This window comes from Setaria italica, chromosome II (genome assembly GCF_000263155.2).
Source record: "Setaria italica strain Yugu1 chromosome II, Setaria_italica_v2.0, whole genome shotgun sequence".
NCBI classification, from domain to species: Eukaryota; Viridiplantae; Streptophyta; class Magnoliopsida; order Poales; family Poaceae; genus Setaria; species Setaria italica.
In genome coordinates, this window is record NC_028451.1 from 31,642,466 (window position 1) to 31,714,008 (window position 71,543).

At 44.3% G+C, this 71,543-nt stretch overlaps 4 protein-coding genes and 1 pseudogene across 4 annotated transcripts; 4 read left to right on the plus strand and 1 right to left on the minus strand.

Moving 5' to 3' along the window:
* Positions 1 to 2,998: 2,998 nt before the first annotated feature.
* On the plus strand, positions 2,999 to 4,059 carry LOC101753052. The gene is made up of 2 exons (XM_004956860.3): positions 2,999 to 3,455; positions 3,559 to 4,059. Exons 1-2 carry the CDS (start codon positions 3,109 to 3,111, stop codon positions 3,755 to 3,757), a joined length of 546 nt encoding a protein of 181 aa, XP_004956917.1. The 5' UTR covers positions 2,999 to 3,108; the 3' UTR covers positions 3,758 to 4,059.
* Positions 4,060 to 5,885: 1,826 nt separating this feature from the next.
* On the plus strand, positions 5,886 to 35,101 carry LOC101784269 (annotated as a pseudogene).
* Positions 35,102 to 37,303: 2,202 nt separating this feature from the next.
* LOC105913788 lies at positions 37,304 to 38,134 on the minus strand. The gene is made up of 2 exons (XM_012843680.1): positions 37,856 to 38,134; positions 37,304 to 37,396 (listed from the first exon to the last, which is right to left on the minus strand). The coding sequence occupies exons 1-2, from the start codon at positions 38,132 to 38,134 to the stop codon at positions 37,304 to 37,306; spliced, it is 372 nt and encodes a 123-aa protein (XP_012699134.1).
* Positions 38,135 to 54,704: 16,570 nt separating this feature from the next.
* LOC101752765 lies at positions 54,705 to 55,606 on the plus strand. Its single transcript, XM_022824690.1, has 4 exons — positions 54,705 to 54,839; positions 54,914 to 54,965; positions 55,069 to 55,175; positions 55,361 to 55,606. Exons 1-4 carry the CDS (start codon positions 54,707 to 54,709, stop codon positions 55,381 to 55,383), a joined length of 315 nt encoding a protein of 104 aa, XP_022680425.1. The 5' UTR covers positions 54,705 to 54,706; the 3' UTR covers positions 55,384 to 55,606.
* A 3,405-nt stretch (positions 55,607 to 59,011) lies between these two features.
* Positions 59,012 to 59,848, plus strand: LOC101784664 (50 kDa gamma-zein-like). The gene has a single exon (XM_012843681.1). The coding sequence runs from the start codon at positions 59,012 to 59,014 to the stop codon at positions 59,846 to 59,848; it is 837 nt and encodes a 278-aa protein (XP_012699135.1).
* Positions 59,849 to 71,543: the final 11,695 nt, after the last annotated feature.

The following is a 71,543-nucleotide window of genomic DNA, read 5'->3' on the forward strand; positions in this document are numbered from 1 at the left end:
GGCCGGATCCGCCGCCTCCGCTCCCTCGCACCGCCGCACGGGCCGGTCGCAGCGCCCCCGCTCCTCCTCAGCGTCGGGGTCGATGGGGAAGACGCGGCCCGACGAGAGGATGCGGCGCGGGTCGATGAGCCTGCCGAGGCCCGCCAACCTGGACGAGGTTGGCAAGCCGTGGAACGACGGCGTCGATGGGGACTTGGGCGGCAGCTTCCTTCCCGCCGCGGGGGATGCGACAACTGCTGCGGCGGAGGACGGGGGGAGTGGGCGAAGGTCGGGGCTGTCCGGCGCGTCGGCGAAGGAGCAGCACCAGGCGTTGCCGTTGGCCACGGTGCTGGCGCTGGCGCCGTTCTCCTCCAGTTTGGACTTCTTCTCCACGGGCTCGGCACAAGCACAGCACCCACGCCACGCACGCACACCACCGGCTTCGATTCGGTACCCACGGCCGATTCAGTCCGGCTTCCGTACCTTCAGCGGTGGGGGAGGGCGCTTTCTGGGCAGGCATTGGGGTGGCCGCGAGCGGGGATGGTTGGCACGGGTGTCTCACTCAGCGACCGCGGACCAAAGAGGAGAAGCGGGGCGGAGAAGCAGCGTTGGCGAGGAAGAGCTTTTTTGCTCGTAGGGGTAGCAGGGTAGGAGGAAGAAGGGTAAAAGTATCTTTGTTCAACAGTATTTATTACCTTTAGTCAGTTTTAGAAGATGGAACTAAATAACTTTTTTTAGAGCTTTTAGAAGGCTGCCTAAAATTTTAGGAACCTGTAACCAAATAAGGTCTTACTGTCAACTGATCTGGCACTTGACCAAATAAGGTCTTACTGTCAACTGATCTGGCAATTGCACTTGGCCCATAACGGGCTCGTTTGGAGCTGCATGCTTTGCTACGGCGGCCCTCCTCCCAACAACAACATGTTCGATCCATGCATGGTCTCCACTGCTGGCGACGAAGCGAGTCATAATTTGGAACGCGTCCTCAGCCACACGTTGGTTGGCTGGTTGGGGCCCGGCCGGTGCTCACAACGATCTTCTGAAGTCTTGGACAAGCACTCGATTTGATTGGAACCATGGCGGCGGTGGCGACTGTCGAGTATCTTGCATTGCAGGTCTGAAAACACTGACAAATAATGCATGCTGATCAACCTCCAACGCGTAACGCAAAAGATGGGGCGATCGAGTACAGCCAACTTAGTTTTGCTTCGCGCCGAACTTCCTTTTGCTCATCAGTCTGCGCACCGTCCAGTTGTAAGAAGAAGAACGGTGCAACTTTTCCATGATGGCCCGAAAGGAAAAGGTGCTGGATTCGTAAGTAGGGGTTTTATCGGTATTAATTTTTATACCACATCAGTAATTTTATTGACTTAGCAAGATCTTTATGAGGAGAGAGAGGAGGGTGGAGCTTCCTGAAATGAGAGAGGAGTCTCATTCCCATAAAATCCAGCAGACACAGTTACCAAATTTACAATCTTAATACTAGTGTAATGAAACTGTGCATCGAGACTGATCTTACTGGTTCTCGTTACTTGCTATCTTTCATTCAATAATTAGGCACTGCTGCACCAAGTGGACATAGCGCCAACGATCTGAACTTTTATTTGTTGGGAGTTGGGACGCTATGAATTGTTTTGTTTTGCTCCTCGGACACGCGACCTGGATGTTCCCAGGCATCTTGTATGGATGTGGATCGTTAGGCCAAGGCAAATTTCTTTATTTCAGCTTTTTTATTCTAAAATTTTAATAAAAGATGTCCAAAACTAATTTTTTAAAATTAGTCCCAAAAAGCTTGGCTGACTCTTAAATTTCGCCACGCCAAAATACTTGGCGTGACTTGAGAGACCAATCATGCTAAATTATTTAGTAGAAGTGGTAGAATTAAACAAAGTATTTCATTGGAAGGCTATGTACCTTTTGATTTGACAAAATTATTCTAGTCACAACGAACCTCACTTAGCATGGCTCGCCTCTTGAGCCACGCCTAACCGTTAGACGTGTCTACGTTGAGGTGTCACGCCAAACTTATTGGTGTGAACAAAAACATCTATTTCTTAAATTTAGTCTTGCACGTGCTGTCATTGATATTTTAAAATAAAAATTTCTTAGGCTAATTAGACCTGCTAATTGTTTTTTCCGAATATTGGGTTGCGGCTTGGTTGTGACTTGTTACGTACTTCTTCTATCTCAAATTGCAGGTCGTTTTGATTTTTCTAGATACATATTTTTTACTACGCACTTAGATATAGTGTATGTCTAGATGCATAAATAAATTTATGAATTTAGAAAAGTTAAAATAACATACAATTTGAAACTGAGGGAGTTCCTCCTCTGAATGGGTGTGGGAGAGGATTTAAAGGTCTAGTAGGTTAGGTTTACAAATAAAAATGGTGGGTTGGGGTTAGAATGAGCTATTCTTTTTGCGAATTCGTACTTTCATTCCTAACATTAAATAAACAAACATATATGGTGAGAACTTCCTTAGAACTTCACTGAAATCTATTCATTAATGCATGTGAAAAAAAACCTACGTATAAACATCATGAAATACGAATAGTGGGAGAGGAATGAGTCGATTGACCAATTATTTCTTGAAAATAAATTAGTGAGATAGTACCTCTGTTTCAAATATTAGCATCTATTGGTGTCTACATACAAAAATATAATTGTTGAGTGTAAATACGGCACCGGTGCTAGGTTAAAAACTTGAATTTTGATGGATATATTTTTATAAAAAATTCTAATTAATTGAGCTACGCTCGCAATCATACAAAGCTTTTCATGTACAGAGCAAATCGATCAAGGCCAGCAAAGCATCAGCTTTCTCCCAAACACAAAATCAATATACAGAAGCTACGTTCCAATGCATCGCTCTCAACTCTCGAATACCCAGCAGCACAAGTCCATCAACTATGGACCCACTGGCAGCCAGAGAACATTGGAGCGTAATCATATTGATCAAGGATACTTTGCACCCTCTTTGTGGACACCAAGCGTCTTTAAATACCCATCGCTCCTCTCCCCTTCACACAACTCCCCTCCACTGAAAACTTCAAAGAGAGAGGAGCGGTCAGTGGTCGCCTCGCCGCCACGCACCCACCCTCCTCCCCGGCGCTTCGCCACTCCGCCATGCTTCCGAGGCCAAGCCAGAGAAGCATCTTCCACCTCGGGGAGGAGGGTGGCTACGACCACCAAGGCGCCGACGATACTACTACTCGCCACCAGGAAGGGCGCCTAGACCATGGGCGGCACCGGCGAAAGCGAGACGCCGTCGACGACGCCGGCGTTGGGCTGCAGATCCTGGTCCAGCACCACCACCACACGCGGGCGCCGTCGCACTCGCACATCGTCCTGAAGCAGGTGGTCCTGCCGACGGCGGCGGCGCGGCACCGCCGTGGGCCGTGCGGCAGCTTCTTGAGGGCCTGCTCCCTCTGCCTGAGGGAGCTCAGCCCCAACAAGGACGTGTACATGTACAGGTGAGATTCTCAAACACAAAAGCTCTTGGAGATATATCTCTGAACTTACAAAATTACTTGTGTTGGCTTGTTGTCTAATCGTTGCATGCGTTGGCTTGTGCAGAGGTGACCAGGGATTCTGCAGCGAGGAGTGCCGGTGTCAGCAGATGTTGAGAGACGAGGCGAGGGAGCACGAGGCCATGATCAAGAAGGAGCGCGTGCGGCGAGGCTTGCCTCACCATCTCCGCCACGGGCCACGGCCGGCGCCGGTGGCGGCGGCGATCCGCGGCACGCCGAGGAGACCAGTCGCGGTAGCCTTCTAGCAGATAGGCTAGCATCCGGGGTCGATGCACAGAGAGATGGCCACTACTCTTTGTATACCGGTGATGGTGTGATATCGATCCTTGCTTACAGAGGGATGTTCTATGGAGAATACAGGGGAAAACCGCGAATTCTACAATGGTGAAGGCGAAAGAACTGCGTGTCTTGCTGTTTTTGTGTAATCTGAGATGTAAACTAAAGGCAATCAGGGAAAGATATGCAGAGAATCACATGAAAGTCAAAGTGACTGTTTTCAGTGTCAGTCGCAAGCCTATGCAGTTTCTATCACTGTTTATCTTGCTCTCGTCACGTTTCCGGTCTAAATCAAATGGAAAGAAGCGAAGAATATGTGAAAAGATGTATACATGTATCTGTGATCCCTATTCATATCGAACTCGTGGAACAATTGTGTGCACAAGTACTGATGAGTCACAGCGTGCCGGAGTTTGATGCCGAAACCCGAAAGGAAGTGGGGAGGGCGAGAGAATGATACCGTGGCATCTACCAGCTTGATGGGGGAGTCAATCGGCACCAAAATGGAATCTTCCATACGTGGGGCTGCAAAACGGTTACCAATTTCGAAGCAGCTGGAACAAGTCTATGAAACGGGAACCAAGGCACTAGCTTAAAGGATAGCGATTGCTCCTCGATGAATTTGATCACTCATATATAACCACTGTATCGTTGCATTTGGTTTTGTGTTAGCATTGCGTACTCGCATTTCCATAGATTTATTATGGGGACTAACGACGATATTCCTTTAGTAGTAGGCAATGCGTACGTCCGGAGCTAGGTGAATATGATGACTTCGTCAATCTTATAATCCGCAGACTCAATCTTTCGAATGTACTCGTAGAGTAGAGGTAGGATGCATCTTTGCATGTTCACACATGTGATTGCGCATATATGTGCATTCCGGGGAAAAATTAATACCAAGATGTAGGAATTTTAAGAATCCATTACCTCTATTTTTTTTTGCATTAAAGGAACCACTGTACCAAGCAAAATACTACACATTAGGATTTTTTCTTTTTCATTTTTGGCACTCTTGCTTGGGCCAATAGCTGGGCCTGATCTAATACCTGACTACTTTTTTTTTAGGGCTAATACCTGACTACTTGCGCAGTAGGCTTTGCACATATGCCGAATGCCATGCGTTGACAAAAGCAGCGCTCTCATCGCAGCTTTCACGTACGAGCATTTCTACCGGTAATGGCGAAAAAAGAACGGAAGAACGATCACATCTGTCCCCATAGTGCTGTTGTATGAACGATATCTTCTGGATTGGTTTCTTAATGTCCTTTTTTTTTCTTGTGAAACGCTTTATCGCAATCGTGATGTTGGGAGACAACGCAGCACCTTAGCTGCAGCCTCGCACTCAGCGTCTTGCATACTGAAGCGTAACCTTTTTTTATATGCGACTCGTGCATTAGTCGTAGCACGGAAGATAGATATTGTGCTAATCATTGGTGAGGCCAAATCTTTTGGTAGATATATATATAGGGGGTATTTGAATACCATTCTAAAATTTAGCACCTGTCACATCGGATGTTTAGATACTAATTAGGAATATTAAATATAGGCTAATTATAAAACTAATTGTACAGATAGAGTCTAATTCGCGAGACGAATCTATTAAGCCTAAGTAGTCCATGATTTGATAATGTGATGCTACAGTAACCATTTGCTAATGATGAATTAATTAGGTTTAATAGATTCGTCTCGTGAATTAGCCCTGGATTCTACAATTAGTTTTATAATTAGCTCATATTTAATCTCTTAATTAACCTCCGAACATCTGACCGTGACACTGCTTATAATATCAAACACCTAGTATTGTAGTTGTGCAGAACGGCAGAAGCTAGTTTAGAAAAGAAGGCTGCTTTGTTTATTTATACGCTGCCCCAGTCATTAGCTTGGCTTGGGGCCGTCGATCCAAATCCCAACAGAGGTTTCCAGCTATCGAACACAGACGATCGATGATGACCCGCAGTCTTCCCCCGCGGGTTCCCTCGCCCGGGTGGCAGGTGGGTGGGCCGACGGCCGGTTTTTCACCTGCGTACGTGCGTGCGTGCGGCGGCCTGCACAAGCGCAACACTCCAACGGCTCACCGCCCGCAAGTTGTGTCACATGTACGCCGGCGGCCAGGCCACCTCCCCAGACGGCCAGGCCGCACCAGGTTGCCCGCGCGCCCAGCCCAACACGTCCGGCCGCCTCCCGCCCGTGCCGTGCCTCTGGCGTGCTTACACGGGGCCGAGGCCCCAGACTCCGAGCAATGTTCCGGCGCGGGACGTGGCGGCGCACCGCCCCAGCTGCCGCCAGGTGCCGAGGAACCAGAAAGCATGCCAGCTTCATCGGCCAGCGCTCCCCTCTCGCTGTGTCCATTCCTCCGCGCCTCCCACCGATTCGATCGCCAGCGCCGTGCCACGATCTATTTATGATGAGTGATTGACTGAATGATTTGACGCTTACCAGTTGAGCAATATTTCATATTTGCTTGATTATGCTAAAAGCTAACTGGAGATGTTGTGTTGAGTGCGTTGTGTTGTTGTGTGTGTAAACATATCTTGTGTGTTATGTCTTTTGACTTGTGACGTGTAGTTGTTGGATACGATCTGGCGATCAACGGCATGAGGTGAAGGTTAAGCGAAAGGTTCATGCCGATGTACGAGGGCTGTGAAGGGTGGACACGAGTAGGTTTGGACCGAGGGATCCGAGGAATCCGGGCGAAGTAATGGATGATCCACATGGTGCATGGATGAGGAAGAGTACACGGATGGGATGGAGACGACGTCGGTTGAGTCAAGTGTGACGAAGGCGAGACGAGTAGGCTGCTCGGGAGTGGGAGCGAAAGACTTAGAGGCGTCGAAGGCTCGGTGGAGGCCGGACACGCGTCGACATCGATGAGTCACGTCTTGTGGGGCGTGCAACAGGGTTTGACCTCAAAACCAGGGGTGAATCACGCCTTGCAGAGCGTACGAGAGGGTTTGACCTCAAAAGTAGGGGTGAGTCACATCTATGGGGTGTGCAAGAGGGTTTGACCGGTTTGATCTTAAAACCGAGGGTGAATCACGCCTGCGGGATGTGCAAGAGTTTTGACTGGTTTGACCTCAAAACCGGAGGCGAGTCCGGTGTGGTCGGACAACATCGAGTCCGAGGACGCATGTCACCATCGCGAAACTTGTGTCGAGGCAAAGCGGAGTCGTGAAGGCACCGGGTCCGTTCGATGTACCGATAAAAAGTTGGACGGTCTTATGTTATAGGTTATTTGAGTTGTACATTTTGATCATTTTCCAGATGCCTATATATACACGAGAAGTGGTTGTTGGGGTAGCTATATCTCTTAGGCTCTTTGTTGGTGGGTTTCTTATTTTGTTGGTTTGGGCCTTTGAAAGGAGAGAGGGAGAGAGATGAGAGGATCTTTGATTTGATCATTTTGCCATCTTAGCTTTGATTGTATTTAAGAGTGGCTTGTAACCGAGCGTGGTGGAATAATCTAAAGATCAATTTCGTGCTCACTTGTTCCATCCTCTTAAGATCTGAAATTTATCTTTTTCATGATTTTCGAAGGTATTTTTGGAATTTTTCATTCAACATGTTTGAGCCAAATCCTATGAGATTGGGGGGGTTTGTTGCTAGGATCCTTGTGAGCAATTTTGCTGCGATCCCTCCTCAAATCCCTCACAAATTTGGCCCAACTTTGGATTTCCCCGAAATCCCCTTCTCTTGTGTTCTTGACTAAAATCATGAAATTCTAGGTGAAGTCTTGATCTTTTTATGGGATTTTTTGGCAAAGACTCACTCGATCTGGGCGAACCTTTGGCTAGAATTTCACAAAGTTTGGACATCATTTGATTGAGTTTTCGTTTTTCTTTGGATCTTGACCCGCACAGTCAAAACAGGAAGTTCCGGTTTCCAAAACAGAAAGTTCCGGTTTTGCACCTTGCTCTTATTGGGATATCTTTAGGGAATGGACTCTTGATGGTCTTGGAAAGCTATGGTCCAAATCTCATGAATTTTGGAGTTCGTTTGGTCGAGTTTTGGTATTTTTCTTGGAGCTCCCATAGGCTGTCTGGGAAAAATCAAAGGTTCTGATTTTGAGAAGAGGAAGCTCCAATTTTAGAAGATTCCCCTCCGGTTTTGGGAATATCCCCCTCCGGTTTTGGTTCCGGAGATTCTGATTTTTCTCTGATACTTGTATTTCCTTTTTAGCTCTTTCTATGTTTGCTTCCGCTTTATATCAAGGGATTTCTAGTATTATTTCTTGGTCCAATAGCATCTCATTGGCTATATGGATATGGAAATTCTAGAAGAGAGGTGTGTATGGTGACTTTTGGAATATAGGCCGAATTCCTTTGTTTAAGAAGAGAATTTTGATCGGCTCCCATTCACCCCCCTCTGGTCGCTCGTCCCGATCCTTCAATTGGTATCAGAGCTTGGTTAAGGATCATACCACCTTAATCGGCTTTGTAATCCACGGGACGACAAGGTAAAGGGCAATTTTGCTTGCCGGTTTGGTTTGCATGATTTGAGCTTGCTTTCAACTAATCCTAACCGGTGCTTGAGCTATGGTATCAATCTCTTGTTCTATTAGTTTTTTGTTCTTAGGTGGTGCAGTTGCATCCAAGGATGACCACAAGTGGAGATAGAAGCGTGATTAGCTGAATAAGGATGATGAAGCGATGGTATTGATGCATCCTTTGATAGAAGAGGTACATCAAGAAGATGATCTCTGACGCAAGGTTCACAAGATGAGTAGAGGTAAACTCTCCAAAGGTATGATCGATTTGTTCACTCGCCTTTGTGCTCATGGCGAGATGATTGTTGAGATTAAGAAGGATTTGGACATGTCTAGACTTAATAATGTGAATGCTTCAACTTGATGCAAGTCTAGCTTACCTTTATCATGCAAATCTTGTGATGTTTTGGGCATTGAAATTGAGAAACTAAATAGAGATGTTTTTCTTGGTGACAAACAACTTAAGTCTTGTAGAAGTTAATTTATGATCTCTCAATTGATATTGATGAATTGAACTTTTCTCTTGATTGCTTGAAATCTGAAAATGAAATGTTGAAATGCGATGCCTCTATGCCATAAAAAAAAAGTGCTGCTTTGAATAATGATCTTGATAAGACTAGAAGTAAAATTGCTTTGTTGAAGGCAAACGCTTCTGTTGACGTCAGATTTCGTTACTAGTAGAATCGGCGCCAAGAAGAAAGGGAATCGGAGAAGCACAGTTGGGAATCGGCCAAATGGTGCTACAGTGTGAGATCGGCCGGAGACCTCTGTCTCGCTATGGGTCGAATATACCAGAGTCCCAATCGGTAATCTTTTGCCGATAAGGAATCAGCCGATTAGGAGGATGGGCTAATTGGGCCTGTATGGGCTTGGAGAGGAATAGAAGGATAAGGGGGAAATCAGCCCACGAAGCGTGGAGTAACCAACCTAGCACGAATTGTGCTTGTAGATATTCGTTTTCTGTTTGAATTAGGGATAGAATTCTAGTCGGTTAAGGAGATATCTGTACGGGGCTATAAATAGCTACCTTTGTAAATCTGTAATCATCAACCAATCAATACAACAAGCTACTTTTTCTTCGTACTTATTTTCAAACAGGCGACTTCGCCATTATTTTTCTCTTCTCACAAGTTCGTGCGGGTTGGCGGGACTGCATCATCTTGATCTCCAGCCGATTCTGTAAGTTCTGCTTATCGAGTAACATCTAAGCTTTAACTTCGGGCGTATCGCTGTTGTTTCGTTTAGATTTATTCACTAGTTATCGATATTTGCTAGATTCATAGGTTTTTACCTGTTTTTCTAGTCTTTATCACCAGTTATCCAGCTAGGAATCGGTAGTATCGGCTTTCTTTATCTTCTATCATTAGATCCATTTATTGCCGATTAGATCTGTTCCTAGTGTTGTTATCATAAGTTTTGTACCGATTACTTCAGCAGTTTCCTGTCTACAAAGCTACAGAGATCAGGCTGTCTCATAGCCGATTTCAGTATTACAGTAAATCGGCCGATTTGCTGATAAATTCTCTTGAAATCGGAACATAGCCGATCGAGAATTCTAAACCTGACACATATTCTTCCTTGCCAATCAACAGGTTAGATTGGCTGGCACGCCGCGTGAACCGCACCAGGGCATTCACCCGAACAGGAGCTAAGTAGATTCTCCCGGGTCGTGTGTCGGTCGCTGGGATTCGGTTGACCGATTTCTAGCACCAACACACTTTTGGCACGCCCGGTGGGACCAATACAACCGCCGTCATGTCGAAAGCTGCTGAAATCTCCGAAGATAATGTCATCGAGGTGACGGAAGCGGATCTGAAGGACGACCAGAAGGAAGATCTGGACAAGTATATGGCACAGTTCCGGAAAACTTGTCTGAAGTCTTTCAGTCGCTCCAGAAGCGGGGAGACCGTCAAGAAGACCCCATTCCCTGCTCCCCGCCAGATCACGATTTCTGAAGATTCGGATAAAATGTCCGATATGATTCAACAATCTATTCATCACGCCTTCATCAACCAATCCTCGGTACTCTCGAACATGGTGCACAACGCCGTTGTTAACTCCTTCGCCGGGGGCATATCTAAAGGATACAGAGGACCTACATATTTCCAGCCGGTCCCACCAAATCAGACTTATCCGTATTCGGCTTCACAGCCGATTCAATTTTTTGTTGGGAGTTCAGGCGCATCTGCATCATCAACTCCGTTGGGATATGGCTCCATCCAGCTGTCCTCTGCACCGTTCCCTCCAGTCAACCCATCACCCTGGGGGGCACCTTCAGCCACGGCCGGTCTGAATCAATCGGCCAGTCAAGGAAACCCTCCGTTCCAGGCATCCTCCCAGGCGGCCATTCGGCCGATCATACCACCATACCAGCCTGTCGCTCCGGAGGTCAACAAGACAGCAGCACTCATGCTATGTGATGAAACGAGTGGTTCATTCAAACAGCCGTCCTTTACTACACAGCCGGATTACACTCAGATGCCACCCTTTCATCAATCGCCTTTTATTCAGCCTCCAATTTACCAGCACGTGCCGATACCTCAGCCAACAGTTCACCAGCAACAACCAGATTGGTCAGCACGAATTGCGGAGGTGATGCAAGAACAATTCGGCTTGAAGCCGAAAGTGCAAACTTATACTTATAGAACACCATACCCATCTACATATGATTTGTTGCCGTTCCCCCATCGGTACAAAGTTCCTGATTTTACCAAATTTTCGGGGATGGATGATACTTCGACCGTGGAGCACGTGAATAGATTCATCATCCAATGCGGAGAAGCAGCTACGCAAGATGCCCTACGAGTACGGTTGTTCTCGTCATCTCTGTCCGGATCGGCCTTCCAATGGTTCACGACTTTACCACCAAACTCGATTATCACATGGGCCGATTTAGAAAGACAGTTCCACAAGTACTTCTATGCTGGGGTCCATGAGATGAAGCTGTCCGATTTGACTAGCCTCCGGCAAAGAAGTGATGAGCCGATACCCTCGTATATACAGAGGTTTCGGGAAATCAGAAACAAGTGCTACTCCCTGGCTCTAACCGATGCGCAATTGGCCGATATAGCTTTCCAAGGCCTTCTGCCACATATTAAAGAAAAATATGCTTCACAGGAGTTCGAGAGCTTGAGCCAGATTGTTCACCAATTGTCCGGACAGGAGGTGCGTCCATTCGATCCGCGGAGGAATTTCCAGAAGAAAGTGGCATTCCTGGAAGAATTAGAGGATGAAGAAGATGTTGAAGTCGGACTTGCGGAATGGATCAAGGGGAAGAAGCCGATATCATGCCCATTCGGCAAAAAGGAGCCAGAAGCATTCGGTTTTGATACAACTAAGGCCGATAAAATCTTCGATCTTCTCCTCCAGGAAGGGCAGATTAAACTCTCGCCTTATCATACAATACCTTCTGCCGAACAATTAAAGAAGATGAAGTATTGCAAGTGGCACAATGCCACATCACATGATACCAACGAGTGCAAGATCTTCAGGCAACAGATACAGTCAACCATTGAGCAAGGCAGAATCAAATTTGAAGTGCCGGCAAAATCGGCCAAACCAATGAAGATCGACCAGCACCCCTTTCCTACCAACATGGTTGATACGGGGAAGAATTCAGTCCAAACAAAAGTGCTAACGTCCGAATCGGCCAAAAAGAGTGGTGCCGTTGATCCCAGAAATCAAGCTACGCCCGAAGATATCAAGGGAAAGCGGCGGATAGAGGACGATGATGGTGAGTCAGAAGGGCCGCGCATTACTTCTCAGTTCCTGCTCCAAAAGTACCAACGTCAGCATGAACGCTCAAGGTCCCGAGAAGAAGCGATGCGTCGGCACGAAGAGCACTGGAGATGCCCATTTTTCATTCATTGTTGGGAAAATAACCTCAGGCTACCTTCGGCCGACACTTGCCCAGAATGCAACGGTCCCTATCGCGGCAATCAGCCGTTCAACAGGTCTCGCTCCAGGGACGGAAGGCCAGAGCCGATCAGCAGGAATTGGCGCGATCAAGATGACCAGCGCCCTCCCGTGCGTGATCGGCTGGGGGGTAGAAGTGACCGATATAATCGGTCGGAAGAAAGACGCCATGATAGGCAGGGGGGCAGGACTGATCGGCGGGACCAGTCAGATAGTAAGGCCAGCGTTCACAGCCGACTCGAAGAGATGGCCGACGCTCGGGTGACGGACGAAAATCCGTTAGGACGCGAACCGGAGTGGGAACGCGCTAGGACAGAAGGGAGACCAATAAACCCCAGGTGGTGCCCCGACGGATTGACCAAGTCACAAAAACGGAGAATCCAACGTCTCCGCCAATGGGAACAGCAAGAAGAAGAAAGCGCGACGGACAAGAAGGAAGGGAGGCCTCGGGTGTGGCGCCCCAAAAGAAACGATAAGGGAAACAACGAGTCGGCGGGTGATCAATCGGCAGCCGAGATCGGCATGGTTTTCATACTGCCGATGGAGTTCATGACCCCCGCCGATCAACAGGACGTATCGGCGATAGAAGAACAGACAGCGCGGTTGGCTTTGGAGCCAATGATGGCCACGTTCGAAAAGCCCGAAGACGACGAACGACAACATATGAAGGCATTGTTCCTTAAAGGGCATGTTGACGGTCGCCCCCTCACTAGATTGATGGTCGACGGAGGAGCTGCTGTCAACATTATGCCGCACGCCGTACTCCGGAAGCTGGGGAAAAACGATGACGACCTGACCAAGACGGACATGATGCTCAAGGATTTCGAAGGCAAGGTGTCAAACGCTCGCGGTGCTCTCTGCGTCGACCTCACCATCGGCAGTAAGACCCTCCCTACCACGTTTTTCGTTATTAATGGCAAGGGATCCTACAATATGCTTCTTGGCCGAGACTGGATACACGCAAACTGCTGCATCCCGTCAACTATGCATCAGTGCCTCGTACAATGGGTCAGCGATAACATCGAGGTGGTCAAAGCCGTCTCCGCGTACAACATTGCAGCAGCCGACACGCAGCAGTGGAGCTGCGAGACCGTCAGGTGCATATCAGGTAGGGTGTGGGAGACCGATTTCCTGAAGGTCACCGATTTTGGCCTACAGCCGATCCGAGCAGTCGGCTCCGAAGACACAGAATAGATGGATCAGTTCGCCCGAGAAGATGGGAAGCTGGGGCACGGATTCACGTCGGCCGATTCATTAGAGATGATAGACTTAGGTGATGGAACCAAGCCAAGGCCGACTTTCATTAGTGCAAATTTAGATAAGGAATACAAGTGTAAATTGACAAATTTGTTAAGGGAATTCAAGGATTGTTTTGCTTGGGAGTATCACGAAATGCCGGGTTTAGACCGATCTATTGTTGAACATCGGCTACCCATAAAACCGGGGTATCGGCCGTACCAACAACCCGCACGGCGTTGCAATCCTAAAATTTTACCAGACATAAAAGCTGAAATAACTCGGCTAATCGAAGCCAAATTTATTCGGCAATGTTGTTATGCCGAGTGGATTTCCAACATCGTGCCAGTATACAAGAAAAATGGGAAGTTACGCGTTTGCGTTGATTTCAGGAATCTTAATCAGGCCACACCGATGGATGGCTACCCCATGCCTACGGCCGATGTACTGATCGACGCCGCCGCGGGACATAAAATTATTAGCTTCATGGACGGAAACGCCGGATACAATCAAATACTTATGGCCGAAGAGGACATACCCAAAACGGCCTTCAGATGTCCAGGCCATCTTGGTTTATTCGAGTGGGTAGTGATGACTTTCGGCTTGAAGAATGCTGGCGCTACATATCAGAGAGCTATGAATTACATTTTTCACAAACTCATTGGCCTCCTGGTGGAAATCTACATCGACGATGTTGTGGTCAAGTCCAAAAGCCACGAGGAACATCTGGCTGATTTGCGAAGGGTGCTAGAGTGTACCAAAAAGCACGGTCTTAAGATGAATCCCAACAAATGCGCTTTCGGCGTATCCGCCGGACAGTTCTTAGGATTCATGGTTCACGAACGAGGAATAGAAGTCAATCAGAAGACCATAGCGGCCATCAAACAAAGTCATGGCCCCACAGAACAAAACTGAGCTACAGTCTTTAATCGGCAAGATAAACTTCATCAGAAGATTTATATCTAATCTATCCGGACGGATTCAAGCGTTCACGCCACTTCTGAAGTTGAAGCCAGATCAGGAATTTATATGGGGAGAAGAACAGCGCAAGGCGTAAGAAGATATCAAGCGGTACTTGGTCTCACCGCCAGTCTTGGTTCCCCCTCAAACTGGTAAGCCATTTAAACTATATTTATCAGCCGATGAAAAAGCTATCGGGTCGGCCCTAGTCCAAGAGTTTGAAGGCAAAGAGCGGGTAATTTATTACGTCAGTAGAAGACTCCTGGATGCCGAAACAAGATATCCTCCGGTAGAGCGTTTGTGCTTGTGTCTTTACTTCTCATGCACCAAACTCAGGCACTATCTACTGTCGGCAGAATGTGTAGTCGTATGCAAAGATGACGTAGTAAAATACATGCTATCACTGCCGATATTGAAAGGATGAATCGGTAAATGGATCTTAGCTTTATCAGAATTTGACCTGCGGTACGAATCCGCAAAAGCTGTCAAGGGTCAAGTCATGGCCGATTTCGTCGCCCAGCACTGTGGACCGGAGATCACCCTCGTGGAACTGGCGCCTTGGCAATTATTTTTCGACGGGTCATCATGCGGGGTCGGATCAGGAATCGGCATCGTTCTCATATCGCCTCGGGGGGCAAGCTATGATTTTTCTCTGCCGATAGAAACCTCCGCTACTAACAATCAAGCGGAGTACAGAGCTGTATTAAAAGGCTTACAACTATTGAGAGAAGTCAAGGCCGATTCTGTTGAGATCTTCGGAGATTCTATGCTTATTGTGGATCAACTAACCGGAAGGGCTGAGTGCAAAGATGACGTATTAAGAATTTATCACGAAGATTGCATACAGCTTTTAAAAGAATTCAGATCGGCAGTAATCGGGCATGTCCCAAGGGACCGCAACGAAGAAGCAAACAGGCTCGCCCATCACGCATCTGGGTATCGGCCGATTCTGGGCGCTATGGCTTTAGGAGTCGCAGCCGACGATTGGCGTAAAGAAATTGCCGATTATCTAAAGGATCCGTCTAAGAAGGTGGAGCGACGAGTACGCTTTCATGCCACCAAATACGTATTACTCGAAGATGATCTGTTTTACCGAACGATCGACGGTGTCCTTCTTAAATGCCTTGGGACAGAAGAGGCCAAGACTCTAATGGGAGCAATCCATGAAGGGGTATGTGGAGCACACCAATCGGCACACAAGATGAAATGGATGATCAGGAACAACGGGTACTATTGGCCTACGATCCTCGAAGACTGTTTCAAATATTATAAGGGTTGTCAGGAATGTCAAAAGTTTGGAAATGTCCAGCGGGCGCCCGCATCGGCCATGAATCCCATCATTAAACCATGGCCGTTCAGGGGATGGGGAATAGATCTTATCGGCCAAATTTACCCACCATCAAGCAAAGGGCACAAATTTATTCTGGTGGCCACCGATTACTTTACCAAATGGGTCGAGGCAATCCCGTTAAGAGCCGTAACATCGGCTATCATGGCCGATTTCGTAAGGGACCACATCGTCTACCGATTCGGTATTCCCCAGACTATTACGACCGATCAGGGAACAATGTTCACATCGGGGGAGTTCGAGGAATTTACAACCGATATGGGAATCAAATTATTAAATTCTTCTCCGTATTACGCCCAAGCCAATGGTCAGGCAGAATCCTCCAATAAAGGGATAATCAAATTGATCAAAAGGAAAATCGAAGAACAGCCAAAGAAGTGGCATCTGTGTTTGATTGAGGCACTGTGGGCATACAGGATGGCTTGTCATGGGGCTACCAAACTGTCTCCCTACCAGTTGGTGTACGGCCACGATGCAGTACTACCATGGGAATCAAGGGCTGGATCGAGGCGTATTTCGCTCCAGGACCAGTTATCTGCCGATGACTACTCATCACTCATGAAAAGGGAACTTGACGATTTGGCTAGCCAACGATTGAGGGCCCTGATAAGCATTGAAGAAAATAAAAAGAGAGTGGCCAGGTGGTACGATAAGAAGGTCAAAGTCAAACAGTTCTTCCCCGGGGACTTGGTATGGAAGTTAGTGTTGCCGATCGGGTCGAAAGATCCTAAATTCGGGAAATGGTCCCCTACCTGGGAAGGGCCGTATAAAATCGGCAGATGCGCTCCAGGAAATGCTTACATTTTGGAAATGATAGAAGGAGAGGAATTTACTAGAGCTCTGAACGGAAGGTACTTAAAGAGATATTACCCCAGTATATGGGTCGGGGCGTAGGAATTAACCACGACACAACTACACATAGCCGATACAAATCGGTTTGAACACTTAGCCGATTCGAATCGGTTCAAACATGTAACCGATGCAAATCGGTTCAAAAACATAGTCGACCGGATCGACCGATTGCATTCATTCGGTACGGGCGACGGGTTACATGGCCGACAAAACGTTAGTCGCCCTTAGAACAAAAAATACAAAAATACAATGACTAATTATTCTTCTTCTTGCGCTCCCTCTCAGTCCGACCTAATTCTATCATGAGACGGAGGTATTCTTCTTCTATTTCTTTCATTGAAGCCTCCGCTTCAACTTGACGCGGGAGATGGTGGCTCCGATCCATGGCCGGGCGCGAAGTTCCTGCCGCCGTATCCTCAAGGACGACTCGCGGAGGAAGCGGATGACTCCTGTCGATTGGAGGTTGCCGGCGACCGTTGCTCTCCACAAAGTCCAGGACTACACAAGCCTCCGCGGTGACGTGATCTCGAAGCTCCTCACGATGAGCCATGATCAGCTTTTGGTCCTCCGGCGTCAGTGGGTCCTCAGAATGGATAAGTTCAATGGCGCGCACGAACTCAGGACTAAGACGTTGAGGCTAAAACAAAAAGGAGTAAGAAGGAGTTCCCTTCCTAGGATCTAAAAAGAAAGGAAGTCGAGGCCAAGATTTCACCTGGTTGACAGAAGAAGAAGAAACCGGCGAAGCCATGACAAGGAATCGCACCGATGAAAAGAAGAGGAGAGTAAGCCAAAGGCCAAATTGGTACTATCAGGGGTAAACGCTGAGGTCGGTATTTATGGAAAAAGATGCGTGGAAATTTGGTAAGGTCACGTCCCATCGGTAATAAGAAAGGCAGTAAATAGAAAGGGGGTCGCGAGAGACGGTCAAAGAAGCTAGTAAATGTTCGTACAAAACGGTCAGTGTTTTACAGGTTACCCAGAAGGGTATCGATAGCCGTGATGGCCCGACACCGGATCTGATCGGCAGAGTCAAGAACCCGTTGGTCTTCTTCCGCCGATCCAGGGACCTCCGGTGCGCTGCGATGGAGTCTCAGGGCGTCATAAGCAAAGCGCTGCCTCTCCCGTGTCAAATCGGCAATAACAGAGGGTAGCTCTTGGAGTTTGTTCTCTTCGGCACTGATTGCCTTGGTCACTTGCTCCATTTCCTTGGCAAGCTCCGCCCTCCGACGCTTGAGGCGGTCTATCTCACCTATGATCGCCGGGCGGGAATCTTCTAGAACATGGATACGCCGATGCGCCTCTTGAGCCTGACGCTTGAAAGCGTCTTCCTCTTCGCGAGTCTTGGTCAGCTTGGCGCGATCGGCCATGTGACGAAGGGCTCTGAAGACTGGGATCCTCATGGACTCGATGAAGGCCGCCGGCGCCAGGGCCTCCTCCGCCTCTTCTGGTACTCGTCCGCTGACGTCATTGAAGAGCTGCCGAATCGGTGAGGCGTCTTCTACTAGTCGGCCGATGTCCCCTTGAAGGAGGGATCGGATGCTGGAAAGTTTGGCTCGGACGTCATCAGGAACGGAACTCAAGGCGACTTGGCGAGAAGCAACCTCTTCGTCGTCAGAAAGGGCGACCGCAAAAGAAAAGAGGCTGTTGTCGGGGGTGTCCTGTTCCTGGAGATAATAAAGAAAGGAAATAAATCGGCTAGAAGTAAGATCAAATCGGCTAGGTAGAAGCCGAAGCAGAAACTTACCATTTTGAAGCGAATTTCCTCATGTTGCACTTGTGAAGCCGTCATGCCTTGCTCAGGGGCCCGCGCCATGGGTTCATCAGAAGAAGAAGACTCCACAATAATCGGCGCGGTGCTTGGACCAGCCCCCTGAGAAGAAATCGGCGGTCGAGGAGCGATTGATGTGCCGATGGCCTGTGTCAGAGGTTTGAATAAGTATATTACGTAAATGCCCAAAGGAAATCGGTAAGACAAGTTCTATACCTCAACGGATGGGAGTGGGGGCGCATCAATGGCTGGTGGAGCTGCTGCCGATTGTTGTATTTCCGTAGGAATGCTCTGTGCAGTTTAAGGTTAAAAAAGGGTTAATATCAAAATAACAATCGGAGGCAGTAAAACTCCGGTTTACCTGTATGGCTTCCAACAATAACGACGCGGCGGCCGCCCCAGCTTGCGTGATGGTTTGAGTATCGACACCTTGAAAGACCTGGGAAGGTGGTGCGGTCGAAGTTTCTGCCGATGCGAGCACAGGAGGATCCGCCGATTCCGTACGAGCCCGGACTCGGCGACTGGTCTTTTTAGTGGTCCTCTTATGAACTTGTTTCGATCGGCCAGCAATCACGTCAACAGACGGGGCGTCATGGCCGATAAGGGGATAAGTAGTGTATGGATGACTCTCTATTAGCCGTCCGCTGCGGCTGTGTGTTGGAGGGGTCCGATTCTCGGCCTAAAGAAATAATAAAATCATTTAGTACTCAATCATGTTAGGAGGAATAAAAAGGAATAAAAATCGGTTATGTGAAGTACCTCGGCGTTTGGGTCAATGTTGGCCGGGTCCAGAAGATTGCAGTATGCCGATGCTGAGTTACAGAAGAGAAATTGTTTCCATTCGGCCCACCAGAGCTTGAACGGCTGGACAGCAAATGGAGCTACTAGCCAGTCGTTCAAGTTAATTGTACTGGAATCCGGAATTCGGTCTCGCAACCGACCGTAGTTCAGGCCAGATGTGAGCTCATCTCTAAACTTGATTCTGCCAGCGAAGTACACTTGAATCGGCAACTGACCTATGCCGAATTGTCGTGCTGCAACGGAAGGGTTGTAGAATTCGTATGTAGGGGCATCCTTCCCTGAAAAGAAGTTGGCCGGTAGGAGTCCCGGTTTGATCAACCCTTCATAGAGATCTTCATCAAATCGGCCGGAAGCCGAATTGAAGCAAGTGGGAAGCTCAAAGATCGGGTCGTCTCGCTGATACGGAAACCAAATGGTTGCAGCTTCATTGAATCCGTTATAGAAGCATCGAAAATACTCGGCTACCTTTGTAGCAGAATACGCGCAACCTGGAAAAGCTGACGCCGCTTCGCCAAAAGAAGCCGCCATCACTAACGGTTCATTTTTCTCCATCTGAGATAAGGAGAGGTTGATGCACTGGCCGATTTTGAGCTCTTCCCATGAGACGCTCCTTGATGCAGCCATCCGTTGGTACCACTCCCTCCAACCTGGGGTTTCATTCGGCCAGGATCTAAAAGTACCCACCCAGTGATCTAGGTTCATGTCGGACCGTTTGAAGGGTATCCGGTCGGTTTCCAAATTTATGAGATCTGTTGGATCTGGGTTTCCCATAGGACCGAGACAAATAAGGCCGGGGCTTCCCGTGAGGTGAATGGTAATTCTATGCCTAACTGCCTAAAAAGGAAAGGGAGTATGGAAATATAAGAAACAGATCTAAGGTAAATACATTGCCGACAGGAGAAGGATTCGGTATTTACCTCTGGGATGAAGTTCTGAGTAATCGGTGTGGTCGCCGATGCGGATGCGGACGACGGGGCCGCAATGGGGATCGCCATTAGGATCTCTGATGAAGCTCCTTCATCTGTGGAAGGGGTGACGGTCGTCGCTACCACCACCGGAGGCGCTATCTCTGGGGCATCGTGGGCGGGAGAGCTGCCGGAAGGAGCCGCCATTGGAAGAAAAGAGGGAGGAGTAACAGGAGGTGAAACTAGAAAGCTTCGGCGGCAAGGGAAAGGTGCTGAAGGAAGAAGAAGTCGCGCGTGCTGGGAAAAAGGACGTGAGCTTGAAGATGAGGTACGGGTGAAGCGCTATTTAAAGGATGCCTAAAAGGGGGGTAAAACTGGAATTTTCACCGCGCCGGCGCTTTGAGTTTTTCGGGGGTAGTGGCTGTCGTGGGCGCCCGTTTCGAAAAAATTGCAATGATCAGCTGGAAGACCGCGAAACGGAAGGATGTTTTTTCTGCGGCCGTTTCGGAGAGGAAGTTATAAAGAATTTCGAAGTAAAAGACTATGTTTTACTCCGAAACTGGGGGGCATGTGTTGACGCCAGATTTCGTTACTAGTAGAATCGGCGCCAAGAAGAAAGGGAATCGGAGAAGCACAGTTGGGAATCGGCCAAATGGTGCTACAGTGTGAGATCGGCCGGAGACCTCTGTCTCGCTATGGGTCGAATATACCAGAGCCCCAATCGGTAATCTTTTGCCGATAAGGAATCGGCCGATTAGGAGGATGGGCTAATTGGGCCTGTATGGGCTTGGAGAGGAATAGAAGGATAAGGGGGAAATCAGCCCACGAAGCGTGGAGTAACCAACCTAGCACGAATTGTGCTTGTAGATATTCGTTTTCTGTTTGAATTAGGGATAGAATTCTAGTCGGTTAAGGAGATATCTGTACGGGGCTATAAATAGCTACCTTTGTAAATCTGTAATCATCAACCAATCAATACAACAAGCTACTTTTTCTTCGTACTTATTTTCAAACAGGCGACTTCGCCATTATTTTTCTCTTCTCACGAGTTCGTGCGGGTTGGCGGGGCTGCATCATCTTGATCTCCAGCCGATTCTGTAAGTTCCGCTTATCGAGTAACATCTAAGCTTTAACTTCGGGCGTATCGCTGTTGTTTCGTTTACATTTATTCACTAGTTATCGATATTTGCTAGATTCATAGGTTTTTACCTGTTTTTCTAGTCTTTATCACCAGTTATCCAGCTAGGAATCGGTAGTATCGGCTTTCTTTATCTTCTATCGTTAGATCCATTTATTGCCGATTAGATCTGTTCCTAGTGTTGTTATCATAAGTTTTGTACCGATTACTTCAGCAGTTTCCTGTCTACAAAGCTACGGAGATCAGGCTGTCTCATAGCCGATTTCAGTATTACAGTAAATCGGCCGATTCGCTGATAAATTCTCTCGAAATCGGAACATAGCCGATCGAGAATTCTAAACCTGACACATATTCTTCCTTGCCAATCAACAGGTCAGATTGGCTGGCACGCCGCGTGAACCGCACCAGGGCATTCACCCGAACAGGAGCTAAGCAGATTCTCCCGGGTCGTGTGTCGGTCGCTGGGATTCGGTTGACCGATTTCTAGCACCAACAGCTTCTTTACCATATGTTTCTTGTGGGTCTTTGTTTGCTAAAATTAATAAACTAAAATTGACTCACTCCACATGTGTAGATCAACTTGAGCATGCTAGGGCTGAAATTTGTGAAATGAAGTCTATGCCTTGTTCCATGTGCTCTCTGATTCTTGATGATGATGCTTGCCTTACTTCTTGTGGTAATCATGATATCGTGCTTGATGTGAATAATGATGTTTGTTCATGCGGTCTTATTTGCACATCATGCATTGAATTGGAAAGTGAAGTTTTGGCTTTGAAGAAAATTCGCGATAATATGAGTGCCAAGTTGGTTGAGCACAATGAGATGATTGCCAAACTTTAAAAGGAAATTGAACTCATGCGTACCACATATGCTAAGTGCATTGAAAAGGAGATGGATAATTTGAGAAATGGTCCATGTGGTACTTGTGATCGCCTCAAATTTAAAAAGGAGGTTTTGGTCACAAGGTGTAAGAGTCTTTGTGCCAAGTCTTTTGATTCTCGCAATTTTTATCACTCCGATGTTGGTGTTTCCAAAATTGCTTCATCTCAACTGGAGTTGGTTTCTTCTGTTGAGTGTGAGTCTTTGGACGGTAGTACTTGTGCTAGTGCTTTGGATAGCTCTTCTATAGTTACTCCTAAGCTTGTTGCTTCTTCCAGTACTGCCCAAGATAATTCAAATGGCAAGGGTGCTTCTCACATTTTTGGAACTCATACTCCCAAAGTAAAGTTTCATTGCACCTTTTGTAAGAAACATGGGCATACTGTTGAGTTTTGCTTTTGCCGTGTCAAGCACGAGCGACTTGTGCGTGCCAAAGCTTGAATGAGAATGGTGATTTGTCCTCTCGGACCGTGCCTCCAAATAGGCTTTCGTACTATTGCTCTTATTGTGAGAAATATGGGCATCAAGAAAGCTTTTTCTATCGTCGTGCAAGACAAATGCAGCGAGCTCATGCTTCTAGACCTTTGGTTGTTCATAGCCCTTCACATGGTATGAACACTTGTGAGCCTAGTAAGAAGTCACATTGCATTGATGGGTTTTATGACTCCTTTTCTGGTGAGTTAGGTCATGCTCGCGGACATGCTTCTAATTCTCCTTGTGTTGGTCCGCAACATATTTCTTATGGTGCTTATATTGATTCTTCTCTTAAGACCTCGGGAGATCATTGCCTTTTTGCTAGTGGTAGCACTCGTTCTTCTTCTCGATTTGCTCCTTTGAGGCATGCTTCCAAGGGTGTTTCAAATTATCTCATTTGAACCGGTATTTGAATCATGCTAACCCACATGATAAGTTGAGTGCTTTTACCCGTGTGACTAAGTTTTGGATTCCCAAGTATATGCTTGCTAACCCTTGGGATCCAAGACTCGGTCTTCTTTGTCCTCTCATGAGTAGGTACGGGGATGCGGGTGGAGAACATGAGCTTGAAGGGACTTGATCTTTTGCTTGAGGTGATCAAGACTTGATGGTTCTTCACACCATTTCGATGGCCCTCAAGAGGCCTTTGTACACTTTGTATAGTGAGTTTTTTCTTTCTTGTATACTACTCACTTGTGGATCTTTTGCATGCTTTATACTTGCATCATAATGTGAATTTACTATGGTAGGCTAGCCACCTTTTCATGTGTAACATACCAAAAAATGCACCAAGTTAAATCACTCGCTTAAAAATCATTTTTAAAATCTTTTCACCATGAGCTCCCAAACCCCGTCTTCCCGGCGATTCCGCCGTCCCGGCACCAAAGCCGACCACCGTCCATTTTCCTTCTTTTTCACCCGCGCGTCGTGCCACGTTGCTGACCCGACCACTTCCGTGAATATCCACCGACCACCGTCTATCCTTTTCCCTTTTTCCTCTCCGCAAGTCACGCTGGTTGCCAGACAGAAAACTGCCGCGCGTGCCCATGACCGCTCCCGCAACCGCCGCCGTATCTCTCTTTTCTTCTTCTCCTTTTCCATCATTTTTCCCTCCCTTATTCTCCCTTTTGTTTCTCTTCCTTTTTCCCTACACTTTTTTCCCTTCCTTTTTCCCCTGCCGCGCGCCTGCCTCCTTTTTTCCTGGACGCGCGCCTATTTCTTCTCCCTGTCGCACCTGGCTCTTGGCCCTGCTCCCCCTGGGCCTACGCCTAGCCGCGCCAGTACTCCGTGGTGGGCACCAGCCTATCCTACGCGCAAGCTCTAGCCCCTCCCCTCGCGCACACGCGCGTCCGCACCGCCTGGCCTCAGCACCGGTCCCGCACCCGCACGCCTCCCTAGCACGCACGCGCCCACTCCCGTGGCCTAGCTCCTGGCCCAGGCCGCGCTCTCCTGCCCGGCCTCGCTTCCCGCACGACGCGACGCCGCTGCACTAGGCCCCTGGTTCACGGTCACCATGCCCCCGCACCTAGCTCCCACGCGCCAGCGCGCGTCCTAGCACCGCGCCCCACACGCCGCTGCCTCCAGTGCCACCGCACCCTCACCTTCCCAGCACGCCACGCCAGTGCCCACGCCTACCCGCGCAATGCCACGCCGCACGCCGCCGCTCACTATGCCCGCGTGGTGATAACACCCCGGCCACGCCATCCACGCGCACCGCTGCTCGAGCACGCCACCACGTCCCTATTTGCCTCACCGCGTGAGCCTGACCCTGCCACGCCACGCCGCGCAACTCCACCTCGCCACACCACTGTCATGTGCGCCTCTAGTGCCCAAGCATCCTGGCCGCCATTAACTCCGCCCGTTCCTATGCGCCGCCCGTCACAGCCCCCTCCTCCTCGCCTCCAGCCTATAAAGGAGCCCCCTCCACCCTCCACTCCACCACCAAGCTTTCCCGGCCAACTCCCCCTCGCTCCCATGCTTCCAGCGTCGCTCCCGCCGTCTCTCGCCCGCCGCCGTAGAGCCCCCTCCTCAAGCCCGAGGTAAGGAGAGGAATCGAACCCCCTCAACCTCCTCTCCATTTTCCCCCACTTCCTGGCCGTCGCCGTGCCCCGGCGCTGCCTCTCCCCAATCGACCGTCCCCCTCCTATTCCTCGAGAGATGTTTCTATCTTGAGGAAGAAGAAAAGGCCATTTTGCATTTTTACCCATCCATTTTTTCCTTTTTGCATCCAGACCCTCCCACCTCTCTCTTTCTCTTTTTCATCAGAGATCCTTCCACTTCCAAAAATATTTACAAAGAGGTCCCTGACTCCTTACTAAAAAGCCCCTGCTCCTCTGTTTAGCCCCTAAAACCACAGTTACCTTATCATTTTATGCACCAAATCCCCTCCAATGAACCCCAAATTCAACCATGTCATTCTCAAATATATTCCACTGAGTCATCTATAAAATCCCTGAAAATACTCCTCATTTCCTATTTTAGTTCACTCCCTCTCTTCGAGCTCAACGGGTAAAACTTTATTTTTCTTTTATTAATTGTGAGCCCGATTGTGTGTGCCGTAGATCGTGGAGTGCTCGAGGAGGAGCCCGAAGAGGAGTTTGAAGTCCAGTACCGCGAGCCAGAGCCCAAAGACCTACACCGCGAGCAGGAACTCCCGGCTGACTTTGAGGATGGCAAGTCCAATCTCATCCTTTGATGCATATTTATCCTAGTTTTCAAACACAACCTATTGGCCTGTTTTATAAAATTGCATATTGTTTTACTTCTAAAACACGGTTGGATAGCCACCCATTGATTGTTATGCTTATTCCTTGATGTCCTATAATTATCTCTAAATATGATTTGCTCTGTTTGGATGATATTACTGCTAGAATGCTTAGTACCTTGTTACTCAATTTAATCATGACTAAAATGTGTTTTATCAAAGAATAAAAGTGTGAGTGTTTTTAAATGAGAAAGATGGGTTTTTGGGAAATAAAGGAAAGAAAATGCTTAGATGAGATGGATGGGTGTTTCTTGTGTGAAATGCCAAGTTGGGCTCCTACCTTTGTGGTTGAGTAGGTTGGGAGAAATCCATCTTGTCACGGTTAAGGACCGAGTTGATGTGCCATCTTGCCTAACCCAATTTATCGTGCAACCACTCGAATGTTTTATGCGGCAACAACTTAGTATAAATTCTACTAACTAGTCTGGCTAGGAGAGATAGTGAGCAACGGGAGACCATGGAGAAGAGTAAGAACTGTGTGACTTATATCCCGGTTGAGACCTCAGTGGTAGGTCATTAACCCCTTGGTTGCTTCTGTTGGCTAGTCAAGCTTAGCTAAGGTGGGTAATGGCTTTGATAGGATCTGCACCGACACTAAAGTGATTGTGCTGTGGTACCGTACTTGTGGGTAAAGTGTACACCTCTGCAGAGTTAAAACCTATCCGGGTAGCCGTGTCCACGGCATTGGATAAGTTACGGCTTGGACACATGACTGGTGTTTGGGAGATGGATGATTTTTATGGTGTGTGTTGGATTTTGGAAGTGTTCGGCAGTTGCACTGTGACCTACTACGGACGAGGAGTCCGGTAGCATTAAAACTTGGATCCTTCGTATAGGATCAACCCCATTTATTGATTCGGTTACTAAAGAAATACTTTGCGAAAACCCTTTCGAAGATGAACCCTTGCATGTGTTGAAAATCTAGCTTTATTGCAAATAAACCTTAGCCTTATCCTTAATATATCCTGTGCGTATTCTTGATTGTTACCCCCTCTGTGGATGAGGTTGGACTTGTTGAGTACTTTTGTACTCACCCTTGTTTTGTTGCTTCAGAGGAAAATCCAGACTTCGTCGCTGAGGATTTCGAGTAGGAGGTCGCTTCCGCACCCAACGCTGCCTGTGGTGTTGGCCTTTGCAGAATGCTTCCACTATCGCTTAGTTCCGATTGCAGCCCAGAGTCCGACTGGACTGCAACTTGGATCTGTATTGTTGTTTGTTTACTTCTCCTTTAGATGTGGCTTGCCCACCCGCTCCTTCGGGAGCTGTACGGTTTGTGAACCATCTGATGAATAAATATGTTATCAGCCCCTTGGGACTAATATTTGTATCACATTTAGTCTCTGCTTAAGTAGGGACGCTTCATCATGTTAGCTTGTGTGATTCTCATATATATCTTGTCTTGCTAGCTTTGTTATATATCTTGGTGGATGATCCACGTGAACATCGTGTTACGCTTTAACTTAGGCTTCATATTGGGTATTGGTACGTTGTTCATTTGGTATCATTTTAGCTTAGTATCTTTGTATGATCATTTGTACCTTGTTGACATGTTTGCTAGCCTAAGCTTTTATTCGTAATTGTTAAATCATGTTACAATACTTTAATTCCTCTCGTTAGTATTATCATTGCATTGTGTGGCATGAATTGAGCTTTATCATGTTTTTAGGCTTGTCTTGTCTTTGGGTTGCATTTTTGCTCATTTCTTGGATTTTCTCTTCCTTTTGATTGGTGTTGGAGCTTTTCTTTTTCCCATTCTTTTCCTAGTTTTTCTTTTCTAGGTGTCTCTATTTAAGGGGGAGTTTTGCTTCATTCGAGAGGGAGTTTGGACCAAGCCTTACTTTAGTTTTTGATAGCTTCTTTTTGATCTTTGAATTGGTATCACATTTGAGTTTTCAATTGGATTTCATCTTCTTTAAGTGATATCAATTTTTTATCCTTCAATTGGTATCCCCTCTATGGTACTCAATTAGGATCCTTGGCAGTTCTTCATTAGCTTTAGAGCTTTTCCTTGATTGGTTTCAAAAATTGGTTTGAGCCTCCTGAGCTTTCTTGATTTTGAGCTAAACCCTATCTCTTTTAGCATTGCATTTGTATATGTATCATATTGCACCTTGTACACTTTGCACTAGATGAGCTTCTCCTATATATCCTGAGCATTTCCTTATTTTATTTGTGAACTAGTGCATCAGTTGGTGATTGTGTAGCAATGAGCAGCATATGCTCTTGATGATATTGTCATATAACCATATTGAGCAAACTGCTTTCTGAATGAAATGCTAATCTTAAACTATGAATTCTAAAATGCTTATCACCCATAAGTAGCTATTTGTTATGCATTGCTCTTGTCTTGAATGCTAGCTTCATGTTTAGCTTATTCCTGGAATTCATGTTCTTTTCAATTGGATCATTGATCTAGGTATCATTGCAAATGTTTAGCCCATAATGCACCCAAGCGGGAGCATGGATTTTTTGTGCCACAAAGGCACTTCATGTAACTTGGTTAAAGATGAATGAAAGATTTTTGTGCTTAATAATCAGAAAAATTAAGTAATTCACCAAGGTTTTGTGCTTAATGTTGATATCTTGCTTGCTTAGTTGTTACAAGATGTCTACCAAAAGAAGTAGACACTTGGTTTCAACAAGCCTTAAACATGACTTATGATGCATATGTGGGTGTTTGTAATGATCTCTTGTTGAAAATGTATCTTCCATGTATGAGCTTTTATGGACTAATTTACTTCTTACTTGAGTGGTTCATGACTAGTTGCTTGCTCATGTGGTGATACTTTTACAAACTGCTAAAACTTGACCACTTGCTTTGTCTTTTGTTTATATCATAATATCCTCTTGATGGTGATGCAATTGCTCTTTATGATCTACCTGCTTGTGCATTATCTCACTTGTAGCCTTTGTAAGTGTTTTGTGATATATTTGAGAAGCTTGGTAGGTTGTACACCCCATGGCATGCATTTTGTTCTCTCATGGGAATCTTGATGTTTGCATTTAAAGGGGAGTCTTGCATTTAATGGGGAGTTTTTCTTTTGAGGGGGAGCATCTATTCTTTTGCTCTTGCATGCATTTTATTGTGGCATGTTTTCAGGGGGGTGCATGTGTTCAGGGGGAGTTTGTGAGATTCATGCTCTCTTTTGCTCTTTTGCCGGTTGTGTTGAGCTTTTACCTTTTTCTTGAGGAACCGACGTTTGGTTTGAGTTTTCGATCGTCACATGATTGGTGTTGAGCCCTTTCTGCCTCTCTTGAGGGATCATGTGTTTTCAATTTTTCACATGATTGATGTTGAGCCCTTTCTACCTCTTCTTGAGGAATCATGTGTTCTTGTCTCAATTGTGTCGAGCCGTTGCCCATGTCTTTGGGGACTGAGATTTTTCCAAGTTGATTTGGCCTTTGTGATGCTTCTCATGCCAAGTGCCTTTGATCTTTACTTTTATGTGGCTTTCGATCACTTGGATGAGAGTTTTGCCTAATTGGTTCTACAACATGGCTTTTATGGTTCTTCTCATCTCAAGTGACTTTGATCTTAGCTTTTACTTGGCTTTTGATCACCTGGATGAGATTTTCGGCTTTTGCTTCTCAAACCATTTCTTGTGCTTGAATGTTGTCACCACACTCATCAAGGGGGAGATTGAGAAATCAAGTTGATACAAACCTTGATTTGATTGTGATGAGCATTTGACAATTTTTTAATTGCCTTTGATAGTTTTTGGGATTCATGAAGTTCTTGTGTCTTTTGCTTGACTCTTCGGTTGTGTTGTGCCTTTGTTTCTTCTTTGGGAACCAAGAGTTTTTTGTTTGAAGCTTGCATGATCCCTTCTCATCTCAAGTGGACGTGTTTGATTTTACTTGACTTTTAGGCATTTGAATGAGTTCTCTTTTACTTTCAAATCATCTTTTGTCAATGCACTTATCAAGGGGGAGATTGAGAGACCAAGTTGAGATGTGCCTTGGTCTATTTGTGATGAGTGATTGACTGGATGATTTGAGGCTTTACCGGTTGAGTCAATATTTCATATGTGCTTGATTATGCTAACGGCTAACCGGAGGTGTTGTGTTGAGTGCGTCATGTTGTTGTGTGTATAAACATATCTTGTGTGTTGTGTCTCTTAGCTTGTGATGTGCAGGTGTTGGATACGACATGACAGTCGACGACATAAGGTGAAGGTCAAGCAAAAGGTTCATGCCGATGTACTAGGGCTGTGAAGGATGGACACGAGTAGGCTTGGACCGAGGGACTAGAGGAGTTCAGGCGGAGTCATGGGTGATCCACATGGTACATGAAAGAGCAAGAGTACACGCACGGGATGGAGACAGCGACGGTCGAGTCAAGCGGGACGAAGGCGAGTCGAGTAGGCGGCCCGAGAGTAGGAGCAAAATACTTGGAGGCGTCCAAGATTTGGCGGAGGCCGGATACACATCGACATCGGTGAGTCACGCCTTGCAGAGCGTGCAAGAGTGTTTGACTGGTTTGACCTCAAAACCGGGGGTGAATCATGCCTTGGGAGGCGTGCGAGAGGATTTGATCAGTTTGACCTCAAAACCGGGGGTGAGTCATGCCTGCGGGGTGTGGAAGAGGGTTTGACCGGTTTGGCCTTAAAACAGGGGGTGAATCACGCCTGCGGGGTGTGCAAGAGGGTTTGACTGGTTTCACCTCACAACCGGGGGGCGAGTTCGGTGCGGCCGGACAGCATCGAGTCGGAGGACGCGTGTCACCGTTGCGAAGCTTGCGTCGAGGCGAAGCGAAGTCGTGAAGGCGCCGGGTCTGTTCGATGTACCAATAAAAAGTTGGACGGTTTTACCCCTATGGGGTATTTGAGTTGTATGCTTCATGTAAGGGTATTCTGGTCATTTTCTGGATGCCTATATACATGAGGAGTGGCCATTGGGACAGCTGTATCTCTTAGGCTCTGTGGTGGTGGGCTTCTCATTTTGTTGGTGAGGGTCTTCGAAAGGAGAGAGGGAGAGAGATGAGAGGATCTTTGATTTGATCTTTTTGCCATCTTAGTTTTGATGATGCTTAAGAGTGGCTTGTAACCGAACATGGTGGAGTAATCCAAAGATCAATTTCGTGCTCACTTGTTCCATCCTCTCAAGATATGAAATTTATCTTTTTGGTGATTTTGAAAGGTATTTTTGGAGATTTTTTGTTCTTTGTGTTTGAGCACAAATCCCGTGAGATTTGTTGGGGGGGGGGGTTGTTGCTAGGATCCTTGTGAGCAATTTTTCTGTGATCCCTCCTCAAATCCCACTAATTTGTCCCAGATTTGGATTTCCTCAAAATTCCTCTTCTCTTATGTTCTTGACCAAAATCATGTAATTCGAGGTGAAGTTTTGATCTTTTTTGAAAAGTCTTTTGGGCAAAGACTCACTCCATCGGGGCGAACCTTTATCTAGAATTTCATGAAGTTTGGACATCATTTGATTAAGTTTCTTTTTTTTCTTTGGATCTTGACCCGTGCAGTCAAAACAGGAAGTTCCGGTTTCCAAACCAGGAAGTTTCGATTTTTGCAACTTGCTCTTTTTGGGAGATCTCTAGGGAATGCTTTTGATGGTCTTGAAAAGCTATGGTCCAAATCTCATGAATTTTGGAGTTTGTTTGGTCGAGTTTTGGTATTTTTCTTAGACCTCCTACAGGCTGTCTAGGCAAAATTAGAAGTTTTGGTTTTGAGAAGAGGAAGCTCAAGTTTTGGAAGATTTCCCTCCGATTTTGGGAATATTTCCCTCTGGTTTTGGTTTCACAGTTTCCTTTTTTCTTTGATGTTTTTGTTTCCTTTTTAGCTCTTTCATTGTTTGCTTCCGCTTTATGTTAAGGGCTTCCTAGTATTCTTTCAATAGCATCTCATTTGGCTACGTAGATCTGACAATTCTAGAAGAGAGGTGTGTTGGTGATTTTTGGGATATAGGCCGAATTCCTTGTTCAATAAAAAAAATTATGATCGGCTATCGTCAGTCCCGATCCTTCAGTCGTACAACAACACGCCGTCCATCACTGCCGAGACCATCAACCCCAAGGTGATCATCATGAGGCTCCCTCAACCTTTTGGCACATCCTTGCCGTCATTTTTCTCAAGAAACCATATGTGCAACCGTGTGGGTACTGCTTCCGATTTAACTGCGAAGCTATTGTGGTGACTCAATACCTGCCCGTTCTTTGTTTGAAGGTCAAGATCTTCAACTATGAACCTTGTGGGGAGATCGTCAGGCACGCCGAGGTAACGTTCCCACCGGATGACCTTCTTCACTGCCGTGCTAACAAATAACAATCCAGATCAAGCATCCTTAATGATATGCTTCTTTTCCGATTTTTCCCCGTTGGCTTTGGTTAGTGTCATAAATGATGAAAATCAAGTTCTTTGACCTATACGTTGGCAGTTATTTTATTTTTTTGAGATCTGGCTGCTGGTGCTCTAGTTTAAACTGTGCTGTAGTTATTTTTAGTAAGGAATCTTGGATTTCAGATATTTAGATCTTAACATATCGGTGCTTTATGGAGAATGCAAACATATACTGGTTAAAAGTTCAAAATATTTACTTCTTTAGGCTGTGTGTACCTAATTGATTAATAAAATCTTCCCTTATCAAAGAAAAAGTTCAAAATATTGTCTTCTTATCTGTCATTCAGCGGCTACAGCTGGAGATGGATGAAAACCCAGATTCTCTCCCTTTCCCAGAGGTGAAACTCCTGCTCTGCAAGTGCCGTGTAACAGTTTATAACCTTGATCAGTCTTTGTGAGCCTTTAGGTGTTGTCCAACAGATAATACACTGCAACCTTGGGAACCCCCAGGTTCTTGGTCAGCGGCCGGTAACCTTTTTTCGCGAGGTTAACATCGCTACCCTCCCCCAAAAAATTTTGGATGCAAGGAATTTACTGTTTTCATGCATCATAACTCAAAATTTTGGCTTCAGGTTCTTTCTCCGTGTGACAATCCAGCCCTCCTTGACAAAGACGAAGCTCGTTCCTTATTCAGGTTGCCAACTCTGTCTAGTAAATTCTCTTTCATTTATGTCGAGCTTCGTGAATTGATCATGCCATAAAAGTACTAACTCAAATGAACTTGGGAGTAACTAATGCATTTTTTTTCTCACTTCTGACAGCAAAGCCGGTAAGAAATACTTTTGATTTGACAGAAAATTTACTGATACTGTTCCAATCTATTGCTACAGTCCATGTTTGATAAGAAGAGCCCGTAGCATCATCAACTCAAATCCTGGTAAAGAGACCGGTGGATATACTAATAGTCGGGCAATCTACTGGAATTAGCATTTTCAGTTGGCATCAATGAATCCATCTGCATTAATCACAACTTGAAGGATCAGCAAGCTACCCTTGTTTTACTTGGTGTTGTACAGTTAATTCCCGGCGAGTGTATTTTTACTTTGAATATTATATGTTACATTATTGACACTTGTTTTGCACGGAATCAAAAGTCTACGTCAAGCAGTTGCAGATGGGATATCTGCAAGAGATGGTTACCCATCGAAGCCTGATGACATCTTTCTGACAGATGGAGCGAGCGCAGCAGTAACACTCTGCATTTCAGATCATGCATGCAGAGATGCAAATGATACTGACCTTTGAAATAAATTGCAATTTGAGTATCTTAAACTGGACTGTTTATTACGTCTTTCTGGCCTTTTCAGGTTAACATGATGATGCAAATACTCATAAGGTCTCATGAAGATGGAATTTTGTGCCCTCTACCTGAATATCCCTTATACTCGGCTTCCATTATACTTCATGGTGGAACAATGGTATCTTTCTAGAGTAAAGAAAAATTGTGAAGCAGCATTTGCAATTAACAGAGCCCTGCTTAAAATGTTCATGGCTTAATATAAACTTTCACTCAGATTTATTGCATTTTTCTTGTTACCAGTTTTTGCTTCTTAAATTAGAAGATAGGGGTTGGGGCCTTGAGATTTATTATAGGCTTGAAGTAACTAAGAACAGAACTGAATCTAGGTGCCTTGCAATCTTACTGAAGATAGGGGTTGGGGCCTTGAGATTTTTGAAGTCAAGAGGTGTTTGGAGGTGGCTCGCTGCTGGCTTGACTGTTAGAGCTATGTTGGTCATAAATCCCGGCAATCGGACAGGTATGGGCGTATGGCACGAGAGTTTCTTGTATCTTTTAGAGGTTGCACTACCTTATGCATTAAGTCAAAGCAACAATAATTAGAAGATACTTTGTAGGGCTGTTCCTATCAAAGCATGTAATGTGCTAAAATCAGATAATTACCAGAGTTTCTATTCAACAACCCCATCCTTCGTTGCAGGTGCTGTCCATCACCAACCAAGAGGAGATAGTGGAATTTTGTCGGAAAGAAGGTCTGGTTATACTTGCTGATGAGGGTAGCACTGTGTGGCAATATAAACCTTTTGCTTTGTCAAATCACATTCACTGTGTGTTAAGGAACGTTTTTTCCTGCAAATGAATTACCAAAGCATATTTACAGGTATACCAAGAGAATGTCTATGTTGAGAACAAAAATTCTTTCAAGAAAGGGGCAAGATCACTTGGGTACGACGAAAAGGACCTTTCCATAGTATAATTTCATTCAGTTTCAATGGGTAAGTCTTCCTTTAGGCACTGGTCTTCCTTTAGTAGCAGATAATTACCAGAGTTTCTATTCAACACCATCATCCTTGCGAGGTCCATCTCTAGGCACTGCTAGTAAATTTTTGGCTATCCTCTCATCTTCTGAAGTTGGCAGGATTCTATGGGGAAAGTGGAAGAAGAGGAGGCTACATGGAGATAACTGGTTTTGAGGATGAAGTGAAGGGTGAGATTTACAAGGTGGCTTCTGTCACTATTTGCCCCAACATAGCTGGCCAAATTCTTACTAGCCTTGTGATAGATCCGCCTAAGGTCTCAAATTTAAATTAAATCCCCACCATATTCCCCACATCCAAGTACATGCGTTTTACTAAATTTACCCTGTGCCATGAATGCAGCTAGGAGATGATTCTTTCGAGTCATTTGAGGCTGAGAAGGAAAAAATCCATTCATCTTTCTTGAAGCGCGCCAAGGTATGTGCATCCTTCATACACATCGACCTCGCACAGGATACCTTGCTTGGCTGTCTCTTCGTGTTCGTGACAATGGCAGGATCCTCACTTGCCTGTGCAACTGCAGACCCTGGAGAAGGCTTTCAGCAGCCTGGAGGGAGTGAGCTGCAACAAGATAGAGGGCGCCCTGTACATCTTCCCACGGCTCCACCTGCCCTCGCTCGCCATCAAGGCCGCCGAGGGCGAGGGTGTCTCGCCTGATGTTTTCTACACTCACCGCCTGCTTGACGCCACCGGGATCGCCGTCGTGCCTGGCTCCGGGTTCCACCAAGTCAGTCAGCCTCCTACCAGATGATCTCACCTTTGCCTATGTTCCTTACATGGTATTGCAGTAGCCTCAAAATGTGGGTTTTCCGAATGTACATGGGCTTGCCAATTGTCAATACCGACATACCGTCCACTTTGCACTGAGATTTACAAGATAGGATGGTCCCAAAGAATCTTAGGATGGGAGGAACATAGGAGGGACGGATTGATAACCCAATATGCGCATATCATATATATTATGTTTTGCTCTTGCTCGGTTATCTTATTGTCTGACCTTTCTGCGATGCAATAACAAGGTCTCTGGTACGATCCATATCCGGTGCGCAATCCTGCCGGACGAGGACAAGATCGCGGCGATGATCCCACGACTCAAGGCGTTCCATGAGTCGTTCATGAACGAGTTCCGGGGATCTGAGCCGTACATGAACGATCTCCGCCGCTGAGGATATCGACGCTTGTCACGGGTCAACCGAGTGGTGTGAATCTGAAGGTATGGCATGCATGTGTGAGCTTAGTACAACAAGGGCAGCTAGAGTGGCTTGCTTTCAGTGTTCTTGCTTTCAGTTTTGAGTTGTGCCCATTTGTACCCACTTGTGCTGTACGACTGGGTACCCGTTGCTTGTCTAAACTGGTGAAAGTTTCAGCTGTCAGTAGTTCAGGACCATGTATAATACGGTGTATGTGTAAAATCCTAATAGCACCAGGCTTTACGTGACTTGTATGCCTTCTTGCGCGTCGACCAAGCTGTACGTCTTTTGAATGCCGAACATTGCGGACCTCGAAGCCTCGGCTTAATAGAACACCTCAACTCCACCTCAAGCTTGGAATGGCACATTGACCATGGCTGGCACTGGCACCAATGCTCACCTGTTGGTTTGCTGAGACACGCTCCATGGGGGTATGTTTGGTCCTATCACATCGAATGTTTAGATACTAATTAGGAGTATTAAATATAGACTAATTACAAAACCAATTGCACAGATGGAGACTAATTCGCGAGACGAATCTATTAAGCCTAATTAGTCCATAATTAGCTCATGTATAGTCCCCTCATTAGTATCTAAACATTGGACTAAATTTTAGTTCGTGGAACCAAACACCCCCTATGTTTCTTCTATACTGTGTTCCCTGAAATGCAAAGTGTTACTGGAGCTCATCCAAAAGGATTAATAGTTCGGAGAGAAAACAAATCCCATTAATAAGCTCCAGGTCCCTAAGCCTGAATTTAAATAATAAGGAAGTCTCAAATATGCCATGTAATTAAATCTAGAAGTTTATAGGCTACAATCATGGGCAATTCACATAGTATTATTCCCCAACTTCAAACTTGGTCGAGAAACAGAACCATGGTCACTTGGCCAGGACATTCTAGGAGAAACAAGTTACGAATCAATCCAGATGTTTTTATATGTACATAGCTAAAAGCTAACATCAAGAAACTAATTGATAGTAGGCCATATACTAAGTTTCTTGATGCTTATTTATTTCTTTATGAACATGAACATCTGCAGGGGCCTAACTCGGAATTCTCAATAACTCGCCGGTTGCGCTGTTTCCAGATATATGCCAGGTGATCAGCCGTACGTTTCCAGAGCTTGGGAACACTGTCACCGTACCACTCCCACCCTTTAATCGACCATGCTGAAACATAACACTTCCAGATGCCCACAGCAGCATGATCAAGTTCAGTGAGGATCATTGCATCCTCACCGGTGGTTGCAATCTCCCACCAGCAAAATCTGAAAAGATACAGTGCAGAAAACTTATAAGCACGCTGTGGCTTAAAAATCCTACACACCAGAAATATGCAATTTCAATGGTTACAAAACTTGGAAGAGATATGCTTCACATTTGTGTCACAAAGAAGGGAATAAAACAATACATTTATAAGTCCGTGTATAGACAGTTTCAGAAAAAACATTTCTTAGCAATGTTGAATCAACCAAAAATAGGGTTGAGTACATATGAGACTGCAGCCCTTCAGTTTTGCAGGTACCGTTATCCATACTTTTGTGTCACTAAACTGAGATAAACATTACAAGAGTGAAACACTGAACATTCTAGTGCAATAAGTAAATTTCACGATCACAGCTGAGGAAACATATAGATGAGCATGATACTAGTACCAGGAGTGTAGAAGCTTGCGTAGGGAATAATGGTGTCGGATGCCCCGCTGCCACAAATCTTCTTGACCTGGTCTGATTTCAAATCAACAGCGAAGATCCCAGCATTTGCAGTTATGAAAATGGTGTTAACACCCTCTGAGAAGCCGACCACAAGGAGTTTGGTTGAGGGGTCACCAGTGTCCATTGAGAGCATCATATCCAGCTCAATGATCATGCCTGTACCCATCCTGCAACCCCCCTCCACGACCATAGGTGAAGGCTGTAGCCCTCAACACCGGTGACTCCCAGCCCACCATCCTTCACCTTCACGAGGGCCATCTTCCCGACGCTCAAGGGCAGCGTGTTCATCACCGACAAGTGATGACCACCCAAATCATACTTTAGGACTCTGCGGCCATCCTCTAGGAGGAAGTAGAGTGTGTTTCCTATGAGTAGGCCTGGCTCTATCACGTCACGAGACTTCGAGATCAGGCCGAGATGAATCCAGGCTAGCGTGCTCCACACTCTAGTCTCGGACGATTAGACGCTCACCCATGTGACACTAGCATCCTCCACAACATCCTCATCTTTGGTGCTCCCAAATATTGAGTTGCATGCACCAACCAATTCAACCTAAAAGTTTAAACTGATAGGAAAAGATGGGCAATTCACTTATACTCCAACACTCCCCCTCACGTGCAGGCTCCCTTAGGCCGCACATGGAAATTGGAGTGGGCTGGAATTATTTTATTTAATCGCGCCCACAAGGATTCGAACTCGAGACCTCTGGCTCTGATACCATATTGAGTTTCATGCACCAACTAGTTCAACCCAAAAGCTTAAGCTGATAGAAAAAGGTGGGCAATTCACTTATACTCCAACACCAAAAATCACAAGAAAGGAGCCCCATGGCAACCACTGTGATTGCAACCATTCGCTGCGCAAAGCACTGCTGCGATGAGGTGGTTGCATGGGTAATCGAGCACTTCAGGCAGGAAGTGCTTGTCATTGGTGATGGGGTCCCAGACAACGAGGCATGTCGGATCCATGGTGTGGAGGAGCACACGGTCATGGTGGCAATTGAAGCCCAACCACTAACCAGTCGAAATAGTCAAACTCCAGCGGGAAGAGCGGGGGATTGGTTGTGGTGGTAGGAATAAAGCGGTTGTTGTAGAGGAAGCCGAGCACCAGAGGTGTAGGATGGAGCTCATGGTAGCGAAGGAGGAAGTCAGGTTCAGAGATGAGGAGGCGCCAGGATTTGCAAACAAGGGAGGCACGGACGAGGCATGCAGGCTCATCCGGCGGGAGGCGACGGAGGATCTCGCCGACGGCATCATCCGGCAACATCAGTGGTGGACTCGGCAGTGCCATCTCGCTATTTGGGTGCAGGCTAGATGACTGGAATGAGATGATGCAGACTTTTCTTCTTTTTAATGCTTTTCCTTTTTTATATACAAATAGTGCTAACGCCTACGAGGTCGGGCCAAGTAATCAGTGACATGTCACTTTGCACTATTTATCCGGGGTACAACAATGCTAAAAAGGCAGTCCACGCACAGTTGATGTGGCTACACATACAAATAGCGCACAACATTAGACGTGCGTCTTCTAGTCACCTTGCAAGCACTCCATGTGATTTTGTATGACGTCGATTGCTAGGCAACGAAATGGTAGTCGGTGGAGCGGCGGTGAGTGCAAACATTACTTGCGCCAACTAGCATTTGCTTAGCGACGAAAAGATACTCGGTGGAGAGTCGGCGAGCGTAGATATTGTTGGCACCAACTGTACTAGTAGATAGAAAAACATCTAGACTGAAGGGTCTCATGTTGCTTCACGCAAGGAGCGGAGGTTGAGTGAAGGGTTGACTCACCTCATTAGTAATCTTTGGTCCATATTTTTATAGAAATCCAAGTGCAGAAGATAGGTTGCAGGAACTCCTTAGGGATAGTGTTGTGCCAAATGGTATCCATCTAAGTTGTCATTGCAATCAAAAGGGGTTTGAGCATCATAACACCACAAGGGGTTGTGAGGGATGAGCATGGCTACTCTGACAATCCACACAACAACATTTGTTCTAGTGGTGTTACTAAAGAAGTGTGTAACAATCGCAACTATTAGGCAAGCATTGCATATTGCATGGATCACCATGTAGTCATTTAGCGGTGCCAAGCGGCAAGTTATAGTGTCAAAGTGTCATTTGTGAAAAATAACATGTGAATAATATAAAAAATAATCCTAAAATAGTAAAAGTTTCTTATGTGGCACTAACGTTAACCATTGGTGATCATCGTCCATGGTGTCCCAAATGATGATGAGGTTTGTGGGATCCATTGTATGGAGGAGCATGTTGATGTGGTGTTAGTTAAGGGAGATGTAACTATGTCAAATTAAAGTTTGTTAGGGGAATGATATGATGGTAATGAAGCTGGAACTTGTCTGACAGCATAGACGTTGTGGAAGAATTATATAATGAATGAAAGAGCATCTAGATCCCTAATTCGGTTTTGACGAGTAACAACAATATGATCATTGTGACAAAAATGTGTTTTGTAGCGACATTCTCACACTTAGTGCAATGATGGGTTTTCATTGGTTCAAAGGATATGCATGAAGGCTAAAGGTAAGCTTTTTTCAAGTGTTGTTTAGAGTTGAGAGACATTGGAATAGTTTTAGGTCTTTATTTTCCTTTGGCCGTACAATAATTGTAGTAGCTTGACGTAGATGGGCTCTAGAGTTAGGTGTGATGCATACTTGTAAAAACAAGCACTAGGTAGCTTAGTTGAAGGTCAAAGAAGTGAAGAAGCAAAGTCAAAACTAAAAAAACTGAATTGGATGAGTTTTGGGGGTTTACGGAATTGGATGAGTTTTGCATACATAAATTGGACTAAAGAGGGTCACCGATTAAATTAGTGTCTTCACACTATATTAGTCGGTGACCAGTGACTTGGCTCGGTTTGGCTCAAATTCATCTCTGGATTACACCATATGCAACAATGTCAACAATGGAAGAGCCACACTATATGATTTAGTGACTGTCAGTGGCATTGTAAAGGCGTAATTTTGGTATCGCAGACTACGGTGCGCATAGTATTAGTGCACCGGATTAGTTGGTGCTGTTTTCTACAACACGTGAAGGTGACAACTAGTTTTTTTTGCCTTGGCCTCTAAATATTTCATGAGCTTGTCTATTTGGACTCTCTTGCTAGTTATTAGCGAAGGTGGTTGTGATATTTGGAGGAAGAGAAAGTGAGCTTGTCTATTTGGACTCTCTTGCTACTTATTAGCGAAGGTGATAGTGATATTTGGAGGAAGAGAAAGTGAAGCACTAGAAGTGATTTGAAAGTTTCTTAATTCAAAATTAAGGAAATTATTAGTGCTTTGAAAGTAGTAAGTGTGCATCCACCAATCTCTTTGGCTTGTGTAGGTAAGTGACTTGCTTGTTACCCTTGGAGATCGGCATCACCTAGACGACTTGGTGGTGTGTTTCTTGGTGAGCTCTCAAAGAGGAGTCTTGTGAGAAACCCCAAGATGGTTGTGCTCGGTATTGGAATTCATCGACCCGGAGTGAAGATTGGATTACCACTAGAGAGTAATTCTTGCATGGATAAAGAGGGAGCTACACCCTAGCACTGGTGCTCCAACAAGGACTAGGGGAGAGTGTTGACTCTTCGATACCTCAGGGAAAAAATGACGTTCCAACCCTCTCTCTTTACTTTCCGCAATTTCATTTTCTACAATTTCCATGTTAGTAGAGGGTTGGAATTAGGTTGCAACACCATTTTCCCTGCAAAGGTTCGTAGAAGCCTAATTCAGCCCCCCCTCCCCCTAGGCACATTGATCCTTTTAATGGTATGTTTGATGGAATGTTCAGTAGATGTGGAGAAAGCTGATAATTCCCTGTGCAATATAGGTTCAAATAAAAGTATCCCTAATCTATATCAATGCCACATAGCATGAGGTCTACCCAAAGCACCAAGTAAAGGATTCTTAAGATGCCGACATGGTGTATTTAGTACATGGGAAAGAGTGTTGCAGGATTTATGATTATACAAGTCACCATTTCTTGAAACTGAAATAATATATCACTAAACTTTCCTGATCGTTTAAGGTCAATGATGTGCTAACTCATCTAATAACTATAACATGCACAATACAATGGAGGATGTGATAAAACAATTTTAGAAGACCTCTAAGATCCTTTAATTCATAATTCCCTTTTTATAATTTTTCCCACCACTACAAAACATAGATAGTGTAACATACTCTTGTAACATATTCATCTATGCGTTACAAAGAAGTTTCATATGAACACAAAAGTATGTGTTACAATGAGCGTTGTAACACATACGCTTGTTTTGTAAAATTGTGTTACAAGAAATGATTACAATATCATAAAATTAATGTTACTAAAATGGTAGTATATTGTTACACATTTAAAAAAATGTTACAAATAAAGTTATACAAAGAAACATCCAACCAGCAGCCGCCACATCGCATACAGCCTCCACGTCACAGCCATGTGGGCCCCTTGTCAATAAGTAGTGTCACATCGCTCACCTCCTCCACGTCAGTGCCAAGCGAGCTCTGATCAATTAATAGTGGTCACATCACACCCCTTCCACGTCACTACCAAGTGGACCCTATGCCAACTTGCAATGATCGTGCCACATGGCCCTCCAAGTCACTTTCTACATGGAACCTGTGTCTTCTAACTTCTTGGATATGATGGGTTGTGGCCACGTTGCATACACACCTCCATGTCACTACCTGGTGGTCCCTGCATCGAGACTAGGCATGCCGTACACCCCACCACGCAACGGTCAAGTGGGGCCTCACTGAACTAGGAGTAACCACGTCCTACAACCCTGCTTGTTATTGCTATGTGAGTCAGTGTTCAAATTTTGCGAGTTGTGACTTCCGGGTTCCAATTGGGTATGAAAAAATTGATTTCGGTCAGAAAATGCAGAAAATTAACTATACTTTTGATATTTAAAGCGTTTAACCTAAGGTAGAGACCAATTGCTAGGCGTAGCTCAGTGGTCAAAATTTACTACGTGTGCCAGGGTGTTCAAGCTTCGAACCTTGTGCTTGCTCAATTTTTTGTAAAATTTTATTCACGTAATTAAAAACATAAGCTGATCAAGTCAGGTTTCGAGCTAGAGTTTTCACAATGCAAAATATCTATAAAACCAATGAGCTGCAAGCCTAGTTTTGAACACCAATTCTCTATTTCAATAATTCTCCAGTTCTGATCCTAAGTAAAAAGTAGAGTTGAAAGCTCTATGTTCAAGACTAGCTTCAAACACTCGAGGGTAAGTTAAATTGCAGCTTAGTTATCAACCAATAGCTGTTAGCTTTGGAATCTCAAAGTTGCAAAGAGGATGCGAGGTTAGGAGAGTTTAGTTTGTTAGTTCAGAGCCAGCGAGGTTAACGAGTTTCGTATCTTGACCAACAAGTTGTGAGGTTAAGTTGTTCTCACCTACCGACGGCGCTCGAGGTTGTGTAGTTTTTGCGTGATCCCCATAGTAGCCCTTCATGGGCGAGGGTCGACTCTGACGGGCCGAACCCGCGACAAAGGATCGCTCTACCAAAAAACATCACCCTTGAGCGTCGGAGGAGAGATAAGCCAACGGTTACTTTTTGCAAATTACGTGTCGACTTTTGATTGGTTGACGCTTAGGCTTTGGTTCAAGGTTCGAGACACCCGTTCGCGCCCGTTAGCGCGCCTATAAAAGGCGGGGGGTGTGAGTCGCCTTGGATTACCCTCGCGTCTTGCTGTTATTTTGCGCGCTGCCCGCTTAGTGCTTTAAGATTCGTGGTTCTGTTGTTTTTCTTGATCTTCAAAGTTTTGAAGGTATTGATGCTATCTATACTTTTTATTCTTGCTTAACTGTTGTTTTGTTATTTTTGTTTTGATTTTCTACTTGTGTGTTTTCCAGCTGGCTCGGATTATGCAAACAACGAGGTTGATGTCTTCCGAAGAACAAGCGGAACAAACGAGGTTACGTGACGACGCTGCTGAGGGACAAGGGTCTGGCAAGGCTGGTGAAGTTTTGGTTTCTTCTTATATTGAGAGTGGTGAGGATGTTTCAAACGTAGAGGCTGACCCATCAGAATTAATGGTTAGCAAGGATGATTACCCTCCCACTATGCGTTTCGGGCGACCATTGGCTTGGTAGAACACTATTGATTTCTATGAAGGCAAAGGATACTTTCTCGAGGGTGTTGCTAGGTCTCCTGGTGACGAGGTTTTGCCGAAACCACAAATTGGCAAGGCTGTGGTATTTAGGGACTTCTTTACCGTTGACATGCGATTTCCCTACGACAAAACATTGCCTGTGATCTTGGAAAGATATAATGCCAAGCTTCACTAGCTTACCCCTAACTCTTTCGTGGCACTTTCCAAATTTTATTGGGTTCAGTGTACTTTTGGAGGTGTGATCGATGTTGATGGATTTGCGAGGTTGTTTAAGCTTCATGTATAGAAGAAAGAGGGTTGAGTTTGATGATGAGGATGGCGTTTTTGAAACACAATTTGGCTGTTGCATGTTCATGACTCGGAGGAACAATGAAAGCAGAAAAATTTCCAAAGTCGAGCTTTCTTCAGCACAAAAGAATAGGTGGGACGATGACTATCTTAGATATTGGTTTTATATTAAGATGGATATCTCTGAGACTTCCGGCTATGGTCAGCCATTTTATCTATTTTTTTTTACCTCGTTGTCGCCTTTGTACGTTACAACTGTTCCTCCATTAGTAAGGTCAAAAGCTTTCCGAGAATGCGAAGATGCTTTTGTCCTTGCCTCCTTGTCAATTGCTGGGTGAGATTTAGTTGAGGATTTCTGGTGGCAGACATTTGGCCCCTTTCTAGTTGATGGGCACCAAGGGAAATTGTAATGAAGCCTATACTGTGGTACCCTAGGCCAGTCCCTTATCCTATATTTGGATTGAGTTTGCCGGAGGGGGTTAACGCTGGTGTTTTTGTCGACGAGTTTGAAAGGCGGGCCATGGATATTATTGGATCCTGTCATGAGAGCGAATACCTGTCTGCTCGCAAATTTGTTACACACGGTGTCCGAGTGAACCGTGTTCTTTAAGAGATGGATATCAAGGTCGAGCCTCGCGCCAAGCCTTGCGAGCCCTCCAAGCGGATACGCGAGGCTAGCGTGACTGGCTCCATTGAGATCGGTGGGAATGGTGGTAAAGGGAAGAAGAAGAAAGTTGAGGACCCAGCCTCTAAGCCTGTGATCGAGGTCAGCAAGAAGTCCAAGACATCCAGCCTCGAGGCTCTTAAAAAGAAAAGCTTGGTCAGCCAAGGCTCCTCTGATGATCAATAGCTAAGTATCTTTGGCAAGAAACTCGGGTTGTTAAGAGCTCTATGCCTACAACGCACAATCCTGAGGCGAGGCTAGAAGTTACAAAGCCAAAACTCGAGGATACGGGAGCTCTTGCTGGTCTGAAGTTGAAGAAAGCTGGTAAAAAGATCGGGAAATTATCAGTGCCATTAACAGCTACTGGAGCTAGAATTGTTAATGTTGTAGATCAAGAGGATAATGAAGGATTTTTGGATGAGGATTTGTCTTTGGCCTCATCTCAACACCCTAAAGCTGAATCAGAGTCTCCTTTAAAAAGAGGTACATCCCGAGGCTGTTGCTGCCATCAAGATGGACAAGCCTGATCCGATGCCTGCTGAGCCAAGTAAAAATGTTATCAAATTTTTGCCTAAGTTAGACCTTGTTGATTCCAGTGGTGCCTCCATTAAGTTTTTGATGGAATTGCAAAATACTGTTGGCGCAGGTGGAGAGGCGTATAGCGAGCCTTCGTTGGGTTCCGCTCTGCCTCCGTTTATTGCTGGCTACAACCAGGCTTTTGGCACCGATATCAAGGAAAAATTGTTATCGATTCATGTGCCCGGATCAGGTGAGGATGACGACCCTTACAATCCTCCACTCTTGTGGGGTTCTAAGGACTCACTCCGTGTTGTAGATGAGATAGCAAGGGCAACTTTGGGAAAGGCTAAGGCCGACAAAGACAAGGTTCTTGAGGAGGGCATCAAAAAAGAAGAAAAAGATAAAGTTCCTCAGGCCCCTACAATGGCTAAGTTATCTGTTGAAGACGATGCTCAAGGCAGCACTTTTAACCTTGAAAGTTAGTATATTTTTATTTCTTGACTTGTTTTTTGTTTTTTCTTTGTTTGCTTTTGCTTTTCTTATATGTTGCTCTTTGTTTTTATAGAGCATGAGAAGTCCCTTCGATATTTTGACCCTGATCACTTGGCCAGGATAACGGCTACCCTCGGATATAAGGTATCGTTTTGGTGATGAATGAGGTTTTACTTGTTTTATCAATTCATTCTTTTCCTTAGTTTTTTCTTGTTTTTCGTCGTTCCCCCTTTCCAGGCTATAATTGCTAGAAAGGTCATTGTTGAGAGGCTTCAAGAGAAGGAAAAAGACAAACTCAGCCGCAGCACTAAGGTTAGGGAACTCAAGGCTGAGGTCGCGAGGCTAACAAAGGAAAATAGTGCTTTAAATGACCTCAAGACTTTGCTTTTTGAAGCCAATGCTGATTTGCAGAAGAATAAGGATTTTCTTGTGAAAACATGTAGTGACCTCGTTCAAAGGGTGGAGAGCTTAGAGAAAAAATCACAAGATAATCTTGGCGTTTTGGAGAAGCTGCGAAGTACCATAGAGGAGGACTCAATAACTATCTCATCTCTGAAGAAAGCTTGTGCCGAGAAAGATAAAGCTTGTGCCGAAAGAGACACAATGATTCATGCTCTCGGCAAGAGCCTCAAGGATCATAAAGTTTTTATCAATGAAGCGGAACAGGTGTTGAAAACTAGGTTTACACATATTCACGAGGTATACAAGGCAGCTTTAGTTGAGTTTGGTGCTGAGCCTCTTCCTTTCCCTACTGAGAAGGGTGCAAAGGAAATGTTTGTTTGGATGGACCAGGAGTTCAAGTATTTGCTCGAGGTTATCACTGGAGCCAGCGACTATGCTGCCTCTTTTTGCTTTGCGGGCATGCTTAAACTGTTGGAGAAAGAGGGTTGTTCTAACTTCCTCAGATTTGGGGCGCGTAGCTATCAATTTCCTCTAGCCTCAGAGCTTGGCGAGCAAGAAATGTCCAAGAATATTAGAATCCTGAACAAAAATTTCTTGAAACAACTTTGGGCAGTCTCTAGGCGTGACTACATGAGGCTAGTTGCCCAAGATCTGCTTGCGAAGGTTTGAGCTGTTATTTTTCTTGTCTTGAGCTTGCATTTTTTCTGGTTATTTCCTAACTGGTTCTACTTCGAATAGGCTAAGGGAGAGGGCTCGAGGGATGAAGGTGAAGCTGGAGGCTCTGGTTAGAACGAGGCGTAGCGCTCGAGGCTTAGAAGTGATATGAAACATTTGGCTGTTGTAACGTTTAAGGTCATGGGTTGAAACTTTTAATGTTTGTAATATTTGGTTGTTGTAAACTTTGGGTGTAAATGATGGTTGTTTTACTTTAGCTGTTTTAACATTGTTAACTATTTGTGCTTGTTATCTTATTTTTGATTCATACGCTATCCTTTACGAACCCTTTTTCTTCGAGGTTGGTTCTATGCTAGAAAGGAGGCTTCGAGTCCCTTCGCTTTTAGGACCGTGATGTTTCGAGGCTCAAGATTTTGTTATGTGATAAAAACTCCTTTCAGATTTGTAGCAAAACTCGTAGCATAAAGGAATGAGCATCATTTTTCTTTTCTTTTTTTTGAAAAAACATCAACCCCCCTTTCCTTTGTGCAAGGGTTTTGCTTAGGTAACCAAAGATTCTCGATGCTTGCTCATAGCGAAAGTTATTCGTTTCGTTGTCTTAATGTATTTTTTCACGCAAAGGGATGTAGAGCTTTTTTTGTTAAAAAACATCACCCTCCCCCCCTTCACTCCTTTGTGTGAAAGTAGTTGGTGCATTTCTAACTAGAGGTTAATTTACAGTTTGAGCTTCGGGCATTGTTGGAGATAAGTCGACAAAACTTGTTCTCAAGTTTTGTTGACATAAAAATCTAACGTAAAGTTGGGTCGATGTCGCAACTCTTGGTTGCTTCAATCGTATGGCTTTTCAATCTTTGAGGCTAGGTTGATTTCATAAAAACTGATTTCGTGAAACTTGTTAACCTGCAAGGTTAGTTAGAGTTTCTTTGTCGCGTATGAGTGTGAGGTTCGAATGTTGCAATTTATTGTTGCTTTTGTCTTGTGCTTGCGCAGAAACGCAAGTTTTCGCCGCACAAAAACAAACTAGGTTCTGCAACTTGTTGTTGCTTCACTGTGGGCTTTGTGAAGAAACGCAAGTCCTTGCGCAGGAACGCAAGTCTTCATTGCATAGAAATGCGAGGTTTCGCAACTTGTTGTTGCTTTATTGTAGATCTTACGTAGAAACGCAAGTTTTTATCGCACAAAAATGTGAGGTTCCGCAACTTCTTGTGGCTTTACTGTAGATCTTGCGTAGAAATGCAAGTTTTTATCTTACAGAAATGCAAGGTTCCGCGACTTGTTGTTGCTATACTGCAGATCACAAGACAAGGGGGAAATGCATTTCATTAGAAAGTAAAAGGTTTACATGGATCCGCCTCGTTAAAAACCTTGCCTCTAGTGTGGAGCCCCCCTAGAAAGGAAAAGAGTACGGTCTATTTGCGGAAAGGTAAATACGATAAAGTAAATTTGGTGCCCTCGACATTGTTTATAGATTCACAAGTTGAAGGCTTTCATAAATGCAACAACTAATGGTAGTATTTGCGTAAGTTGTCCACATTCCATGTGTGTGGCAACTCTGCTCCAAGCTGATCTATGAGGTAAAACGATCCTGGCTTGTTGCTTCGAGTGACAACATATGGCCCTTCCCAAGTTTCTTGCAACTTCCTAAGGTTCTCCTAGTTTTTTCTCTTCTTGATGACCAGGTCTCCCACCTTGATTTCTTTTTGGACCACTTTCTTATCCCTCCAGTTTCTCGTTTCCTGTTGATAATTGTCAAGGTTTTCTGCTGCTTGTAGTATGTCAAGCTCTATCAAGTCTTTTTTTGATTTCTTCATTATCTGAGTTAGCCTCGATCTTCAACACTCTCAGGCTTTCATTTTTTATTTCTTCATGTGAAACCTGTTGCTCTTGATGTTGTGGTGTTGTGGGATCATATTACCCTTGGGAGCTCATCTACCCATTTTCCTTTCTTTTGATCAAATAGACATTTTTTGATGCTTGAAAAGATTATGTCGTTTGCTCTTTTTACAGCTCTGTTTGATTGAGGATGATATACCGAAGCAAATTTTACTTTAGTACCTATGCTTGCACATAATTCCTTGAAATCATTATAGTCCGATTGCTTGTCATTGTCCACTATTAGTTCTCTAGGAACTCCGAATCTGCAGATGATGTTCTGCCAAAAGAACTTTTGCACAGAGCTTGAGGTTATATTTGCTAATGGCTTAGCTTCGATCCATTTGGTAAAGTAGTCGACTGCCACTACTGCGAACTTGCAGTTGCCCTGAGCGGTTGGCAATGGTCCTACCAAGTCCATGCCCCATCTCTGCAGTGGCCAAGTTGGCGGTATGAGTTGTACTGGCAGTGAAGGCACTTTTTGCTGATTGGCTGTTTTCTGGCAAGCCTCGCAACTTCGTACCAAGCTTCGAGCATCAAGGATTCCGGTTGGCTAATAGAAACCTTACCTTATGGCTTTGCCCACCAAGGCTTTGGTTCCAATGTGGGAACCACAAAACGCATTGTGGATTTCAGCTAGTAATTCTTTTCCATTCTCCTAGGTTATGCACCTTAACCAGGGAGACGATATTCCAGATTTGTACAACTCTCCATCAACTATTGCATAGCTACTGGCCCTTTGTTTCATTCTACTTATCTCAGCTTCATCGTGAGGCTCAAAATGCCCTCCAGTCAAATCTGGTGATTGCATTCACAACCCTCGAGGCTGGTTCTTTTGTTGATGGCGTACAGATGGCTTCGTAGAACACATCAGGGGGCATAGGTTGATTTTGTGCTGCTGCTTTTGCTAGCCTATCTGCTTCATCATTCTCTACCCTCGGGATGTGCTGTATAGTGAATCCCTTGAAGTATTTTTCCATCGCTCTTATCACGGCCAGGTACTTGACAAGCTCCGGCTCTCTAGCCTCGCTATTTTTTTCAACATGTTCTTGAATTACTTTCGAGTCTGTCTTTACAATAAACACTTGTTGGCCCAAGGTCCTCATTTTTCTTAGCCCCAAGAGCAATGCTTCATATTTGGTGGTATTGTTTGTGGACCTTGATTCACTTGTGAAATCAAGCCTTGCAGCGTATCTTATTTTGACACCCGATGGTGAGGTGATGATAGCGGACACTCCTACCCCCTTGTCACACCAGGCCCCATCACAATGTATGATCCAAGGGATCTTGATCCTAGTTTGGCTAGCACATGGGGAGGTCGAATCTACTATAAAATGCGTTATAACTTGAGATTTGATTACGCATCTTCTTTCAAAGTCCACGGCATGTTCAGATAACTCTGATGCCCATTTTTTTATTCTTCCCGAGGCTTCCCGATTTGTGAAGAGATCGTGAAGCGGCTGATTGGTGACTACCAGTATTCTGTGACCCTTGAAGTAATGCCTCAGTTTGCGTGCTACCATGATTATAGCATAGGCAATTTTTTCTAACTCCGAGTAGAACAGCTTTGAGCCTGATAGTGCCTCTGATGTGAAATAAACTGGTGTTTGTTTTAGCTTGCCATCGATCTCTTTTTCTTGGACCAAGGCGGCGCTGACTGCTAAGCTCAAGGCTGACAAGTATAGCAGCAAAGGGGACTTTGGTTCGGATGGACATAGCTTTGTCATGTTTATTAAGTAGTCCTTTAGCTGCGCGAAGGCTTTGCTCTGTTGCTCCCCCCATTCAAATTTCTTGGAGCTTCGCAGCACCTGGAAAAAGGGCAAGCTTCATTCAGTAGCTTTTGGGATGAACCTGTTGAGAGCCGCAATTCTCCCTGTTAGCTTTTGCACATCTTTTACTGAGGTTGGCTCTTTCATGTCGACGAGAGCTTAGATTTTGTTCGGATTAGCCTCGATGCCTTTTGTTGAGACTAGGCATCCCAGAACCTTGCCTCGCTGGATTCCAAATACACATTTTTTTGGATTCAACTTTAGATTTGCTGCTCTCAAGTTGGCAAAAGTTTCTACGAGGTCAAGGATGTGATTCTCTCACTTGTCACTTTTTGCAACAATGTCATTCACATAAGCTAGGATGTTTCTTCGGAGTTGCTTGCACAGGACTATTGCTATCATTCTTGAAAAAGTTTGCCCCGCATTCTTGATCCCCTCAAGCATTCTCACGAAGCAGTCAGTTCCAAATGGAGTTATGAAACTTGTTTTTTTCCTCATCTTCCTTCTTCATTCGAACTTGGTGGTAGCCTGAGAACATGTCAAGTAGTGACAACATTTCACTGTTTGCAGCATCGTCTACTACTTTGTCAACCCTTTCTAATGGAAAGTCATCTTTTGGGCAGGCCTTGTTTAGATCAGTGAAATTTATACACATCCTCCATTTACCGTTCTTCTTCTTGACTAGAACCGTGTTTGCCAGCCATTCCGGGTACATGACTGGGCGTATAACATTTGCATCAATTAATCTTTGGACCTCTGATTTTACAGCTTGTGCTTTTTCTTCTGATATTTTTTCAAGTTTTTGTTTTTTTGGTTTCATGTCTTTTTTTATTTCTAGCTCGTGCTCAATTATATCTCTGTCTACTCCTCGCAGGTCACTTGCAGACCAAGCGAAGACATCCTTATTTTTATTTAGGAACTCAATTAGTTTTTTTCTTCTTCGAGCTCGAGGTTAGCCCCAATTATCACAGCTCTGTCTAGAATGCAATCATCTAGCAGTACTCTCTTTGTTTCGCCGTCAGCGCTGACTTTCTCTTTTTCTTTGTCCCTCGTAGGCTCAACGTATGGTTTTTTTTCTTGCTGCTCAGCCTTGTCGGGACTTGTTAAATGGTGCACATTTTTCTAGCCTGGGGTTGTACCTTTTTCAATATTTCTGGCAGTTTGTTGATCACCATAAACTATGATGACCCCTTTCAAGGCTGGGATCTTCATGCACATGAATAATTGCCTTATTGCTGCATCAAACTTGTTGATGAACCCTCTGCCAAGGATGGTGAAGTATGGAAGTACATCTCAACAACGTTGAATGTTATACGCTCTGTTCTGGCATTGTCTAGGTTTCTAAATGACACTAGAAGTGATATTTTCCCCAAGGCTTAACTAGCCTTCCTCCAAAGCCAAGCAATGGCACTTCTGTCGGCTCCAATAGATTAGGATCGATTTTCATTTCTCTAAATGTATTTGCGAAGATGATGTCCGCTGAGCTTCCATTATCGACTAAAACTTTTCCAATTTTCCATCCAGCTATGATAGCCTCGATCACCATCGCATCATTATGCGAGACTGTCTTTAGTTTGAAGTCCTCTTCTGTGAAGGAAATGGGCATATCTACCCATTCTGGCTTGGCTGGTGGTCCATCAGGTATGATGGTATTTACTTGCCTGAAGTAATTTTTCTTTTGTCTTTTATTTTCGAACTCAAGAGAAGATCCTCCTGCTATTGGCATTGTCATGCTGTAGGTGGGCAGGGTGTTTGGACTGGTTTCTATGTGTTCAAGTTGTGAGGATCCTCCCGATATTGGCATTATCATGTCGTAAGTGGGTAAGATTTTGGGGTTGTTATTCTGTGTGTTGTTAGGCTCAGCTTTAGGTAATTGGTTAGGTAGGTTTGGTGGGGGTAGTGGTATTTCGTGTAGAGGTTGGGAAGGCGTAAAGCTCGCAGCTTGCGAGGCTTGCTAAGTTTGGGGTTGGAATTGTGGCGAATGTTGCCACATCATGGCAGGTTGAAAGTTTCGGAGGTTAGTGTTTGGGAAGTATGGCTGTTGTGGCCAGAAAGAGGTATGGTGGATGGTTTTGGGTGCTACGGCAGTTCTTTTCTCTTTAGCTATTCTTTCGAAGGTCTTTTTTGTTTCTGGGCAAAAGTCGGTTGCATGATCTAGTTGCTTTCCATGGAAAGTGCAGTAGAACATTCGAGGTTGATTGTTCTGGTTATGCGGCCTCGGAGGCCCTCTGCCTCAGCCTCTTCCTCTTCCGGCGTAATCGCCCCTCTGCCCATTGCCTTAATTTGGTGGTTGTTGCTGCTGAGACTGCCTATTATGACTTTGGTTTTGTTTTTGTGAGGATTGAGAACCCTCGATTAGCAGCACGTGTTGAGCTAGGTATGGGTGCTGATGTTGTGCGTAGTTATACATCAACGCTTGCCTATTTTGGTCTTTTTCAACTTGCCTTTGGCGGTTTCTTTCCATCACTCTTTTTCTGTGATCCTCATTCGACTTGCAATACCTTTCCAGCTCGGCGAACAAACCTTCCATGGTTTTTGGCTTCTCTCTTGTTAGATGCGAGGCTGTTGGGCCTGGTGCTAGCCCTCAAATGAAGGCTGCTATGGCCACACTTTCATCCACATCTGGAGTTTGCGACTTTAACTGCACAAATCTTTTGATATAGTTGGTCAGGGGCTCTTTGTCTTTCTGGATGCAATAGGTCGCTCAGGTCTGAAGCTGCCCGATGGAAACCTTGAAAATTTTGTATTAGCTTGGTTTTGAGGTCTATCTAGCTGTACACTAACTGTGGTGGAAGTAGCGAGTACTAGTTCAGCGTTGCTCCTTCGCAGGCTATGATTAGGGACTTGGCTAAAACCACGTCATCTCCTCCAACAGATGCTACTGCAGCCTCGTAGCTCATTAGGAACTGGCGAGGTTCATTTTGCCCATTGAATTTTGGCAACATGACCACCTTGTAAGTTGTAGGCCACGGAGCTATTTGCAAGCCTAAGGATAATGGAGAGTTTTTGTCAACTATTACGTAGGTATTTGTCATCGTTGGGGCATTGTGCCCAATGAGGATGGGATTTGTATGCGGGATAGGTGTGTCTTCATGACATGCTGCTGTGCCGGAAGTGGTGGTTGTGGTGGCGTGGTGTGCAAGTATTGCAGCTCATCCAACTCCCCCTGCAATTCTGCTAGTTGTTTCTTTGCTTCATTTAATTTTGCTATTTTGCTGGCTGCTAGCTGTTGTGCTTGCAGTTCTTGAGTGACTCTCTCCTTTTCTTTTTTTAGTGTTTCGAGCTGCTTTAGCACTGAGGCTAATTCTTTTTCTGCCTCCCCAAGTATATCATTTCTTGTGCTTCTTTCTTGTTGTGCTTGGTTCAAGGTCTTTGCCTCAGCTCTTTTCTTTTCACTTATTGTTCTTAAATTGGCTTCGATTCTTTTCAATTTTTCTAGGGTGTCCGTATTGTCTTGATTGATGGGAACAAGCTGTCTCTCTTGCTCTCTTTCACCCTTGATGGTTTCCAGCGGTGTGGTCATCTTCTCTTTTGTGGTGGTATCGTGGGTTGTTTTGCTGCTAAGAACACGGTCGGCGCTCTGTTGGTCTCAAAGGAATTCGAGCGCAACAGATGTAATTGAAATGGGAAAACACTTGTAACTTCTCAAAAACAATGAGTCTCCCTATACAATGGGGTAGGGCTCCCCTTTTACTGTGATCCGTGAGCCACTTTACATCCCGAAAATATCCTTCATCACCTACTATATTCTTAGGATATGTCGTACATAAAGTTCATTGGGGTAACGTGTACAAATTGAACTCTCCTATGTGATCATTTTCCTCACACCTTCAAGTAGTCACGTTTCTCACGCCTTCATGTAGTCACGCTTCTTACACCTTCATGTAGTCACGCTCCCTACGCCTTCATCTTCCTTTTAACCTCGGGACTTCTTTTCTGCGTTGGACCAAGCCATCACCCTCACGTAGGGCAAAACCCCTAGCCTCGTGCCTTCATTCTTGGCCCAGGAGAAACGCTTAGCCTCGTGGCATCCAGTCTAGTTCCAATCCTGAGTAAAAAGTAGAGTTGAAAGCTTGGTGTTCAAGACTAGCTTCGAACACTCGAGGGTAAGTTAGATTGCAGCTTAGTTATCAACCAATAGCTGTTAGCTTTGGAATCTTAAAGTAGCAAAGAGGATGTAAGGTTAGGCAAGTTTATTTGTTAGTTCAGAGCCAGCGAGGTTAACGAGTTTCGTATCTTGACCAACAAGTTGCGAGATTAAGTTGTTTTTGCCTACCGACAACGCTCGAGGTTGTGTAGTTTTTGGACGATCCCCAACATTCATTAACAAAACAAGCAAAAAGGTTGGCTCGGCTCGGCTCGTTAGTAGCTCGAGCCAACTCGTTAGGCTCGCGAGTTGGATGTAAATTTGGAATTAACATCTCAACATATATAAAATATTTAAAAATAGTAATTACAAAGTTCTAAACGTTAAAATTCACCTTGGAGAACCTTGGCTCACTCGGCTCCGTTTTGATGACTCGGCTCCACTTCGATAGCTCGGCTCCCTGTATATGTTAGCTCTTTAGCTTTCTAGCTCATTTGGCTCGAGCCAGCTTGTTAATAAGATGAGAAAAACAGCTGCTCGGCTTGTTAAAAAATTGATCAAGCAAATTCAAGCCGAGCCGAGTCGAACTATGAACGAGCTTTAGACCTCAGCATTTATCAGGTTGGGACGACAACAAAAGGGACATGGATGACTGAATCTGGATTGTCATGCTCACAAATTTTACAAGCACATACGTACGTAAAAAAATTAAGAAACTAAATGAGCATTATGTTTATGCAGTGATCTAAATTTAATAAGCACATACGTGATCCATACATACATAGGTTATATCGTACTTTGCAAATTGTGAAAAGCATACCAAACTAGAGCTTTATTTTCCATCCAATTTGCGACCGAGTTAGTTTCCCACATTTTTTTTGTCCGATTGGTTTTCCACCAATATTTCCCACCGCCTCAAACCAAAATACAAACAATTCCACTACCCAACACCCACCCACGCAACAAGTTTGACCGATGACGGCATTTGTTGTTCCTGTCTTCTCGATGCAAAACCGCGGGCAGTTCACTTTTTCCATCTCTCCTCCGGCCCCTCGCTCCCTCCGACCCAAGGACTCTCGAGATCAATCCCCAAGCTCCCCTTCAAAGTGTGAGTACCAGTTGTCCCTCTTCCCATGGATCCGATCCTGATTCTCCGGATCTACTGACTTTCAATTCCCGCAGGTTCAACTACTTTGCGGAGGAGATCAAGGTCCGATCCTGTCCCAGACCAGAGGTATGCAATCTCTCGCTCTTTCTTGATGAGAATTAACTTAATTGGTGATTTCAGTTGTTCGAGATTTTAGATGATAATCTTCTCATGCCATGCGTGGCGTCAGAGGTCTCCTGCATGCCCTCACCCACGCCAAACCTTCGCCGCTGCATTCCCCGACCCCACCGTTTCCGATCTCCGTTTGTGCAACTACGACGAGTCGATGCCCTAACGGTTGGTACATTAGAAATTTGGGCTTGCGGATCTATCCTCTTTTCTTTAATGTAATACACTTTGTAGATGAAAATTGAATCATTGTAAATTGTCCATGTGGATGACCCATAGCTCTGTTGGGGCTCCATTTTATTGTCACGGGGTATTTTGATGCTCGATCTTAAATACACTTTTGTTTTTTACAGAAAAACAATCAAAGGGGAAATAATGACAAGTTAGCCACGAGTAGGAAAGGTAATGACAATTACAAAGCACGAGGTAAGATTAGATTTGGATTCCTCCAATGTACAGAGTGAGGGAGGTCTGTAAATCTTGTTGTGGGAAATAAATATGTCTTGCATCAGGAGAGAGAGGATCCCAATGTAAATTGCTTTACATTTTCTAAAACTCCAGGTTCAGATAACATTCTGAATATGCTCTTTTAATTCTAATATTTCTGTCGGACTTTATTATCAACTAATCTTACTTGTGTTGTACTCCCTCCATCCCAAATTATAAGTCGCTTTGACTTTTTTGATACATTCACTTTGCTATGTATATAGATATAACAATATGTCTAGATGCATAGCAAAGTGGATGTACCAAAAAAGTCAAAGCGACTTATAATTTGGGATGGAGGGAGTAGTACATATAAATCCATCTCTTGCTAAAAACCTGAACCTTTTCAACTGTTTGGTGTAATTTCTGCAAACTACATTGGCCGTGAGAACCACAATGTATCCTATATATGCTTTTTTCTAATGTCAACTGTACGCATATAATCAATATTGATAGCTCTGTTATTAGCTCAACAATTTTATACAGCATACTAATTTCATAGAAGTCAAAATTTCAAATTATTTTTCTTTGAGTAATGCTTCTCTTTTTTGGTGTTGAGAAATATCTATTGCAATCTTATTATTGATCATTTCCTTGTATGTTTTGTACAACAAAACTATCAACGGGGAGAAGAAAGAAAAGTTAGTCAAAAAGTGTGAGAGATTTTAGCCTTTTCAAATTGCAAGGTAGGTTTCTAAAATTAAAATTGTTTGAATGCAAAGTAGAACTTGGTTAGATATCATTTATAAACCCTACTTTTCCCTCTCTGAAACTCATGTGGCGAATGATTAATGCTATCAGCACTCTGGTGTAGAACTTATCTTTTTTTTTATTTGTGTTTTCTTGTATTCTATAGCTACTTTTTTGAATATTTATAATTTTACAAAAAGCATAATTTCTCTATGCAATTTGAAATGATCCATATTAACGACACATTTCTCAATGCAAGTTCAAATGATTAATTGCTGAATCTCGAGAATGGGTCAAGAAAACAATGGATTTTAGGATTTCTACATACTTCTATTGACATTTCCTTTCCAGTAGTAAATAATTTGTACCCTTAGTTGCTGTGTATATTTTCCCTATACAATTATACTTTTATGTATATACTATCACATGTATTTATAATATATGGTGGTTTCCTTTCTACAATCAATGTACCATCTTGTGATTATTGAGAATTATGGTTTGTGTGATTGTTTGAATGTGTATGTGTTTATTTGAAAAGAATCATATCAGCATTATTTGCCATAACAGTGTATAAAAATTATTTATTTCAAAATTCTGAATGTGTTACAATAGGTAAAATAAAATGTGTTACAAACTATATATTCCTTTGTTGTAAACTATGTTCCCATCATAATGTGGAAGTGTTACTAGAACTAAAAATATGTTACTAAAGATAATTGTTGTAACACTTAACAAATGTTCCACTAGATCACTAGTTGTGTTACATAGTAGTAACACTTTTTGAATGTAATGGAACACATATCTTTTGTTCCAATAGATCAAGTATAGTAACATCGCATAAGGGAACACTAACAAGATGTATTCCTAGGAGCCATAGTAACACATTTATTGAAGTATAGTAACATAAGTTGGTGTTATTGAAATCCTTTTCTGTAGTAGTGTCCTAGCTTCCTGCACACTAGCTTATTATAGTTTCCACCCACATGGTATAAATTGTTCCCTTGCTACCTTATGGTAGATATGCTAACCCACCATAAACATTTGTGGTTATGCCCTATTGAAAATCTAACCTCCCATTCCACTTAATGCCACATGTCCGCCTTGTGGCAGTCATGCCATTGCCCAACAATTGAGTAAGAGATGCCTAAAATATATGAGTTATGTAGGAATATAAATTTCAAACTTGATTGGCATGCATGGGGTTTAATGGGAATATCATAAACTATTGGCCCACCAATACTCCAGTGTAAACCCATTGCCATGATGGCACTAAATGTGGTGTCCACATATTGTGATTACACAAGTTAGCACACAAATTACCTTATCTGATTAATTTAGAAAGTTTAGTGAAGCAATACCTTTGTGAAGTTTGGGGACCTATTTGTAGGACGTTGACGCATTCAAAAAATATCATATTTCTCTATGTTTTAAGATATATCATGATAATTAATGCATGTCCAAGTCCTGATTAACAGTCAAGTGCACAAGATTTGTGTTTAATTACAAAATACATAGTAAAACAAAAGTTTGTGTGTATCCAAGGATATAGTAAAAAAGATCCCGCAAAAAAAGAAGCATTTTGCATGAAATTCATTAAAACATGACAAAAAGGCAATGTGAGCTCAATAAACTAAAAATATGATTAGTATCAATATTTGTTACATTTCCATCATGGCAATGTAGTAGTTGCAGACTGAATTAATAAGGATAGAATTCATAAAAAACTTGAGAAAAAGGCAATGTGAGCTCAATAAACTAAAAATATGATTAGTATCAATATTGGTTACATTTCCATCATAGCAATGTAGTGGTAATACTCCACCCATAAGGTAATTTCCACAACTTAAAAAATACATATTGCCATGTTTGACTATGGACATGGACCTGTTTAGTCTGACCTACAATTGATGATCAATTAATTCTAGATATGCACAATTAGAAGTAATCATTCTTTGGTGCAACATATTAATTTCATAAGTGGCACATAAAAAAATTCCCATAGCATTTGCGTGTCAATTGATTTTTCATACTTGATTGAATGCTTCTATGTAGCCAAATAGATGTGTTTTTGACCAAACAATATTAGTTCAGATAGCACAAAGGGTGCACTAATCCTTTGCAAGGCATCACCATTCACCAACTCCTTGAAACCAATTAATCAAGTTACAAGGTTTAGACTTCTATTATTTGTTTATTTTAGCTGGAAGTTCAATGAATTATTCCTACCAGTTGCTTACAAGTTGCATATGAACCCATCAGATTATTTATAGATTTTGGTCATGAAAAGTAAGGAACATAAAATGACCTTTGACATATAAAATGAATTCATCTAAGCTCTAGCAGTTACGTGAAAGTGGAGTCATCTGAGTTCTATGCCATTGCATGTACAATGAATTAGTGAGTCATGCCAAGATTTATGTTGATCCAATTTAACAACTCATGCAACATTACTAACAACTCACAAACATTACATGATTATTTTTAAGAAAAGTAGGAAAAGGACAATAATATTCGACATGTAAAGTGAAGACACATCAAGCTACCTAATCCTGCACAAAACAACAAAATTAGTTGCACAATGCACAAAATGAATGCATATGTAAAGTGAGTGATGAGTCACACTACCCAAAAAAGATTTATCAAAAGCAATATCGTGCAAGCATTAGGATCCTTAAAGGCAAGAAATTATGCAATCAAAGCTATAAGTAACCCTCATATGCATTTGTTTTCACCCAGCACCACCTTCAATATCCTTTCGTTATTGCCATCAATATCCTCATAGACACCAAAACAAAGCCACAACATCGACCACCACAATCCATTAAACCATGAAGGATATGCTTGTGGTCCTTGCTCTCATGGCACTCATTGCAAGTGTTGCCTCCATGCAAATGGGTGCTTGCACCTGTGGTCATCAGCAAGACCATGAGAAGCACCAGCCACAACAACATCATCACCACCAGCAACAACACCATCACCAAGTCCATATGCAACAACAACATCACCAACAACAGTATGTTCATGTGCAGCAGCAACCCCAACAACAAAATCATGAGCAACCACAACAACAACATCACCAACAATATCAAATCCATGAGCATGAAGTGCCACTGCAACGTCAACACAAGCAGCCAAACCATCAGTCGAGGCACTACCTTGAGCAGCAACCGCAACAGCAACAACAACAGTTGTGTCAACAGGGTTTTGAGCAACAACCAGGTCAGCAAGATAATAAGAAGCAGCAGATAAAAAGGTGTGGCTACAACACATATATTAGTAACCAAAATTTAAACAATTGTCGTGAATTCCTGAGGCAGCAATGTAACCCGCTAGCAATGCCTTTCCTCCAATCACGTTTGCTACAACCGAGCAACTGTCAGGTGCTACAACAGCATTGTTGCCATGAGCTTAGACAAATCGAACCACGGTACCTCCACCAAGCGATCTGCAACATAGTTCAGTCCATAACCCACCAACAACAACAGCAGGAGAAACAACAACAACAACAACATTCATGTGAGTTATGTGGGTCTCAGCAAGCTTCTGAAGGTGAGTTGGCTATACGGATGGTAGCACAACACCTACCATCAATGTGCGGCATTTACCACTCATGGAGCCAAGACAGTACATGCGGCAACAAGGATGCTCGTGGTGTTCGCAACTAAAGCACTATAGCTAGTTAGCTGTCTATGTTATAGCGGCAACAAGAAATAAAGTTTCATGCATTATGATGTGTGAACAATAGTATCTGAATAATAATAGTGAATGTATTAGTGATGCTTCCGAATCAATTTGTTTGTGATGGGACCATGTGTAATGTATCCAATTGGGCCTATCGTGCCCATATGTTCATTAGGAATCATGGGGATTTAACATCCTTCCTTTTTCTTCCTAATGAGTAGCATGATTTTGACACTTTTAAATTGGTTCTGAAATAGTTCACTTCTAAAACCTTGGAATCGATTGAGGTGGTTTAAAATATGAAATTGATGAGCAAAACTTTTAATTTGGAAACTTAAATTTGACTTTACAAAAAATTTAAACTTATAGGAAGGTTAGGGTGTTGACCATAGTTTTTATGGATGATGATAGTTATCAAAGGACGAGTGGATAAATGGGAAGGGGGGAAGGTCAATGTTGTGGTTTAAGGGCAAAGCGGTGTCAATGGCACAAATGTGACGTGGCTCACCTGTAATGTAGTTCGCTGAGGCAAAAGCAATTAACCCTTGCACGCGAGCAGCATGGATCAAAAGAGACAACTACGTGCATACGTGGACATGTGACATAGCATGCCTGTACGAAAGGCACATAGGACCAGGGACTGATGGACCCTACCAACAAACTAGGTACTCGATCACCTAGTTTAATTTGAAAGGTGAAGGACGAAATTGAGCTTCTGACAAGTTGCGGGATGAAATTGGGTATTACACTAAGATAAAAGAAATCCTAAAGCATTATATATAAAGTAAGATCCAAAGGAGCTCCGGTTGGGTTTTGGGTTGCAAATTATGACACGGCCCCATCAGGTTTCCAACAAAATTTGGATCATGACACCTAATTTCCCAGCTTGAATGTCTACCCAAACTGTGGACCATAGGATCTGGAACAGCCAACAAGGCCTATCCAAGATTTAGATGAATCCTAATTTAGCCCTATTTTTCTGTTACAATAAATCCACCTAAGGGTAAACTCTGCCTGTAGTATTCTTTACATATAAAATATGTTGAACGGATGTAGGTTACATAATAAAAATACAGAGTTTACAAGACTACAATGGGTAGATATATATTACAATCCATCCTCTTTTCTTAATTTTATTTTCCTTTTTTTAAAAGAAAGAGATCATCTCATGAAATCAAAGCCACAACCTAAGGTGGAGGAAATCAAGAAACTCTCTTCTTTTTTTTCACCTTGAAAGTGCCCATACTTTGTTGACTATTGCAACCACGGCTAACCCAATCTCTAGGTGCACTACTTGAATGTGTTATATTTGATCATAATACTAGGATCGTGCCCGTGTGTTGCCACGGGCTTATATCATAAATCAAATAAAATAACACCAACTTGATATAAACAGTTATATATAAACAACTATGAAATTAACTTATACAAAGAGAAATCATTAGCATTAAACATCTATCCCTAATGATAGTATCAATCATCTGGAATATAAATGTACTCATAACTCACCAAACCAACTTGAGCAACAAAACTCTTAAAAGACTTGTTCGAAAAAAATTCATGCTAAATTTTGAAGTCTTTTTTATCCGGAACAAGTCCATTTTTAACCATCCAACTATCGTCTCAGTTTGCTTTTGACCATCAAACTGCAAAACCAAGAACCTTTAGCCACCCAACTATTAAAACGGTTCATATTTGGCCATCGGTGGTTTTGGTGGATGGTTTTGCTGACGTGGACGCCACGTGGTGACGAAGCCCACTTGTCAGCCCTCCTCTCTCTCCTGCACCGGCCATCCCCTGCGCCTCCCCTGCACCAGCCGCCATCATCCCTCGTGTCTCCCCTATCCTGGCCCCGTGCTGGTGCCTGCGGTCGTGGCTCCACCCCCGAACGCGGCAAGGGGATTCCAAATCCCCAACGCGGTGGTGGCTGGCGTGCAGCAAGGAGATGTTGGGGAGGTCAAACAGGAGGTGGATGCGCTTCTGGTTGAGGCGTGTCGGATTTGTGAGCTTGGCAGTCCACTTGGAGGTTACCCAAGTGGTTGATTTGTAGGTGAGGGCGATTGCGAAACCAAGAACTCGAAGGTGATCGCGAGAACACAAAGGGGACACGAGGGTTTTAGATAGGTTCGGACCTCCGAAGAGTAATACCCTACGTCCTGTATGCTTGGTGACTTTGTATTGCTTAAGAGTCGATCGGATGCCCTCGGGGGTACCCTTGGCCGCCTTATATAGGCTGACGACCAAGAGTTACAAGTCGTTTTAAATCTAATCTACTCGGCAGTTACATGGAAAGTAACCTGAGTCAGACTAAAATACGCGTTCCACAATATTCGAGCAGATTTGTACTGTCTTGTTGCCTTGACGTGTACTCCAATTATCTTCATGTCCTCAGCCCGCATGCCCTGGTCGAGCGGGCCCACTTGTCAGGGCCGGCCAATATTTTGGGCGGTAAGGACCCATGGGGTACCTATATCCCTCAAGGCAATTTGGTTTTCTAGGAGCACCGGCGACGAAATTGGCTGGTAGCCAGAGCTTTGTTCGGTGGAGAAAATGGAGGAAGGGAGGAAGAAGATGGGGCCGCCGTAGTTTTGAAGGCAGGCGCGTGTGAATGCGGGTAGGGAGATGGTCGCAAAGGCACTGACGCTGATCGGCTGGACATGGAGAGCGAGCTGAGGCCAACGAGCGCCTTGATTTCGAGGAACTCCGACAACGGAGGGCTACGATGGCGGCAGCGGAGGAGAGCTATTGTGGCTACGGCGGCGGCGCGGTGGGCTACTACGGCGGCAGCAGCAAAGTGCTCCTGCTGCCACCTACCACCATGCGCCAGGGAGGCAAGGAGGTAGGAGGTGCCATGGGGGGCATGGGTTCACGAGGTCTGCTGAAGGCCGGCGCGGTGGAGGCTTGCGCAGGGGCGGCCGGCGTGGGAGCTAGCGGATGTCAGCGGAGGAGAGGGGAGAGAAGAAAGAGAGAGGAGTGGGAGAGGAGAAAAGAAAGAGAGAGGAGGACTAACAAGTGGCCCCACCATAATGTGGCGTCCACGTTAGCAAAACCACCCACCAAAACCACCTGATGGCCAAATATGAACGGTTTGAAGAGTTGGGTGATGAAACATTCCTGGTTTTGCGGTTCAATGGTCAAAACCAAACTGAGGCGATAGTTGGATGGTCAAAAATGGACTTCTTCCTTTTATCTAGGGCTTCTTAGGTTCCTTTTTATCTAGGGCTTCTTAGGTGTGAAAAGGGAAATTTTTGAGCCACCCATCTGCTCCAATTGCAATCATAGTAGTACTTCGGGCGTATAATTAAACAAAAATAATTGTTTGAGTTTTAGAGAAAAACACCCCAGTCCATTTGTATTACACGACAAGACAAAGGTTTTTGAGTTTATTACGATTTGCTTTTTTGCCTGGAGCTCACACCAGCACTAAATAGCATCACGCCATCACCCCAAGCAACCACACATTATTCCGAAATCAGCATACACTTGCTGCTAACAAGAACTATGCAAAATGAAACCACAGTTAATTTGCGACGACATGCACAGCTCGGAGCACATCCAACCCGGCTGCCCCGACTATCACAAGTGCTCTAGGAAACCAATCAACATAACAAAAGAAAGCTCCAGGTATTGAAAGGCAGAGCTCCTGCCACTTACATTAAAAAAATATTAATGTGCAGCTCGGAGCGCATATGTCAGCATATCTCTTTGGCCTATCTTGTCTGCTCAGGGTTTAGGAGCGAGCTCTCATCTGTATCTCGCATCAGCCGACTTGGGCACAACACCAGTTCCTGAGCACTTGGGCAACTGTCGACACAACACCAGTTCAACACCACCTAGGAGCGAGCTCTCATCTGGATCGACCCTGATGTCAAGCTTGCCTCAATGGTATGGGCCAATACCAACTTGCGTGCCCTACTGCAGCATGGCATAGGTCTCCTCCATTGCCACCCTGCCGACGGTAGTAAGGGCAATGGCCAGGATCCCTGATATAGAGACAAGGGCAGGCTCTAATAACTTAAATATTTAGAATGCAAAATTTATATAGATCACATCTGTCCCATAAATTCACCAAATATTAACTACAAAAATACTGATGTCCAAAGCAATTTATCATGTTTGACGGTCATCATTTTCCAATCCTTGCAGCTTGGTATATACATTTTTTTAAAAAAAGCTGGAAACAATATGTCACAAAGAACATCACTTGTTTTCATATGACCCTAAGACATGTGCTACTACGCTGCCCTTAACAGGCAGCTGAATAAACTATTTTTGCATCTGACATGGCTAGAAACCAAAAACAAACAAACGGTTTCTGCAGCTAGCATCTCATACACATATATTGTATATCTAGATTAGGGTTTAGGGTTAGGACAGAATCAAACCATTAATTGGAGAATCCCTTCCTAACTTGATAACATCTTTTGCAGTGATAGAATCAAACATTATCCTTGCCTCATCGAAATTCAATATAAAGTCTCAACATCTGAAATATAGCTTAACTGATGCTCATCAGTTTTGAACCAGTGCTACATTGCAAGCTTTTGAGACTTGTTGTCCGTCAAGAATCCCTTTCTAACCTGATAACGCCCAAAATTGTTAGAATTTCTAATCCAATCCACCGAACCATTAGCTGACAACTATCTAGAAATAGAAATTGCAAACAGTAAAATTTGTACCTTGGCAACTCAAGTTATTGCTCCTGACCACTTGGACATGGCAATCTCATGCTTCTCCATGTTGAATGACACTGGGTTGCACTTGAGCAATAGGAAGTCCAAAAAATTCTACCTGATACAAAATTTCACCAAACAAACTAAGTGGCATAAAAAAACAGAATTTGGTTTGCATATCCAATCTTCCCAGGATAGCCATAAAAACTTCGGTTGAATGGTAGGATAATGTAATTGGCCTATTATTGTAACTCTCTGAACTCAGCTTCTTAGCAGCAGGCATTCCATTTGCAGTTGCTGCATCATCCTTTTGCTGGCCCTTTATCCTAAAAAGGTGTATCATTTTCCTAACAAAAGGAACTAACCAGTTATAAGTCCACAATGGGTTAATAAGCATGGCTCGGCTTCATTTGAATATGCCTATAACTTCCAGGGATCATAATCAATATTCAGGTACATCATTACCCAAATAACTTCCTTTAATTTTGAACTGATATGAATGATTTTTTAAGAAAAATTTTGAATTGATATGAATGATTTTAAAAAAAATCATGCGAAACCTCACAAAAGTTCAAACAAGAAGCACATCATGATTTTGTCAATGGCTCCTCTCTATGTTCTATAAACTCATCTATCCATTTCCTCTTCGATGGATATTTTTTAATGATATGATGATGCCATGTGCTTGAAAAATAAAGAAAACACAATGACACAATTCACCGTGCTATATTCAATCATGAGCATTATTTTCCTAAATCACGAACCCGTCCATAAAGTATACTTAGAAGATCAATTACCTTATTTTGTGCAGCCAACAATGAGTAGATCTGATTGACTCCATTCAGGGATGCTTGAAAGCACTTAACCCTGCCATTGTTAATCATTGATGTCTTTGATCTCACAAACTCTGTTAGTCTGAAAATATGAATAATTATCAAACTCAACTCATGTTAGTCTGACAAACCTCTTGCATTTCCAGCAACATTAATCTTATCATGAATGCAGCCTATTGTCACTGATCAAAAATCATTGTTGGGCATGCCATCATCCAATGAGACAGGGTGATAATCAGTCCCCAACCAATATATGCTGGTCCACATCGTAAATCTGTGTGGGTTCTTTTCTGAAATTTGTGGCAAACTTTACGTTCAGACATACGTGCTTAGCAAGAATCAGGCATAGCAATGTATTGAAGCTGCAACTCTTTTATCTAAATCACATCAGTGCACTCCTACTTGTAACCATATATGTGCAGACATATTCAAGAGAAGCCCAAAAACACATGTGAAAAAATATTTATATTTGTTTATGTGCCAGCATTGCAATTCTATTAACATGTCATCCGAGTAAGCCAAACTTGATACATCACCGGTTCTCTTAGCAACACTTAATATGCATTACAAAAAAAAAATCAGCGTATTTTTGGCCAAAAAACATCTGAATCTATTAGAGCTTACCAAAAATGTGAGTTTGATTCCAGGCTGCCCATTCCATCCTTGCAGATGGTATTGAACTCAAGTATTATTGGACATGGTGTCCTGCAAGGTAAAATCAATATTTGCTCCTTCTAAAACCACACAAGGGACTGTTGCATTCAAAGAACTGTGAGAACCCCCTTGACACAGTGAGATGGATAGAAGTATAGAATGCTGCAGTCTATACATATGCATTCTTAGATTGGGTCATGTGTTATAATAAACTAATCATTGTCCCACCTGTTCAGTAAAGGCCAATCACCTTCACCCGCAGAAACAAACAAAAAGGACCATGACATTTTCTATGCTACAAAATCAATCTTCACATGCAAAAAAGATTTGTTTATGAACATGCAAGATATATTTGACTATATGTAACCAGCATGGTATATTCAGACATGAATAGAGCCATTCCACTTATATATATGACTGGACACTTCTATAATATTTAGAAGCATAGAAATCTCTGCACAAATACATATTAACAAGGCCTTAAAAATGCAGATTTAGAAGTCCATACTATCTGGAGCATAGGAAAGTACCACAATTCTGAAAACCCACACCAACTGAAAGAACCACAATTCTAAAAACTCACGGCAACTGTTGGAAAATAACAGGACATGTTAGTCTGGGTTATCAAGTTCTTTACCGAAGCCTAAACCCTGAACTATGAAGCACTTTACTTAGAAAGGTACTTTACCCTAAATTATCAAGCACTACTCTGTATGGTTAGCATGCAGTCATGTTTATATTGCTCTGCATCACATCTCAGAAATTTATTATTCATAAACTCTAGTTAAATCACTGACATCACCTTAAACAAACTAAAGAGTGCTACACATCATCGTTGACGATGTGTAGTTCATTTGACAACATTGATGAACATGTATCACATTCGTTAGTGTATGAACTGTAGTCCATCTAACAACATGAATGAATATGCATATATTTGAAGTAATAAACAAAGTGGCCAGTTGGTATGAACTATAGTCCATCCGACATCATAAATCAATATGCATCTCAAGGGATGAAAAAAAATCACCTTGAGGGGATGCAGTGGCAGTAAGGATGGCAACGGGGCGGGTTCGGATCGGATGGAGTGCCTAGGCACCCGAAACCGAAACCGAACCTAAAACCTGAATCCGACCCGAAAACTGATTCAGGTGAAAATCCATCCCCGAAATCGAAACCCGCGGGTACCCGAAACCCGATGGATTAATCGAAACCCGAACATGAACAGTACAGTACAGTCTTAAACAATACAGTAACAGTACAATACAGCAACAATTTCAGCAACAGTACAGCAACAATACCAGGCGCAGTACAGTAACAATACAGGTCTTAAACACCAAGTTCAGGGACAATACAGCAACAATTTTAGGGACAAGTTCACAGAAACAATTTCACCGAAATTACAAGTTCATGGACAATTTCACAGATCATAGCAACAATTTTACTGAAATTATTTTAGAGATAGCAATACAGCGACGCTAACTTGGGGAATTAAACTTCACTTGATCAGTTCATCATTCATCCATTATTGTGGAATCATCTTCATCCTGTGAAATAAAAATAGAGAGAATAGCTCATTACTAAAATGTTGAACGTAGTTGTTGATTCCGGATTTTGACACGTGTTTTGAATCGGCGTTAAGGAAAAGATCGGCCGATGCGGCAAGCTAAAAGCTACAGTTGGGAATCGGCCGATTAGAGCTACAGTGTTTCGGCCGATTGGCAAAAGGAGTCAGCAAGGATTGGCCAATTGGAAGCTGGAGCGGCTTGGCCAGTATGGGCCTAGAATGGGCCGGAGAAAAGATTAGTTAAAGAAGAAGGTTAGCCCGTGGGATATGATAACTAACTCCGATATGAGTTGTGTTTGTAAATGTTTATTGTTATTTTAAATTAGAGATAGATCCTAGTCGGTTAGGAAATCAGTTATAACAGGCTATAAATAGCCACCTCTTGAGGTTTGTAAAAGGATGCATCAATCAATACAACAAATCTACTTATTCCTCGTACTTTACTTTCAAGTTGGTGACTTCGCCAAAAATCTTTTCTTTTCACGAGTTCATACGAATTGGCAGGACTGCATCGACACAATCTCCGGCCGATTTGTAAGTTTCGTTTATCGAGTAATATCTAAGCTTTAACCTCGGGCGCATCGCTGTCGTTTTATTTAGATTTATTCACCAGTTATCGATATTAACTAGAATTATAGGTTTTATCTATTGCTCTAGTTTTATCACCAGTTATCCAGCTTGACATTCGAATTGTCGGCTTCATCGCTGTTGTTATTCTTATTTATCACCATATAGCCGATTAGATCTGTTTCAAGTGTTGCATTTGTAGTGTTGTTTAAATTTGCTCTAGCAATTTCTTTGCAATCGCTACGTGATCATCGGCTGCTCTATAGCTGATCATCTCTACAATAAATCGGCCGATTCACTGATACGCTTTTCGAGACAGATCGGAACTTTAGCCGATCGAAACCCCTGGAATTTAATACTTTTCTTTCCTTGTCAATCAACAGGTCAGATTGACTGGCACGCTGCGTGAACCGCACCAGGGCAATAATCCGAACAGGAGTTAAGCAGATTCTCCCGAGTCGTGTGTCCGACGCTGAAGATCATCGGTCAATTTTTAGCGCCAACAGCAGTGTAAATTCATAAGTTGAAAATAGAAGCAAACAACAATACAATTTCTTCATCTTTTTCGTCAAGACAAGTCATCAAAGCACCAACAAAAGTGGATTGAGAACCTACATCGATATAGTATTCACAAAATTATTTCAGAGATAGAAATTCTTGTTGAATTTTTCTTTCATTTTAATAGACATTGCTTCTACCTTAGGAGTATCACTGCTTTGCCACTTCCTAATTGCAAAAAAAAAATATTGCATATTTTGGGGAAGAAAAGGTTGGCTGTGACATATCTAGTGCCTGACAGTAGCTCAGTTACATCATAGAACATCTTTAACCTGTCACAAAGCTCTCTAGCAAACTTCCAATCATCTCATCTTCAGATGGAACACATGGAGCACGAGAAGCAAGACGCTCAAAAACATCTTGGTAAAGTAGTGCGGTGCTAAGCATGATATAAGTTGAGTTCCATCTAGTTTTACAATCAAGAGCAATTCTTTTTTCATATTTTCCTTTCATTTGTGCTGCCATTTTCTCAAACTTCTCATGTCTTTTAGGAGTGGCCGACCAGTATGCAACACTATCACGCACTTTATCAATTCCATTCTCCATGACACTCATTCCATCTTTCACAATCAGATTTAAAATATGTGCAACACAACGCATATGAATTAATTTGCCCTTCAACATATAAGAGAGGAGTGGTAACTTACCTTCCATAGCGGCCTTGTTCTTTGCAAGGCCATCACCATCAGTGCCAATCATATTCTTCATGAGGTTGTCATTGACACTACAATTGTCAAGAGTTATAATGGACAAATTCCTCTCAATATGCCAATGTAGGAGAACTTCATGAAGAACATCAGTTATAACCTCCGCTGTATGTGGCGTTGGAACATAAATAAACCTACAACAAGAAAATATCATAAGTGAATAAGTGATTGTGGTGGACAGTTTGCTCCAATGGAATAAATGCACAAGTTGGAGCCAGCAGCCACCAGTCACGCTGTCGGAGTCTTCTGCTTATGCCGACTAGGGAGGAGCGGGTCCGAAGCGGGGAAGAAGAGGACCGGATGCTCGTGTAGAGGGGCTGTCCTGCACTAGCGATGAAGCCCGGGAGAGGAGCTGGCAGCCACTAGTCGCAGTGTCAGAGCCTTCTGCTTGCGTCGGCCAGGGAGGAGTGGGTTCGAAGGGGGAGGAAGAGGATCACGGATGCTCGTGTAGAGGAGCGTCGCTAGAGTGGGAGGGGGCCGCCGGCGTCGAAGGCCGGGCGCCGCCGCCGCACAGAGCCCACGAGGGTCGGGGAGGGGAGGGGATTACGAAAAAAGGGGGTGAGAGGCGGCGCGGCCGGGAAAAAAAATGGGGGAGGTGGGACGGTGGGGTGGAGCAGACAATGCAGAGAGTCGGACGCCGATCAGAGGGCTAGAAAGCATCAGAGGGACGACCATGGGGTGGGGTAATACGAAGGATTTATATAGGAGTAGAGAAGAGAAGAGATAGTATGCACATCGTACCCCTGCAATGACATGTCAGGCGGTAGAGAGCTCGGATAGCCGCGCGTCTCAAGCTTATTGGTTGCATAATCGGGAATGCACACCACCACCACGAGATGCGACACCAACAATGCCATGCTCTCTTGAAGGCAGCGGCGAGGCTCCCTTCCCCATCTCTTAGCTGGCTTCTCCCCTCGTGCTTCCCTCCTTGTCCTTGGTAGCTGTGGCGAGGGGCTCCTATGAGGCCAGCTCCGGTGGCTTTGCGACCGGATCCACCCCCGCGGTGGTTGGATTTGTGACCTCCGCCGCCTGATCTGCATGCTGCAGGGCCTTTGTCGGGTGTCGGCATGGCTTTCTGTGGAGGTCGGTTAGGCGTCTGGCGCCTGCTTATGCTAGTCCACTAGGTGTTCGGCGACTGCTTGACTTGATAGTGTGCGGCGTCGATGGCAGTCCGGTGCCTGCTCGCCGTGGCTCGACCTGTGGGATGCAACTTGGCCCTGCAGCACGGCCTCACAGCATGCTACTGCAGGGTTGGCCGGTCACGGTGCAGATCGAGCTCAGTGGTGCAGCCTAGCCTAGCCAATCCTTAGTGGGGCTCTAGGTGAGGCGACAGCCCACGGCCTGGCGCAGGTGCCTGGGCAGCCAGCTCGGGGCCCTACGGCAGCGGCGTTGGCTTGCGACCTGGAGCTTACAGCTCTCTTTCTCTAGTGGCGTGCTTGACGGGTACGCTTGTGCTGTTTGTGTGATGTCTGGTGATGGTGGGGACGTCCGTGTGGTTACCAGCACCAGTGATGGGGGCTGCAGCCATGGTGGCGCTGCGCTAGGGTATGCTAGATGTTAAAGAAGCGCGTCGTGCAGGCTCAGTGGTGGCAAGGCCGGCCGTGCCTTGGCTGCTCTCTCATGGACGGGTCTGTTGAGGTCGAGGTGAGCCTAGACGGTGATGTCTCCGGATGCCGCTTCCTCCTCGGAGGCATCCACTTTGCACCTCTTCGTCCTTTATGAAAACCTAACCTTTTTGGCTGGCGATGACGGTGCCATTAGCGTCATGATCTTCCTGAAGACATTGTCAGACAAATCCGGCTTCATAGTTCATCATTCCTCGCTTGACTGCGGCAGTTGTTGGCTAGGTGTTTTGCTTTCCGAACTGGTTAATGGAAGCAGCCGTTAACCTTGCGATTCAGTAATTAAGTTCTCACGATTTTCCCTAAAAATATATATAATCAACAGCTTTTCTACCTAATTTATTACTGCATAAAAATATATATAATCAACGCAAGTACCACCGCCCATTGATTGGGCACTCTCTCGAACTATACTAGTCCGGTGTAGTACATAGGACACAGACCACTACAGCGCGGCACCACGCAATTCAAGCTCTCCGAAACAAGTCGCAAGCTTCA

What these genes read in the sequence shown, in the direction of transcription:
- LOC101753052 (XM_004956860.3), top strand. Translation starts at nt 3,109, where the DNA reads ATGCTTCCGAGGCCAAGCCAGAGAAGCATCTTCCACCTCGGGGAGGAG. An exon ending in AAGGACGTGTACATGTACAG is followed by an intron (nt 3,456 to 3,558) that starts GTGAGATTCTCA and finishes TGGCTTGTGCAG; the next exon opens with AGGTGACCAGGGATTCTGCA.
- LOC105913788 (XM_012843680.1), bottom strand. Translation starts at nt 38,134, where the DNA reads ATGGCACTGCCGAGTCCACCACTGATGTTGCCGGATGATGCCGTCGGC. An exon ending in ACTATTTCGACTGGTTAGTG is followed by an intron (nt 37,397 to 37,855) that starts GTTGGGCTTCAA and finishes TTAAACTTTTAG; the next exon opens with GTTGAATTGGTTGGTGCATG.
- LOC101752765 (XM_022824690.1), top strand. Translation starts at nt 54,707, where the DNA reads ATGACGGCATTTGTTGTTCCTGTCTTCTCGATGCAAAACCGCGGGCAG. An exon ending in CCCAAGCTCCCCTTCAAAGT is followed by an intron (nt 54,840 to 54,913) that starts GTGAGTACCAGT and finishes CAATTCCCGCAG; the next exon opens with GTTCAACTACTTTGCGGAGG. An exon ending in GATCCTGTCCCAGACCAGAG is followed by an intron (nt 54,966 to 55,068) that starts GTATGCAATCTC and finishes GCGTGGCGTCAG; the next exon opens with AGGTCTCCTGCATGCCCTCA.
- LOC101784664 (XM_012843681.1), top strand. Translation starts at nt 59,012, where the DNA reads ATGAAGGATATGCTTGTGGTCCTTGCTCTCATGGCACTCATTGCAAGT.